The sequence below is a fragment of the Caloenas nicobarica genome, chromosome 2, assembly GCF_036013445.1.
Source record: "Caloenas nicobarica isolate bCalNic1 chromosome 2, bCalNic1.hap1, whole genome shotgun sequence".
Taxonomy (NCBI): domain Eukaryota; kingdom Metazoa; phylum Chordata; class Aves; order Columbiformes; family Columbidae; genus Caloenas; species Caloenas nicobarica.
In genome coordinates, this window is record NC_088246.1 from 118,749,221 (window position 1) to 118,821,309 (window position 72,089).

Consider the following 72,089-nt stretch of genomic DNA (forward strand, 5'->3'; position numbering starts at 1 on the left):
CAAAGTTCCTCTGGCGGGGCAGCCACACTGGGATAAAACAAAGCTTTTTGAACAGCATTCAGAAATCTGTCAAGCCAACATGTTCAGTTTAGCCAAGGTCAGTTGCTCCTCTCGCTTCCCCACCCCCATCCCCTTTTTTTTTTCTTCCATTATTTTACCGTGTCTCAATGATAAGTTCTGACTACCCTGGCAAGGGTTCAGAAACCAAAACTGAGAGCCCCAGCATGTCTGCCACTGGAGTGAAATAAGCATCTATTCCAGCTCTAAATGGCTTTCAATTCCACTGATGCTGAAAGTCCATGTTATCTATAACTTTGTCATCTAATGGGCATTCTAGCTCGAGCTGTTCTAAGAATAGCAAAAAGAGAGTCATGTACAGGGCAAAGCAGGTCCTAAAATGTAAGTTGTAAACCCCACAGCTTAAGAATATAGATAGGAAGACAAGAGAGATAACTTTGTGACCCTGAGCATCACCAGCATACACATCAAAAAGTGAATGGTGTCACTAAAATTCCAAGCTTTCACTTTCCATGTGGTTTAAACATCTTCTGTGTCTTCTTTTTTTTATTTTGTTGTCTGCTGTTGCTCCAGCTCTTTTGTTTTTCTGCTTCTTGCAGTAAAAACCAGGACCAGAATCAACAGCATGAGATACTTCAACTTCTGTTCTGCAAATTTCATGCTCTGTATAGGACAATGACTAAAGCTGACAAATATTTTCTAAGTTGTCACATACAATCATGCAGCTTCATACACTGACTTTGTTTTTTTTCTGAGAACTGTGGCAACAGATGTTAATGTGATATAAATGAACACATCAATTTTCTCACACCTGTGATGACAAGCTTAGGGAAGTTTACTTGCGTTTGACATGCTACCTGACCTCTACCTGTCGCTCTCTGTTACATCAAGTTACTGTACTTCTATATAAGGTTTCTAGCTCCTATTATAGTGTAACATATGGCATATTTATTGAGAAAGATCAAAAAAAATCTCTTTCATGTTTAGTATGATCTTAAAACAATACTACAAATTCTGTCTTTCACTAAAACTTAATACTTTATTTCAAGGGCAAGAAGAGCATAAACATCCAGCTGGCTTACCTTAAATATCATTTGCATAAAATCGATTTTAAATCAAAGACCCAATTAATGCTGTTGAAACATCAATCTCTCAACTAGAATAGTAGCTAAGTCAGCAGACAGTGTTTAAATTGACCATTGTGGATTTAACACACTGGCTTCTAAGCATAATAGCACAACTTCAGTGCTGATTTATAACAATCCTTTCTGTTGCTTGCGACATCACTATTGCAGAAACTAAACTGATCAGAACAGTGATGGTTAATGGAAAAAAAAATGATATTTCGTTACAGTGGGTTTGTTGAGGTTTTTTTTCTAGTGTTTTCTTCACTGATCTGCTCCTGGCAGTTGGAGCCTGTTCAGAGGGGTAATGGTTTCTGTGTATCCCTTGATAAACCTTCTAACAGAGACAGTACATCTGAGGAGGTGGTTCACAGCCTCAGCTTGTTGGGCTGGATAGACAAATGGCTCAGAACTTCTTCAAATTTCCCAAAAGTTAAAGCACAGCAGCCCTAAGAGGTTAATTGAAGAAGAGAAAATTGATAGCTGAGAAACTAGAATAATATTTTAAATGTTGCTACTGAAATTTGGAAAACTTTACCTATTAGAGTATTATAATAAACTATAACCTCAGTTGCAGAGTCTCTGTTTCAAAAGAAATTACTAATGTATCAAAACCACACCAGGTTAGAAGGAGCACTAGCGCAGATAAGGGAGTGTTCGTTCTTTCTTGGGGCTTAAAAACAGGGAATTTTAAAGCACTGTGTATGTTTTCCTTCCCCTCCTCCAGGAAATGTTTTTTTTTTTTCGTTTAGAACAAATTTTCTTTTGAATACGTTCTAAATAATAGGACTTTCAAATTTCCTTTTGCTTGTAAACTGCTGTTGCTAGTGATGCCAGTAACAACAACTCCAGCTATGCACGTATGGATCAGAAGCATTCAACTGTCTAGGAGGCATTGAGGGTCCACTTTGCTGTGGGTCATATGCAACCATATTGAACTGAGTAGTGTGCACTTTGTGCATTCAGAAGAGGCTTTGAGGGGAATAATTACTGCTGCTAATTTTGAAATTTGGAAAATAATTACAATAGAGGGAAGCACTTAAGCACAACAGTATGCAGTCTGTGTTAGATGATGTGTTTATCCAGCATTGTAAGTTCAGGTACAAGTAGCAGCATGCTGTTTTGTTAGCACAAAGTTTTTTCAGTGAACTGGAGATTTATGTGGCTGTGGCCACCCACATGTAGCTATATGATTTTACAGTTATACTTCTACTGATACTTAATCTAGTTAATTTAAATTAACTGTGTCTCTGTGTTTCAACAGGTAAAATTTCCACTCACAGTCATATAAATACATACTATGCAGCACATATAGGACAAGGGGCAATGGGTACAAACTGGAACACAGGAGGTTCCACTTAAATATGAGAAGAAACTTCACAGTGAGGGTGACAGACACTGGAACAGGCTGCCCAGGGAGGTTGTGGAGTCTCCTTCTCTGGAGAATTTCAAACCCCGCCTGGACGCCTTCCTGTGTAACCTCATCTGGGTGTTCCTGCTCCGGCGGGGGGATTGGACTAGATGATCTTTCGAGGTCCCTTCCAATCCCTAATATTCTGTGACTCTGTGATTCTGTGTGGTATGTGACCAACATTAGTGCCTCCAAGTTGCCAGCATGTTTTTTTTTCCTCATAATACTTTGTGAAACAGAGAAATCCACTTACATGACTGACTCAGAGAAGCTTGATCACACAGGTAATGTACTGCAAACTATGAAAGCCAGGATCGCCGATGCTCAATTGGAAAACTTAAACTCTGATTTGTTATACTTCTCCATCACCTATATTTTGAGAGTCTGTGTCATAGTTTTAGAAAGACGGATTACTAAATATGTACCTGCACTATTTATGTACTTGTTTGATTTCCACTTCTTTCTGCCTCCAATGGTTCCTGGGTCTATTGGCCAATTTCAGTCACATTTGAGAGTGTCATAAAAGTCTCAAAGACAGTAAGTTTCTGCAGGTTTTTGAAACCCAAGGTAAGGTAGAGAAGAGACAGCAGCCAGTATAATCGGTTCAGCAGCAGCAGTTTGGCCAATCAATAGGAGAAGACAGACTCTTTTTTTAAGAATAAGCCAGAAAAGTGTAGGCATCAGGACCACATAATTCAATGGCTTTCTGAGGAAAAAATAATGAAGTTATACTCAAGAATAAATGCCAGCCAGTAAAATTTTGTTAGGTTTTTTTTAAAGATACTGATCTCTGCGTGGCTTCCATGCATGAAGTGACCCTGCTGATCTGCTGAGACACAGCTACATGACTACCCTGTGTGCATTTTTGAAAATGCATGTTACCCAGTACTCTGCTTTATACAGTTGTAACATCATTTTGAGACTGAACTTCCTGACAGGACTTCGCAAGTTCATAAGACTCCAACCATGTTTTGTTTTGGTTAGATCCCATGGTTTGAAACCCCTCAATACAACCAGAGGCAGTGCCTATGCAGAGACAAATACAGTGGTCATTCCTGTACTCAGAAACCCCCATACTACTGTTGGCATTAGAGTCATCAAAGAGAATAGGACACAGTCAGCAATTAGCAGCTCCAGTTCTCCACTAGTATGGTAATTATCCTGTCAACTAATAAAAGCCTGCCAAAGACACAGTAGTACTAATAAAATTACTTAGGAAAAAGTTTGTTCCTGGACTCTGGATGAATGTTGAATGTCTTTGTGTGCCAAATGATTATTTTTTCTGTTTTTTTCCCCTTTTTTTCAGTTTATTTTTCTGTTTCTCTAAAACTGTTGTCCCGTTTCCTGGGGGAAAAAAAAAAAAAAAAAGAATAATAATATAAAACAGAGTTCTATTCAGGACCTCCCAATGAGCCTGTCACCTTGGTCTCCTAGCACCTCCTTGAAGTACACCAAGAAATAGGACTGGCAGTCTTAATTCTATGTCTCTCCTTTGAGATTCTTTTAAATGTTAGGTAGGTGGTTTGCTTTTCCTCTGCTCAGTCTGTTGTTTGTAGCTAGCTTCTTCTGTCTCCTGTTTGGAGGTTTTTGCCTTCTGCTTAGTTTTGCATCTAAATTTCACTTCTAATTTATTTCTATATAGCTCTAGCTCCCCAGTGCTGCCTGAGGACATGAAAAGATGATACAGTACCATTAGTGTATTAATGTACAATAATACTGAGCTTACAATATCAAAGTAATCCTCATTGATTGGTGTCTCCAAAGACATGAGACAGAGAATAACAACATTAAGCAGTACAGTTTGCCTCCAGGAGGAGTTTAAGCCATTATTACACTGCCAGGGACCACCTCAGCAGCTGTATTTTGGAGAGCAAGGGACATCAGTATCCTCCTTTTTCAGAGAAAAGTTGCTTGCTTTTTGTTCTGTACCTACATAGATGTTCCCCATGACATTAAAACAGCTTACTGCCTACAGCTAGGTTGTGGGGGTTTTGTTTGTGTTTTGGGTTTTCTTTTTTTTTCTCATGTATTTATTCATTTATATTGTTCTTGTCTAGATATTATTCCTGTTTTCCCTTTATTCTTACCTTTTTGTCCTTCTCACAGCCCACAAGAAACCCCTTTAATTATAGCTGCAATAAAAGACAACAGTATCAAGCATATCTGTAACACACCCCCCAAAAAAACAAGTCCCAATCTTTCTTCTCCTAGATAGGGTGTGTAATTGAAAGAAATGTTTACCAGAAATGCAACATATATATTTTTTATAGGCAAAGGAGACAATAGAACCTATACCATTTTAGAGAATCAGGACAACTTTAGTCTCTAGAGCAGGACCATGTCAGGAACAAATCTCTAGAGAAACTGGTCAACAACAATTTGTACATCATTTCAGGGAGCAACGGGACTGGCTGCACTGCAGGGTTCAGGGACCTGGGAACCAGGGGTGACCAGACAGCTGGCATGGCAGTACCCTCACCCTCGTGGGAAGTAGCCTTATGGTATACCCCAGCAAGAAGAGCAGATCAGGTCCAGTGATGGTACCAGGGTCAGACAGAGCCCAATGATTGCTGGGTAAGTCCATGGGGATGAGGCAGGCCTGAGGTCAAGCCAGAATGTCAAGCCAGAACGTCAAGCCGGAAGGTAAGAACCAACAAGGGACATGGCAAGCATAACTACGGCATGGATCTGTCAGGGACTAAGGGAAGGACCTGCATATAAAGGCAGCTCCCAAGCAAAGGGGGGTTGATGGGGACCAGCAAGGCTTCCTCCAGCTCACCTTGCAGAGATCTCTCACGACAACCTGATCCCACAACAACTGTGCCCCATCATAGTTGCTACAACGTACTGATATCTCCCCACTCACAGCTTTCATTTTGGTATCTATCAATGAGTTAATTTGTGAACTACTGAATAGAGACTGAGTGTGGACTGCATTATTTCACACAATGGAAGCTTTTAAATCAAAATGGAATGTGATACTATGTCAAATGCATTTATCAACATGACTGTCTATAACAAACAAACTTATAATCCTGTCAACAGGAAAGGGATTTGTCTGTAAACCATACATTGCTTGAAACCATGCTGACTGGCATTAAAATTATATTTTTAACCTCTAATTCTTTTATGTTAGCATATTTAATTTAAGCTTCCACTATTTTGCAAAATTTTCATTATTCTTCCATTACTGATGTCAATATACAGAGCTCTGGGTCATTCCTTTTTCCAATCTAATATTAGAATTATGTTGACAGTCCTCTAATCTCTTGAAATTCTGACAGTTTTCCAGGATTTTTAAAAATCGACACCAGTGCATGAAGGTAGCAGTAGAAAGAACTCCTGTGAAGAAGCCATCTAATTTTCTGGCAAGAGTATAAGAACTCCTAAACTAGTTAATTTTCCCCAAACAGAGTATACAGGAGTATGTTCCCACATCACACTGTATGCTGCAGCTGGTAAGCTTCAATCTTTTTAGCTTGCATTCCCTCCATCCAGTTTTCTTCACAGGTAAGGAATGACTTATCAGTTTCTTCTCTGGAGTCAGCTTCTGGTTTTGACTTTCAACTCCTGCCTTTCAGTCTGCATTCTGGGAAATTATTACTTGTTGATTAGATATTCAGTCTATTGCAGATGGGATCCTTTCCACAGGATCCCTACAAGGATGATAATGATTAGCAGAGTTAGTTCTTCTTCATTGGGATGCTCTATTTTGAGAAGTTTCCTTTACCATCTTTCTCTTCAAGCATACTTACTAATTTGTCTCTGTATGAGTGCCAGGACTTTACAATTCACAGGGCAAACTCAGCAATTCTACAGCCTCTACACACAACTAATGCTCCATCCAGTATTCAAATCTCTTGGCATCTTTGCCCTATACATTCTTTTAAGAATCACCAGCATCTAAAGGATCCTTTGTTTCCTTTTTTTCTCACTGCCTATCTTGAAACATGTTTTGTGCTTCAGTAGCTTGTAGCCTCTTTCTTTTCTTAGATCTACTGGAAAGAAACTAGCATACTTCTGTTGTTACAAAAGGTCTTCCCTTTTTCTTTTCAAGCTTTCAGAATTTCAGCTGGCTTCTAGAGCTCCACAGGGCTATCATTAGTTTTGCTAGGCCAGATCACAATTATGGGTGTGTGTCACCCCACTGTCTGAAGATGACTGCCTGCTCCATCTAATAATATGTCATCTGACGAGTCTTCTCTAGACTTTGCTCCATAACAAGTGAGCAGCCCTTCAAAACCTTGAAAAAAGCCCTGCTGTGATAAAGGAGACGGGAGTACAGCTTACTGCATTTTTTCTTTGCGTAGCCTTGTTTGGAAGTTCTCTAAAAGATGACATCTGTTACCTCAGGTCATTTCATAATCTTGATGTCCTGATTATTTCTGGGATAGATCTTTTATCTTGTTGCTCCACACCTAATGCTGACAAAAGACATACGCTTCTCCCTTGTGCCTGAATTGGTGCTGGATGGTTCATCTTTTATCTTCTATGGAATTCATATTTTATGTCCAGCCATTCCAAATGATTTGTCTTCATGACTGATGGACTGAGAGGTGATTCAGAACTGACAGGTAGCTGGGTTTCCCAGTGAAGGAGCTGCTCTTACTTCAGAGTCTGATTCTACCCCTTCAGACTGTGAGCTTGAGATGTAACTACCTAAGAGACTAAAGCATGTATTCATTAAGCAACACACCATTGAGAAGCAAATAAACCAACTCTAAAGTCAGTAACCTAATTAACTAATAAACACATTATTATTGCTAAATTACAGTTCATAATTTTGCATACTATAACTCACAAGTTTAAATCTAAGAATTATTACTAAAAGTTATTAATAACAACTAATACTGAATTACAAACTCATCAAACTTCCCTCCCACACCTCTTGGTATTAGGGTTCAAGTCCATCCATCTCTATTCCGCTCTTCCACTCCCAGTTGCTTGGGCATAAGCCCGATGGAGTGACTGGTCCAAGGGGTTTTCCCTTTGGTGTCTCACAGAATCACAGAATGTTAGGGATTGGAAGGGACCTCGAAAGATCATCTAGTCCAATCCCCCCGCCGGAGCAGGAACACCCAGATGAGGTTACACAGGAAGGCATCCAGATGGGTTTTGAAATTCTCCAGAGAAGGAGACTCCACAACCTCCCTGGGCAACCTGTTCCAGCGCCCCATCACCCTCATCGTGAACAAGTTTCTTCTCAAATTTAAGTGGAACCTCTTGTGTCCCAGCTTGAACCCATTACCCCTTGTCTTACTGTTGGTTGTCACCGAGAAGAGCCTGGCTCCATCCTCGTGACACCCACCCTTTACATATTTATAAACATTGATATGGTCACCCCTCAGTCTCCTCTTCTCCAAGCTAAAGAGACCCAGCTCCCTCAGCCTCTCCTCATAAGGGAGATGCTCCACTCCCTTAAAAATCTTCGTTGCTCTGCACTGGACTCTCTCCAGCAGTTCCCTGTCCTTGAACTGAGAGGCCAAGAACTGGACACAATGTTCCAGATGTGGTCTCACCAGGGCAGAGTAGAGGGGGAGGAGAACCTCTCTCGACCTACTAACCGTACCCTTTCTAATACACCCCAGGATGCCATTGGCCTTCTCGGCCACAAGGGCACAGTGCTGGCTCACGGTCATCCTGCTGACCACCAGGACCCCCAGGTCCCTTTCCCCTACACTGCTCTCTAACAGGTTGTTCCCGAACTTATTCTGGAACCTGGGGTTGTTCCTGCCCAGATGCAAGACTCTACACTTGCCCTTGTTATATTTCATTCAATTTTTCCCCACCCAACTCTCCAGCCAGTCCAGGTCTCACTGGATGGCAACACAGCCTTCTGGAGTGTCAGCCACTCCTCCCAGTTGGTGTCATCAGCAAACTTGCTGACAGTGCACTCTAGTCCCTCATTCAAGTCACTGATGAATCTATTGAATAGTACTGGTCCCAGTACCGACCCTTGAGGCACTCCACTAGATACAGGCCTCCAGCTAGACTCTGCCCCACTGACCACAACTCTCTGGCTTCTTTCCTTCAGCCGGTTCCCAGTCCACCTCACTACCCAACCATCCAGACCACACTTCCTCAGTTTAGCAGTGAGGATGCTCTGGGAGACTGTCAAATGCTTCACTGAAATTAAGATAGACCACATCCACCACTCTGCCATCATCTATCCACCTCGTTATGTCCTCATAAAAGGCTATGAGGTTGGTCAAGCATGACTTCTCCTTGGCAAAGCCATGTTGACTGCCCCTAATGACCCTCTTATCTTTGATATGCCTTGAGATGGCACCAAGGATAAGTTGTTCCATCACCTTTCCAGGGACGGAGGTGAGGCTGACTGGTCTATATTTACCTGGGTCCTCTTTCTTGCGCTTTTTGAAGACTGGAGTGACATTTGCTTTCCCCCAGTCCTCAGGCACCTCTCCCATTTCCCACAACCTAGCAAAGACGATGGAGAGTGGCCTAGCAATGGCTTCAGCCAGCTCCCTCAGCACCCACGGGTGCATCCCATCTGGACCCATGGACTTATGGATGTCTAGATTGCTTAATGAGTCCCTAACCCAGTCATCGTCAACCAAGGCAAATTCCTCCATTGTCCTGACTTCCTCTGGGGCCTCAGGGGTATGGGGCTCCTCAGGACAGCCTCCGGCAGTGTAAACAGAGACAAAGAAGGCATTCAGTAATTCTGCCTTCTCTGTATCTTGTGTCACCAGGGCACCCACCTCATTCATCAGTGGGCCTACATTGCCTCTAGTGTTAGTTTTACCTGCCATGTATTGTTGTCCTTGACCCCTCTCGCCAGGTTTAACTCTAAGGAGGCCTTAGCTTTCCTAGTTGCCTCCCTACATCCTCTGACAACAGCCTTATATTCTTCCCAAGTGGCCAGACCCTTCTTCCATGATCTGGAAACACTCCTCTTCCACTTGAGCTTGCCCATCTGTTCCCTGTTTAACCAAGAAGGTCTCCTGGCTCCCTTCCTTGACTTCCTATGTATTGGGATGCTGTGATCTTGAGCTTGGTAGAAGCAGTTCCTGAATGCTAGCCAACTATCTTGGTCCCCTCTACCTTCAAGTACCCTTGCCTGTGGGATTTCCCTTAGCAATTGTTTGAAAAGGCCAAAGTTGGCACTACTGAAGTCCAGGGTTGCGATTCTGCTTGGTATTCTGATCCTGCCACATGAGATCCTGAACTCCATCATCTCATGGTCGCTGCAACCAAGGCAGCCCTCAACCTTTACTGTTTCAACCAGACCCTCCTTGTTAGTGAGGATGAGATCCAGCAGTGCTCCTCTCTTACTTGGCTCATCCACCATTTGCATCAGGAAATTATCATCGATGCACTGGAGGAACCTCCTGGTCTGAGGCTGGCTGCCTGAGTAGTCCTTCCAGCAAACATCAGGCTAGTTAAAATCCCCCACAACAACCAGAGCCTGTGACTGTGAGGCTGCTCTCAGCTGCCTGTAGAAGGTCTCATCAACTTCCTCACCCTGATCTGGTGGCCTGTAATAGACACCCACAACAGTATCACTCCTGCCAGCCTGCCCCGTAATTCTCACCCACAGACTCTCAACTCACTCCTCATCTGCCTCTGGACAGTACTCAACACATTGTAGTTGCTTTCTCACGTAAAGAGCAACTCCACCACCTCGCCTGGCTGGCAATGGTCCACAACTGGGTCCACAACTCCATTTCCAGCCATAGGTGTCCACAATCATATCAGCTTCTTTGTTCTTCACACGATTTTTTGTCTTGTTTCCCATTTCTTCAATTTCTGGACTCACCTCTTTGCCTCCTTTGTGCATCCATTTTTATGTCCAAACTCCTCCCAAACAGATAATAATTCCCTAATTGCTTTTTTCCTCATTAGTTCCAGTTCTACTACGCCTGTACTTTAAACTGGTGTTTCTGATGTTGTTCCTCAAGCAATATTGGCCCTATCGCTAGCACAATCATCTAGTTATGGGTGGACTTACAAGACTCCACACCCCAAAATTCCCCTACAGCTATCTTGTCCATGCTATTGATGTATCGTTTACTTTGCATACCCTCTAAGGCAAATGATTCGTCTTTAGCCTTTATTCCTCTACCTGGTTCCAGCTGAGAATAACTAGTTTATTCTCTTCTGTGCAGATAGTCTGCATATCAGAGAAATAGAGTAGGGTGTTTTTCACACTCTACTTTTGTACTCACACAGCACCGTTTCCCCTGAATTCCTTTAATGACACCCCTGGTTCCCTGCTGTGTTTCCTGGTGCTCCACAGAGGCCTCTTGCCCAAAGCAGTCGTGAAACACTGGCCTAGATTTCCGGTAACCACAGCAACTCACACAAATCATCCTGAAAGGTTCTGGTTTGCCATCTTCACCACCACAACCTCAGGAATATTGTCTCAGTGTCCTTTCTATATTCAGACCTTGAATACCTGTTCAAATCACCGCACATGTGAAGTCTACCAAACGTCTCTCATTGCCTGCAGAGGAGCCATTGTCAGCTTCAGGATTTCAGCAGCTGTCGTTTGCTGCTACTCAACAACTTTTATCTGATTTTGTGATAGAAGTCTGAGCTTCTCAGTCATGTTTTAAGATGTGTAGAGGAAGTGACTAATGGGATCAAGTTACTTTAATTTCTTTATCAGTCAGCTAGTGTCAGATGTCTCAAGAGCAGTCTTATCTGAAAGTTTCTTTGTTCCTTCACTAATCTCAGCCTTTGTTTGCTGCTGTAGGAATGGTGTGAGTATAACGCAGTCCACCTATCAGTTGACCCAGGCAACACTTACCAGCCTCTCCTAAGACAACTTGTATTTAAATTTTCCTTCTCATTCACATTCTCTGGAAAGATTGTTTCTTTCCCACTTTCCTCTAAGCATTTTAGTCTTCAAGAGGTGGGTCCCTCCACTGCTGCTCCTGAACTGCTACCTCTGTGAACCATGCAGTTTTTCTGATCCGTGGAGCTTATAACCACATGGGACAAGTCAGTTATGAAATTTACTTCCAGGGAAAAAATATGAAATGACTGACCTAAAAGCAGCTATGACAAGTTCACTGATAATTTATATAAATGCTTTGGCACTGAAGTATTCACTTCTTTTCAGCTTCATCCCTTAGTTTTCTGATGGTGTTTTATAGAAGCAAAATGTAAGCACACTCACATGAGTACAAAAAAATTAAAAATAAATAAATAAAAAACAAAACAAAAACAACAACAACAAAACAAAAAACAAAACCAACAAAAAAAATAGAGACAAGCAAGAGGGATTTTTGAAAGTCTAAGCCCTGGAGACAGAAGATGCAATTACAGAATCTGTTAAATAATGTCCCATCTAAATTGCACTGAACCATTAACAGATTTAATAATCTAAAATACTCCTGTTTCATGGCATGGGCTGAGGTTATCAGCTTACTTCACGGAAAATAATGTGGAGTCTTCTCAGGTCACTGAGGTTTACTAGGGATGCAAGTGGCAGAATATTGTCCATATATTCTTACATGTCTGTGTATCAATTTATTTATCTTTAGTAGCTAATTATGAAACCATTAGTTGAAATCTATTCAGGCCAGAACTACTATGTCTGGTGGCATAAAGTAACTTTCCTCATCTGAAATACCTCAGGGAACTAACTATATTATGCTCTGGTAGCACCTGTGGTCACAACTATCCTTCACATGCATCTTTCAAAATGTCTTTCAGTAGAGTTAAGAGAAAGAAGAAGCTGTTATGAGAATTTATTGATTCTTCTCATTTGACCCAGTTCCTACTTCTCTCACACAGTCATATCACTTTTTTTTTTTAATTATTTAAAAACAGTTAGGTTTCCTGACCTTACCAGTTCTGCGGAGGGCTGGTTTTGGGGCCATCACTACTCCTGTTGTCCCTAAAACAGCATTCTTTACCCAGTGTACGTGCAGATGAGCCATATTCTACACACAGGGATGAGATACTGGTTTTTTTACAGAGTTGTACAAGCCTGGATGCTAGACCAAACTAGCATACCAGCAATACAAAAGTCTCAATCATTTATACAAAATCTTATCACTATATACACTCCCTCAGGGAAGACCTTTAGGGCTGATTGGATGCAATATTTGCATACAAGTTATATAACACTATTCTTACTACGCATGCTCAATTAGTAGAGGTCTTCTCCTGGAAGTGGGTAGCCTTCAACAAGAAGATGTGTTTTTGCATTAAAATGATATTGTAATGAACAAAGTTTACTTTAGGTTAAGCATGTCCACAAAATTTGGCAATAATCACTAGATACTCAATCAGCTGTCCATGGTTGGCTTCTCAATGCCAGGATAGGTTTTGTTTTACAATTAAAAGTTAATTGCTGCTAGAGATCCCATTTATTATTCATCGAATGTTATCTCTCTAGTAAGCCTCATAGTCAGTCTTTTGGCATATAGAATTGTTTCATTTGGAAAAGACTCTCAGGATCATCAAGTCCAACCATAACCTAACTCTAGCACTAAACCATGTTCTAAGAACCTCGTCTAAAGGCCTTTTAAACACCTCCCGGGATGGTGACTCCACCACTTCCCTAGGCAGCCAACTGGCAACACACACCCTGTGGCATAGAAGATCTTCTAATTTTTCCAAGTCTACTCAACTGAGAATGTTACCCTGTACAAAACAGTATTTTGTCAACATGGCATGGAGATGCTGATAAATATTGCGCAAGCTGAATTTTTATTGGTAAAGAGTGCCTGTGTTCTTTTATACAAGGAACAGTATTGATAACCAGCTCTAGCAGTCCAAATATTAGTGATTCTTACATTGCTGCCAGTGGAATTTTGAATATATCAAGAGGTGGGATAATAAATAAATGTTTTCAGAATTAAACTTGCATAACATCAATCAAATTTTAAACTGGATACTAATGGCAAGTGACGTTAACATAACAGTCTGGGATTATCATAGATTTACAGAATCATCTAGGTTGGAAAAGACCTTTAAAATCATCAAGTCCAACCATAAACCCAGCACTGACAAGTCCACCACTAAACCTGAGACTGAGGGGTGACCTCATCAATGTTTATAAATATATAAAGGGTGGGTGTCACGAGGATGGAGCCAGGCTCTTCTCGGTGACAACCAACAGTAAGACAAGAGGTAATGGGTTCAAGATGGAACACAAGAGGTTCCACTTAAATGTGAGAAGAAACTTCTTCTCAGTGAGGGTGACGGAACACTGGAACAGGCTGCCCAGGGAGGTTGTGGATTCTCCTTCTCTGGAGACATTCAAACCCCGCCTGGACGCCTTCCTGTGTAACCTCATCTGGGTGTTCCTGCTCCGGCAGGCGGATTGGACTAGATGATCTTTTGAGGTCCCTTCCAATCCCTAACATTCTGTGATTCTGTGATTAAGTACCTCAACCTTTTCCTAATCCTTTGCCACTATGTTTCTCCCTGCACCCGGTAAAAGAGAAGACAGTATGAGACCTTACACAAAGCAGTAAATTGTTCAAAAAGACAAAGGAACAAACCTAAACAAAACAACAGATTATTTTATAATACTGTATATCATTACACTTCTCCATAAGTGTTCACAAACCTGAACATTGAACAATTTCCATAACAAGACATATGGTGTGTGAATCAATAACTTACGTGAAATCTTCCCTGCTCTGTAATAATATTTAATGTCCGTGGAGATCTTACCAAAATCAGCACGCCATTTTACGCCAGATGCTCAGACATGGATACATGTAGAACTGGAAACAATAGGCTTATCATGTCCCCACTGTAGCAGAAACAAGTAATATGTGTCCTTGGAGGCAGACTAGGAGAGTTCGTTCAGGGCTACATACAGGAACTAAAGTGAATTTGGTGGAAATTTTCCAAGAAAAAAAAATATATATAGAAACTCCAACAAGTTTACATTCTTACTTCTTTGCAGGAAAGAGAGGAACATGAGAAGGATGAAAAAGCAGATTTTTCCAGTATGTTTTATTTCTGAATGTTTATACCAATCCGAATAAAAGTAATTTTTTCCTAGAGGGATGATTTCCTGTGTGATCTCTAATTCTCTGTGCTGATTTACAGGACAGAACGTGTCAATCCAATCAGCAAGTCACTTCTGTGCGTGTGTGCTGTACAAGCTGTCTGTGAAGTGATGCCTGTGTCACTGGATTTAAAAAGCAGAGCAGCTTCAGGAGTTTTTATCTCTGCATGACTGCTGGCTAGGGATTTGAACAGAAAACTGCAAGAGGAAATTGGTTTGGACAAGAAGAGTTTCTGTACATAATTCTTATTAATTTGAAAATGAAATGTGGTCTCTTAGAAACAAAAAAAGATAGTGTGTGATGGCTTACTCAACATGTTTACTGCTACGGGATTCAGCCTCATTTTCTAAGGATTAGAACTGACTGCCCAGCACTGCCTGTTTACTGAGAACAGAATTACTGGAACTCTTCATCTTGGAGATTAAATGTGTAAAGAACAAAAGGAATCAAAGAAGAGTGAAACTCTCTGTTTCCCAATATGCAGAAGACATGCAAGATGGCTCTAACGGTGGAAGGGTGACCCCCTTTATAACTTTGTTGAATTTTTAGTTTGCCTTTGAATGAGATTTTGGTCAGGAACGCTAAACTCGATACTGAAGGAAAGACAGTGCAAGGTGTTGATATTTACATTTAGTACAGGATACATGACTCGACTTGAACAGAAATACCTGCTGAAGCAACCAAAATAAAATTTGTACTTTGGGACAGTGTTCAAAGATTTTGTCCTCTTCCTCTTCTTAGTTATTAGTAATAAACCATACCATGTATTTTAGTCCATATCTTAATGAAAATAGATTTCTGAACTCATGGTAGAGAAAAGCCTCATTTCCTGTTTCTGGGGCAGAAGAAAGCAAGAAAGGTCTACATATCATAGGCTTTGGGACAATATTTGTCTATGGTTTATGACTCTTGATATCTTTGGCCCAGCTCATCAGTAGCTTCTGCAGGTGTCTGGGTGAGAATATTCTATAAATTTATGCTACAAATTGTAGTTTTTCTTTTAAAGGCGAAAATTTCCTTTCTCTTTCTTTTATTTTGCTTTCTCTTCCTCAGTAATTTAAAGCACTTTTTTGACTATCAAAACTTAGCACAATATTCGTATGTGCTTCCTTTGTCTGGTCATAAAGATATTAGTTTTAGAATAAAATATTGCCTTCTACTTAGTATAATGTTCATCTTACTATGTGATGGGTGATTCACTGCATACAAGTGCAATTAACTAGTAGTCAAATGCAGAGATCATAAAAGAATGGAAACATAACTGCAGGGGACAATACAGAAAAAACAATAGGAATTCCATTTTTGAATGTGGCAGGTAACTCATTTTAAATATGCATGGCTTCACAACCAGGAAAGCCATGCCAGCTCGTCCTGTTTAGTACAAAAATTTAATCATCTTTATAGTATTTTCTGAAACTTTTGTAGAAGAAAAAGCTTCCAGAACAGTAATTTAGATGAAATTACTTACAAAATGAATGAATGAATAAAAAAAGAAATGTTGTCTTAAGATGCCACTTAAGAGATATATAAACCTGAAAGGTGTAGAAATGTCTAAATAGTCTCATCCATCTGGCACGCATCATACAGATTGCATGAAATTTGAGACACTGCTGGGTACAGCTTCTCAGGATGAATGATACTGGGTTTTTAAAATTATAGTCAGCTTACTGTGTTGTCTACAGAACCTTTACATCTAAAATACGGTTCCACTGAGAGGAAATTGCTCAGGAAAATTATTTAATATAAACTAACTATACAGACCTACTGATCCTAAATACAAGCGGGTAAGTCATCTGATAAGAATACAATTTGATAACTACAGAGAATAAAATAAAACTGTGGTTTATTGATAAAGGTATAAATTACCTTTACAAATTGTCCATGCAGTTTTAAATTAGTTTTTCTAATGTAACTAGAAGGACTTGTTGAGTTGGCTAAGATTGCTGCATTAGCAATATTTTAATTTTTGCTTCTGTTTAATGTTTTGATTTTTTCACAATAAATATGTTTGATGTTTACTTAAAATCTCATGAGTGATAGTAAGCAAATTTGAAGATGACTAAAAATGTTCAGAAGGAAGAAGAATCAATAACTCCTGTAAAGAAACACATCATAAACTGACACAAACTTTTTGATTAGGAAATGATGTAAAACTACCATGCAAATTAAGCGAAATTTACTTTTACAAAGCACATAAGTAAGAATTGAAACTACTTTTTTTAGAAAGGTTAGATTCTGCAAAAAATGATGCAAAGGTTCAGAGTAATAAAAATGCTTAAAAAATATTTCCCTACTTTTATTACTTGCAAAGAAGCAGATTGATCCTTCCTGAGTCTGAGTTTTGGGGCATGCTCTTTTTTTTTTCTTTTTAACCCTATTTCCCTGTATACTAATTCTAGGAGTAACTTTACCTATACTTATAGGCTTTTGCCTACAAGAGCTTGGTCTTGGTAGAAACTCTGTGAACTCTTGTTCATACAGACTTAAAATGTCAAATCTTGGAAGAAGATTCAGGAAAATGCTCCATGCCTAAGAACATGCTCCTTGTATTGCCAAACAAATCTAAGATCTGGACAGAAGCTCAGCAGTATTTTTCCAGTTACTTTCACCTACAACAACTCAAATACAGTCATCTTAACACATACTGACTATGGCTGAAAGGGTGTATCAGCCATTTTATGTGTAAAGATATACACAAGGAAAAGATTCTTGCAGGACAGAGCATGACTATATACAAGCTACCTCATGGTTGCTTAAGCCATGTAGTAAAATTAGGGGTTTAACATCCAAAATTACCTCTATTTCTCAGAGCAGTATAAACTTTAAAATAGAATATCATTAGTAGGGTAAGCTGCAGAGATACAATAAAAAAGAGATATTGAATACTGATTAGAATTGTAAGTAGGAGATTAGGAAAACACTGGCCAGTACCAGCACGGTCTTACTGTCCAGTGACACCTCCATGCCTGTGGATGTTGCCAGTTTGCCTCTCAGCAGCTCCTCTATACAACTGTTTTTCCTTCTTCCTTCCACCTTCCTTTCTCCCTCCTCTCAGCCACGAGCTACGGTACCTGTACAAGATGATGGACTGGTCAATTTACTCCTCTTATAACAGCCTTTCTTTATGATTGTGTAGCCCTGTTCGTGAGCATGTGCCAAAAATCCAGATCAGACCTGTCACTCCATTATGATGGGAAGGTTAGAAGACAAAATTTCTCCAGTCATATTCTTTTGTTAACAACGCTCTGTACCATTTTTCTCACCCCTGTTACAACTATGTCTCTTCCAGATGCCTGCCTGCTCTTCAGTCTGGATTTTAAGTGTGTGGAGGAAAGGCTCCGTAATGTTTAGGGAGTCAGGGTGGCAACACAGCTGGCAGCAGACTCACACGGGATGCAGCCCCATGGTACCCCAGCAAGAAGAGCAGAGCAGGTCTGATGACAGTACTCAGAGTCAACCCACACTGCCCAAGATCAGGCTCAGGCTCAGGCTCCAGATCAAGAGCATACATGGCCAAGTATGGGCTCAGCTGCAAAGCTGCTGAGGCAAGAGCAGTCCCTGACAGGAGGACAAGCCCCCAGAGTAGTTTTGCATAACTCTTCCAACAAGCAGCTCTCTGCTTCCGGGCTGGATGGTTGCACTGTCAGAGCTGTCCTGGAGCACAAGCAGCCAAACCCTGGGCAACCAGCACCTGACAGGCAGAGGTGTTACTGGAGCTGACATTTCGTTGCTGCTCATCCCCTGAAGAGCTGGCTGAAGCAGAAGGGACAGGCTTAAAGCTGGCCTAAATCCGAAAAAGTCTTTTTCCTCTTCATGTGAATCATTGCTTATCAAGGGCTGGGCCAAGTTCATCTTTCTGCTGCCTCTTCCAAGAATGGCTACTAAAGAGAGGGGCCTTATTTAACATGATGATGGCATCTGCAAGATATTTTATGGCTTGTATGTTGAGATATCATCACAATTGTCACAAAAAAGGCTTGACATTCAGGAGAAAGTAATGTTCTGTGGACTCCCTCAAAAATTAAGTTTCCCTGTACAGATGCGAACCATTCCTGAATTAGCAACTCCAACAGAAGACTAACTGCAAAGTAGCTGCTAAACTTGTTACAAGTCACCTTCCAATTTTCTTCGAGTCTTATGAACATCAGTGACATCTCTTCATGCAAGTCATGAGAAGGGACCTTCAAGAAAATCCATTCACTGCAAGTATCTTGTTTTGTCCTACAGTACAATGTCTTAATTACAAAGCACCCAGTCTCCCAGTAGGGTAAATGGTTGACCAACTGCCCTACTGAAAGAGAGAATACCACTCATAGTTCCACCTTCCAAATGAATTCAAAAAGATTTTGATCATCAGAAAAGTCTGGGGCATGTACACTTTCTGCCTAACATCACTCAGGTTAAAAAACCTGTCACAGACTGAAACAAATTTTCACATGTCTGAGAAAGGACCTCTCAACAGTTGCCTTGGACCATCTGAAAATCCAGCTTCAGCAGAGGACAACACACTAAGAGTGACTTTGGAATAGCTTCTTGGCAAGGATACGATGAGTAGTATTTCTAACAGGTGAATGTTTGGACATCACAGCTTATTTGATACTGTCATTTGAAAGCTACTGTTCTCTTCACAGCGTAATTGTTGGTGCGCAGGAGCAGAGATCTCCCCATCTTTATTTGAAAAGTCACAGTGAAGTTTTACACTGCTCTGAGATGAAAGCAGGAATCAATGTTTTCGAGGTTATCTATCTTCCTGCTCACTGAACGACTACAGTTGTTTTTGAGCTCGAAAATGTAGTGATTTGCTGAAAAATGTGATCAACATAAGTTAATCAGGAAGATAAAAAGAAACAGGCAGGGCCTTCTTAAATAGTGAAGTGCAAAACACAGTTCTGAGTTTCTAGCTTTGCTTCCAATGAGTTCATAAGTCTGAGTATATTTAGAAAGTATTGAATTTCTGTCAGGTTCACTATTCTTACCCACATCTTCCAGGATTACCACCTGTGGGAATTACATCTAATTTGGAATCCTCGGCAGTAAAAGTGTGTATAGAAAAACTTGAAAACTTGACCCAAGTTTACCCTCAAAATCTATACATTAAAAAACCTTCTAACTGAAAAGTACTTGTCAAGGTTTCATCTTAGTAGTACAGTCATCCTGAATTAAGCAAGCTTCCATTCCTTTTGGAGGAAGTTTTTTATGTATAAGAATTAAAAACATAAGGAAAAATGAGGTTAATATTCCTACTTAAAGCTGATATTACTTTCTCACAATTAATCTTGCTAATAGATTTGAGAATAAGGTTGCTACTACAGATATTAGCAAAAGAGTATGAAAATGATATGTTAATGGGCAAGCCTCACTTCTGTAAAAATGAAGATATTTAAGTGTGGAGGAAACGTTTGTGGAGATATTTTTCCCCAGATATTAAATTATTTATACCAAAGAAAAAATGTATTTTTTTTCTAAATAAATGAAAATAAGAAATCATCTAGTTATATCCTGTTGTTTCATTTTGATGAAATAAAAAATATTCTTTCAGATAAAAAGTCTTAATATTAATATTTTACAAATAAAGTAAAAAAGGAAAAGATCTGTTCCAAAAATGTCAAATGGAATTTTTCATCAGTCACAAATACTTCCTATATTTTTAAACGTAGTTTGCATAAACCAACACATTTTCACAAATATCTCTCTTTGAGATAAATATTCTTTGTCAATAAATGATCCACTGGAAAAGGTCTGACCATATCCAAAGATACAGATGTGTAATGAAAGTAAATTAAAAGTGAGTAATATTTTGCAACAGCCTCAAAAATCTTAATTTAGAATTTATTTCATTTGTATTAAATTATGAACTCCATCCCCAATGGATTACATAGACTGAATAGCACAAACAAAAGGAAAGCAATTTATTTGTTCAATCAAAATTGTGGTTTATTTATCTTTCATTAACTATCCAGGAAACAGAATCGATATAAAATGTACAGAAGAAACAGCCACATAAGAAAATGTGTTCCTTTTTCAGCTTCCTTACATATAGACTTTTCCCACATTCATTACATATTTCTTCTGGATAATTATGAGATCTTTTGTATTGTAACTTTTAACAGCTTCAAAACTGCAAATACATTGCTACCAGGAAACTCCTGTGAAATGTTAAAACTTTCTGATTTGCCTTTCAAATTATATATTCCTTTCAATAAATTTTTATTTGTTGGTGTTTATGTACATATGTGTGCAAGTGTATCTGGAAGAGTGTAAACGTAAGTTAGAGCTCTTCTGTATTCAATGACATCAAAAGCAGCAGCAACAAATAACAGTAAGAATAACATAATGTTCAAGCAGACCAATTCTAGAAAAGCATTTATATCCTTCACATAACTGAAATGACTTGTTTTTTAAAATATTTGTCTTTCCAGTGCTGCCCAATCTGAAAGTCCAATCTTCCAGCAGATAGCCAGTATGCATAAAGATTTACACGGTGGAATTTTCTGTCTCTTAGCAGTCTCGGAGTAGCTGTTTAGTGCAGACACTTCAGATCAAACAGGTATAGCCAAGCTAGTTTCAGACTAACCAGCAACGCTCTGGCTGCTAGCATGTCTCTGCCTCAGATCAGAGATGAGCCCAGGCTAAGCTCAGTGTTGCTATGGCTACATTGATAACAATACCCAACCTAGTTAGTTCAAATCTAGCATACATCTCCTGCTACGAGATAGAGCCTTGGTGAGTGCCCTGAAGCCATGCCTGAATACTCGCTTGGTAAGAATTCAATTTTGCAGAGCTGTTGCGATAAGATTCAGAATCAATGGTCCCATATGTACTTCCAGGAGTACTATTCCCTGACTTCATCAGGGCAATGTGCAAGTGTATGGCAGGTCAAATATATTCAGGTTGTTTTCTCAGCAGTTTAATAAGAGAAAAGAAGATTCTTCATGACTATTCTTGTACTGTGTTTAGCCGTCTTGAGCCTCAGAGTGCAACTGATTAATGGCTATGCCATTCAGTACCCTGATTTCAGATATATTAATAATAAAAAAAACTGCACAGTGCTTTCCATGCCTCTCCACATCTACAGGGAGAACTGATGAAGTTGTCTGCTATTTTCCAGCCAGATGTGAAAAAGTTACTTGGTAGGAGGGGGAGCACCCTATATTTTTTTTTCTCTCCTTTCTTTCTTAAAGGAAAAAAATCAGTTTTGTATAGTATGTCATCTACCTCTGCTACACCATTTCAACAGCTTAGTAAAGTTGTTCCATCCACAGCTTTTAATTATTATTTTTAAAGGTCTTAACAAGGGTCAACCATCCATTTGAAAAGGCACACACTGATTTCTGTGTAGAAAATTAAAATCATCTGAGGGGTGCAAACATGGAAATCTTTGAGCCAAGCCCTACACATGCCAAGCCTCATGCCATGATCACCATATGTTACTAATGAACTATTACAGATGGTTTGGATACACTATTTTTACTTTTGTTTTTTTTAATCCTTTCTCTTATACTAAGACCACAGAACCATGGTTGGCAAACTGGTGAACTGAATAATGAAGTAGTAGCCAGTGATAAGCACTAGCTGAAAAACTAGCTTTGTCCATTTTTCTTCCATTTTGTGTGCTAGATTTTTTGTTCATTTGTTAAATTCCTTTTGCAAAAGAACCAAGTCACAATGTTTTCCATTTAGATACCTCAGTGCAGACATCAGTTTGGGTAGAAATTACATTATATAGAATGCCTTCTACTTCTTTCAATACAAGAGAAAGATCATTTGCAATGTAAAATATTAAGACACGTATTTAACTTATCTCTTTTTATTTTATCTCTATAAAGACTTATAGAAAAGAAGCATCAATTTAATAGTCTTTCTCACAGTGTAAAAATATGATAATAGATGTCCTTCTAAAAGAAAAGAGCAGATATTGGTTGGAAATTTCTAAAGCAGTCATTGCTTATTCAGTCCTAGTTCCCTGGAAACAGAACAGAGAAGAAATTATCCAAAAGAGAGAGGAAATATGCATTTCATGGTGCTTACTTGCAGTTTTTCGGTTAAAAACAAAAGCAAAACCACAAACCTACAACTGTATAGCTTTTTTAGCCTGCCAGAGATCTGCAACTTTGAACAATCACCATGTTTGTGGGTTTGTGTTTATTTTGTTTGTTTGTTTTGTGGGGGATTTTTACATTGCTTTTAGCTGTCATTGTGGTCACAGATTCACAACCTCATAAAAGTTGAAATGGTGCCTGGCTAAGCATTATTAAATACAAGAGAAAAAAAAGAAGAGAGAGATTTGAAGGGCAAGGAAACAGATACACAAAGAAGAGTGACAGCATGAATCAGTCTTACATTAACATTGTGTTCAGGATTTGGCTTTAACTTGTAGGTAGCAATTAAAGTGCAGAAATAGTTGCTTTCCCTCAAAAAAAATCATCTCAAAATAAAAAGGGCCTTTACTTCACCTGATCCAGGCAAAAGTCTTGATTTTTAAATAAATGAGTACTCACTGATGTAGGGAATCTCAAACTCAGCCATCCTAATTAAGTGGCCTACACTAGCTGTCCACTCCCTGTCCACCAAGCTACACTATCTGTTTCTGCTGGCTCAAGAGATACTTAACAGAAATGGCAGAAAACTGTAAAGGTAAAGTGTAAGAGTCTGATTCTGCAGATCTGTAGTGAGATTGTTCCCTAGGAATGTAAAATACCTGGTTTAAAATGAAGAATGGGCTATTAAACCTGGTCTTCTATTTCCCAGGTTGGTATCGTTCACAACGATGACCACTCTGCAGCTTATAAAGCATTTTCTCTGGCATTTTAAGACATTCAAACCTAACAAATCTTTCCTTCTGAACTCAGAGATTAATTTTTACAAAATATTCTAATTTCAGTACTACATCCCTTTCTGTCAAAAAGAAGTCACAGAGAATTTTCTGACAACTTTTAGTGGCATCTGATTTACTGCTCTGGCCAAGAGGCATTTTAGGATCAGTTATGCAATCTCACAGCTGCTGCAGTGTATTCCTGCAAATACGTGATAGAAGTAATGAGGTGCATTATTTCTAATCCACCTCCGCCACCTCCAGCAAAAAATTTCCTTTTTGTTAATCAAGGGATATTCCTGTAATTTCAGATGTAATTTGAACCACTTCTGTTTGTTTCAAACTTTGCATTTTAAAAATAATGATACTAAGCAACAAGATAAATTGGATTCTGATGACCTCGAGCAACTTAAAATAAAATCTACTCACATTTGGAAACTTGCTTATGTGATTCCTTGGGTGGGTCTGCAGGATGAAAATGAATGCGAAAGCTGAAAGATTGGAGTAATATACAGTTCTAGGAGCAGAATTAATTGATAAATTGAAAGAACATGCAGATTTTTTGGAAGGCTAAAGACTTCTTGTGAGTGTTGGAAAAAGCAGATGTGAGAAAGCAGAATGAATCGATGTGTAACTGACAGGCATGAGTATACAGCATGTTAGGTTAAAAAGGAACAAGTTAAAGGTATTTTGGGAAATGTAGTTTAAGGATGACAGACATCAGAAGTCTTGTGACGATAGGGCTGTAAAAGATTTCTTCAGTGTGGGGTCCTAAGCTTTAGGTTGGGTTGAGTTGGCTTGAGTTGAGGGGAGAAAGAGGTTGGATTGGGTTGAGCTGTAAGGATTTTTGTTAGGGAATGTCAGAAACTTACAAGAGACCTGGTTAGGAGCCGAGTGCACATCCAGAATGGCCTGGGTAAATAAAGCAGCTGTGTGCATTTCAGCGTAAAGGTGATATTTTTCTTCTGTGAAATCATTTGTTTGCTTTTTTTCAGAAAGGGTGGTAAAGCATCTTTGTTGGTACTTTCATCTCAAGCAACAAGAAAAATTACTTTCAGAAAGCCAAAGACTTTTGAATTATTTCAAAGTAACTTTTGAATTAATGTGTCCTAAAGCTGCCAACTGAAGAGAATTAAAGATTGGTTAATACACAGAATGTTGAAAGATGTTGACAGCTGCAACAGCAATAGTAAGCACTGTTGTGATCTGAGGAAGTAACTCTTCACCTCAGGCAAGGAAAACATGGTGCTTCAGGTGGATAACAGCACATGGATAAGGGGTGAAGTATTTTTTATATGAATTGTACTGGAGCCTTTATTTCCTCTTCTGATCCTAGAGGGGAACTGAATGCATGTTCTAAAAAGTCAATCAAAAGATAACAAATTCTTCAGAAGGAAAACTGGAACAAGGATTTCCACATTAGAGAACCAAAGTCATTTGAAGTTGGAAAGCAGAGAGGAATTAATGAACATGTGAAGCAGCAATTCCAGTACGTTTCAGTAAGAACCTGTTGTTCACCCACCAAGAGCTGTAACACAATTACTTGTACTCCCAAGACAGACCTTGCAGAACTTGAGGTCACCTCTGAGAATCTGCCTCATTATGTGCTGTTTGCAAACTTAAGAATAGTTTTGCTATTTATAAGAAAAATAACAGCTATAGTAAATCCTGGGAAGAACTGGTTTGACTAAATGCATGCAACATGAGCAAAAAACAGGAGGATTTGGAAGCCACTGTGCAGCTGGAAAACTATGATATAGTTGCAACCATGGAAACATGTTGGGATGACTCACACAACTGGAGTGATGCAATGGATGGCTACCAAGTCTTCAGAAGGGATAGGCAAGGAAGAAGAGGAGGTGGGGTAGCCCTGTATGTTAGGAAGTGTTTTGACCTGTCTAGACCTTTCGTCACATTATTCGGTGAAGTGCCTCAGTTCAACACTTTGTTGTATTTTGACAGTTTTCTCAGTTTAGCTTTTCTAGGACTGAAAATTCTGGCAGGTGATCTGTCCAGTTTTCCAGTACATCTTTAATACCGAAATATTAATAGCACCAGCCAAGGTTTGTTAGGTGTTTTGATTCTATTTCTTTTTATATAGGCCTTTTTTAAAGTGCATTTAAATATGACTTAGATAAAAAAGCTTTGGAAAATGCAAGTGAATCAGAAACATCAGTGTTATAATCCTCTTGGTCCTGGCATCAGAAGGTGGTGAAAGGCTGCTTATAAGAACCACAGTAATATGCTATCTGTATTCTATCACTAATTACTTCACATGGGCTGCAGAGCTGTAAGGTAATGTTAGCAAAAAGAGCCCTGCAAGGGAGGTTATACTGTACTTGCATTGTTACTTATGAGGTTAGAGCAATGACACGGATTACTGAAAGTTTTCGGTTGGGGAAAATGTTAGCAAATAATTTTGAAACTTTGGGATTAGTTTTCTCTCAATAAACACATGTACAATGACCTAATTTTGTCTTACTGAACGCAAAGGAGTAAATAAGAAGTAGTAAGACAATCTGAATTATATCAACAACAGTGACTGGATGGAACTGTCAAAGGGTTACAGGCACACGTTTATCCCTTGGCGAATTTCTTAAACTCTCTTGACCTAAATTACTTGGTTTTGCTGCTAAAATAAAAAGGTATGCTGAAGTGCTGAAGCTGCTATGCCTTGTTGTCTGACTGTTGTGATACACAGCTATAACATCACAAACAAGTATTTGTTTTCCAGAAAAAAATAGCTCCACTGAAGATAATAGTGGCCCAGCACCCAAAATCTGTGGGATATCTTAAAATGTATGATTTCAGAAGATTACTTGACACTATCTAGCTGTTTTAGTAAGAAAAATACTCTGATCTCTTGAGTCAGATTGTACAGCCAGATTGCAGTTAACAATAGGATAACTAAATAACACTGTCAAGTACAGTACTCTGAAATTTGGACTATATTTTGTGTTCATTTACATTATATGATGCTTGTTTTTGAAAACTCTTAAGGATTTAAGAGGCAAGCATAGAGAAACCTCCAGCTGAATGCTTTGCCACAAGCCAAAGCAATAGCTCATTTGGATATAAATATGATTTTTTTTTTTTTTTTCTGTGAGACATTGTTTATACCGGCAGTGCCACAAATGAAAGTGCTCCAGAATCCTTAATCTCCTTGTTTGGATTCACGATTCTTGCTCACACACAAATACTTTAAAGGAGACTCTTAAGTCTTTGGAAGTAGCGGACTAGAACATTTACTTCAGTTTCATCTAAGAATTGAATCTTTCTCCCCAGTCTTGTACTTTCCCAGACCTGCTTTCCAGTTCCTGAAAGATAGAGTCTACAGTATTCATTTGGGAAAATTAACATCACTTACCATTGATTTTTATTGTCTGATGTTTCTTATTAAGAATTGCTATTTTACTTGAGACTAAAGTGATTTGAGATATTTTGGTTTTAAAATTTCCCACCCAATCCATGCACTTATTCCTGCAAACTGAAGAATTCCTGACCCTTAAATACTTTTTAGTGGCTGGAAGATGGCAAGCTAGGAACTTAGTTTTGGTGAAATCAGCATTATTAATTAATACATTAAGTGACACTACCAAGGTATATTGATATTTGTGGATATTTTCAAGGTCTTGGGAGTTTACTTTCCATTAAGCTATTTTTTTTCTGAGGGGAGGATAGAACATGTAGAAGAATGGAATTGATTTATTCTGAGTTGTATTTAAAGATAAACTAGAAGAAAATAAATTAAAGAAAAAAATGCAAGATTACGGCTAGAAGCAGTGTCATACCGCATTGAAAATTGTGGATGCAAACAGGGTTCCATCCTGACATCTCCAAATACATAAGAAAACAAGGGTTCCCATATAGCTAAAGAAATTAAGAAGCTATTCCCTCGTCATGTTTGAACTTCTCTAACAACGTTGAATCCTTTACTATTTTTGGTAACAATGTAATAGGGTATGAACTGTTAGAATGGTAAATGATGCCTCCTATAATATTCTACGTAATATGAAATTCATTTTTTTGAAATAGATGCATGCAAGATTTTAGCCTGCTGTAACTTCTCAGAAGTCAGTGAATTTACTCCAGCTATGAACAAAGTGTATGTATAAATAGCTCATATTAATCTTGTATTTCCTCCTGTCTTTTACGATATAATGAAACTTCCATTTTGGCCTGCCCAGACTTTTCTCTGTCCTGAGCTCCGTTAGAGTAAACTTGGTATTTTTTTTTTGGTTGGGGGCAAGACACACACACACACACACACACACATGCACGCATGCACACACACACAATAACAGTAACAGTCTGGATTTTCGCTTTGTACTTGTACATCTTTCTCTGTACTAAAATGGACCTTTATTTTCTCTAAACCAAATGTCTGTTCTCAGATGACCTGGTACTGATCTAAAATCTTCCCTCAGTGTATGTATCTCTCTCATCCTTAGGAAAAGCTATTCAAATAGATTTAAAAGCAAAATCAGCTGAGAATTCTTTCTTCCTCTCCTTTAGCTTCTTGCTCATTTATGTTTTTATTTTTTTGTACGTTTATATTGCTGTTATTAGACTAAAGGATAATGGTTTTATATGTTTATGTATTCCCAAAGGGTGTAATAAAATCTTCTTCTCAAAAAGTGAATCCAAAAACTGACTCTAGTCTTCATTCTTATTGTGGTCCAATACTTACTGACTCAAAGACTGGGTTTCCTAATGCCTTATACATGGCTATTTTTTCACTTAGTTCATCCATCAGACTTCTTTAGTCTCTTTTAAAATATATTTTAAGGCATTTCCTTGCTCAGTTTAGCATTGTATGCTCCATAAAATATGAACAGCAAAACAGCAAAAATTTTCCTTCATGTTTGGATGAATAAATAGTAACTCATTTCCTTGTCCTGTTTTCTTATATCTAACTTTTAACCATGTTTGGTTTCTCTTCAGATAAAAGGGACTGGTATTTACCCACCCCTTCTGGAATACAGAGGTTGTTCATGTCATACGGGAAGCAGGCGATGCTCTAGGAGAAGACAAATATGAGTATATGTGGAGGTGCACTGGCTTGAATAATATTTCATCAATATTCCTGTTAAGTAAATAATATACTTAACACTCCTTATCAAATATTTTCAGGAAAATAATTTTAATAGTGCAGGCATAATTTTTAGGACTAAAACTTGCATTAAAAAGAGAGTAAACACAGCCAAAACATAGAAGTATATCATCCATATAATGTATTGACCAAAAGTAGCTTCTGACTGCCACTTAATTCAAAGCTGATAAATCAACTAGACGTGAAGACTTCTTATTTTTTATTGTCCTAAAGCATTTTAAATTTTGTATTCACTTGAGAAATGTATGGAAATGTTTAGAAAAAATGACTAACAGAAGAGGAAGTGAGTTCCAATGAGATGTTATGGCTTATGTTTACCTGATTAGGCATCTGTTCAACTGTGAGGAAAATCATTCTTGAACACTTAATGTCATTGTGATATCATGATTTCTCTCATGCTTTCCAGTTCATACTGCATCTAAGTACATTATCATGAGTGTACGTCTTGTTTTAATATTTATTGTTATGGTCTTGGACTGAAATAGATTACTGCACATGACTTTATTGAATTACTTCAAACAACAAAAAATACAGTTCATATTTAAATGTGCTTTCTACCTCATGAGTAGGAGTATGCTACTGCTGAAGGTAATTACATGAACTTTTTTAGATAAATAGTAAATAGATCAGGAAACAAATTCAACTCTGACTTTTTTTTTCTCATTCAAAAAGATATTAGTAACATTTACAAATTGTATAGAAATAATCCCTACAATTGAAAATGTAGGAAAATTCCTAGACTGGGACATTTTTGAAGATTTAAAATGGATAAAATTAATGGTACAGAATTATTTAAGTAATAATTACCAATATTTGGTAATTGACAGGTTATGTAATGACCCAATTGAAAGGACTGTGTCTCTTTTTTTTTGGTATGTTGATAAATCTGTCATTTATTAGGGGTTAGTCACCAATTTTGAGGTATTTTGAATGCAGAACTTATTCCATTAAATTTGTAAATTCATTGAAGTTCTTGTGCGCCAGATGGCATAATATAAGAAATGTTTGAGGCACTCCATAATTAAAGCTTCTAACATGTAATAGTCTAGCTGTATGTTTGACAGTTTGTTACATACACTAAAGCTTGTAGCACTGCAAAATGTTGTGTAAATAACAAATTCTTTTCTAATGTCTTGGATTTAGAGTCATTCAGATAGAAAAGATCATGACTGTAACAAATTTATATTCTAATTCTTGAGTTCAGTGTCTTCTTCCTGTTATTCTGAAAGACAGGGGTTATAATGCATTTTCAGTGTCTATTAAAACAGCAGAAAAACAATTTACTGAATTAATTATATACCAACATTATCTGTAATGTTACAGATGTGTTATACATATAGGCGAAGCACAGAAAAACGGTTCCTTCTGGTGTGCTTTTTTTGGGGGTTCTCTATTCTAGAGTGCTCTTAGAGCTAGATGGTCAAATGTTTTTTCAGCTTTGCAGGAGTAAGTGGCAACTCAGATCCCTGAGAACCTGAGGAAAGACATCAAAAGAGAAGCATCTGTTAACCAAAGAGGCATCCACCCTGACTCTGAAGTACTAGATATTACTACTACTAATAGTATCTAGTAGCAGATACTACTCCTAAGAACACTCCTAAGATTTGGTAGTGTACCTAAACATGAACTTCGTGGTACCAAATCATGTTTACTTTGGTCTTAAAAGTTGGAGAATTTATTTGTATTTCTGATTTTTTTTTCTCTTTCTCTCTCTCAAGCACAATTGGCTGCAGAATTATCACTGTACTACTTAGTGTATTAATTGTTGCAAAATAACAGTAGAAAAACTTATCACCTCCTCCAGAGGTCTTTCTCTAAATTGTGGTTGAACTTATGCTGGTAACTCAGTTTTTTCCCTCACCTTAGCTTTTGTAGAAGCTTTCATTAGTGGGTCACCAAGGCCTCATGATAATTCAAGACAATTATGCAACCTTTATAGCACTTCCGAATCTGAATTATTCAATTTCAACATTCTAGGCCATCTTGTTTGAAGAGCTGAACAGGTGAAAGTGACAATAACCCAGACGTATTATACTGAAGTTTCAGGGTTAAATGAGTGATTTGATGGGTGACATCAGCATTTAGCCCTGTCATATTAACAGAGGCTTGTTCAAAAAAGTCCTGCATTGGATATTCCTGGATCATGGAGTTGCTTTAAGTCATAGGTAAGCCACAGGAAAATTATTAACCTGAAACAGAAACATAAAATTTAAAAAATATCCCTCCCTTTGTGTATGTCTTTGAATTAAGTAAGAACATTACACAAAACACTGTAATACAGAGACTGAGAAAGTATTGGATAAAACCCCTTTTTGATAGCTATTATTGTTTTCTGCATTTTTTGTTCATTATGCATTTTGTTTAAAAGTTTCCATTAAGCTCTCCTTTTTAAACAATTATTTACATTGGCAAGAGATGGAAAATAACTACTTGAAAAAAATGCTAGTTACTTTTATTCATATAGAAAATTTGAATTTGACTTTTTTATTAACTCTGCACTGTTTGCATGAATACAGTCATTTAAAATACATGAGGAACTTTTAAGGATGTGTTTTGAAAGCAAACACAATACACTTATAACATGTATTTATTCTAAAAGATGACGTGTTTTTTTCACATACTAAAATTAATAGACAACTCATCTGTTTTTTGAATTCTGATTATGTATGACATAATCTTTTTTTATTTTTCATGCTAAGTCAAAGCAGGCACTGGGAAAAATGAAAGTAAGGAGTGGTGGTTATTCAAACGCATATCTTTCATTTTCTTTTTTTAAAATTTTTTAATCTATATGCCCTCAGTAACAACATTCTCACCTATTACAGAATAGAGACTTCTCAATAAGAGATCAGATTGACCTTGAGAATCAGGAAATCATAAGAAAATGAACTTTGGCCTAGATTTTTCTTTCTATTCAAGTCTTTCCAAACTGATTGGCTCTTTTATGTGCAAGAAGAAGTCCTCCTAATTTTTAGTGCACCTTACTGATGCTGAAACTGGAATTTGGTTGTCTCTCTTTTCCATCGAGTGGAAGACTCAATGTTTCAGTTGGTGATTTCTAAAGCAGAAATCAGTTGTCATCTTAGGATATCCATTGACATCCTGTCCTTGAATAAAATCTTCATGAAATGGTATGTATCAAAATAACTTTTGTCTTCTATTGTGTTCAAGTACCCAAAGAACAGTGCTAGCTGTCTTTCAATCTGCCTTTGAAAGCCAAAAGGTTGCTGTTGAGATAATGAGTTAGATTCAGGGAAATCCTATATACTGTATTAGTTGCTAGAATATAAGCATGTAACCCCCTGTACACTGGAAAGATTTTTAAGGCTGTTGAACAATTAAAAACTTGTATAGATTGTTAGATTATTTATATATATGTTTGGAAGACTTTGTCCTGGTTTTGAGCTCCTGTAGAATGAGATGCATGTATGATACATATGATACAGTGTGATAACAACATATCTGTACAGTGATTCAGCAAACATTTTGGCATTCAAGAATTGTCTCTTCCTTTGTCAGAGTTCATATGTCAATGATCACGAGATAATTGTATGTATGAGCAGTGTGGAGCATTCAGCCTTTCTGGTCACAAAATCCTCCCTTGCTTGTCGATGAAAATCAGCAAGCAGACATGGTATTTGGCACTTCTGCAGAACAGAAGTTTTAATGTGAGCAGAGATCCATAGAAAATTAATTTTCAGATAAAACTGCTTCCTAAACAAGAAAGAAAATTGTGATCTACTGCTAAAAAAAAGAATAAAACATGTTTAAAGTGTTGCTTCCTTTGTCTTTGTCATATGGAAATGGATGGTTCAGGTCCTGAACAAGGACACAATTATTTTCTGTATAGGTTCTAAAACTAGCATCAGAAAGTGCAGACAGTAATCTAAATATTCTGCCTTTTATCTTTATTAGGGTAATAGTATTAATTCAAAAAAGTCTTTCTTTATTTTCTTGCAATCTGGTATGTTTTTCATTAAATTTACATATTGGGCCAAACTGTGGGAAGTTCATAACTCTGTAATCATACTTTTGACCACTTAGAGAGATACTAAAAGACAAAAATAACAACTGTTTTTAAAATGTTGCTAAAGTTAGTCTATGCAGAAGCATACTCTTTCAATTTACATTATTAACAAAATGAAATCTTTCCACATTATGAAGTTTCTTTGAGAAAAATGTTTTTATGGAAGGATTACTAAACTATTTGCTAATTTCTGTTAGCAATTATTTAATAGTGAATGAATGCTTAAAATGAGCAAAATAAACAAATGACAAGGAAATGAAAACCGTAAGAAAAGAGTATGTGAGATTTGTTGCAAGCTCTTAGGTGTTAGTTTTCCAGCTTTTTACGGTGATAACTACTGCCCCCTTCCGATGCGAGTTAGAAATAGCGCTCGTTTTCTCTGCGTGTCACAGCTCTCAAACCTGATTTAAGAAAATGTGTTCTGACTTCTCCCTTTCTCTTCTTCACATACAAAGATGGAGATAACTTTCATCAAAAATTAGACCACTGTACAGTCAGAAGGATTCCATTGCAAGTGTGTGCTTTCACTGCTGCAAATGTCTTTATCCCCTTTCCAACCTTCTACAAAAATGTACAGTGCTTTTTCTAGGGTGCCCACACCTTTTCTTTTTCTATGTAGCAAGAAAATTTGACCTTCTCATAAGCTTGCAATTATCAAGAGATTATCCTCAAGCAGAAACATCTATGATATTAATATTAACCAAGTATCATTTTAAACAAATCTCATTTATTTAGGAACGCATGAATTTAAAACTCCACCTTATATTCCAACAGAACAAATTCATTTTTCCTAGGTCTGGTATAGGGCTGAGTAGTCTGATTGTCAAAGTTATCCTGGAGGCCCAGCATCTCAGTGTAACTCTCAGCACTCCAAGTTGTGCAGAGATGTGCAGCAACTGGTACCCTCCTTGCAGGGAACAAGGTGCAGTTAGATTTCATTGCACTCCAACTCCACTGTGTCTGGAGGCATTTGCAAAGAAAAGTGAAGGGTGGGTTTGGAGGTTATTTATGCAAATCTGGTTCCTGTCCTTGAGAACCAGAAATACTGAGGATAGCTGCAGCTTGAGTAAGGTAGGAATTAAACACACTGTGTGGTGATTTAATTCTATAGAGGTTTAAGTGAATATCAAAGATATAAAACTATTAGGAGCATTTCTCAAAGATGGGAATCTGTGAAAGGTACATTTAATATCATGCTAAAATCAGAATTTGGTTTATAGACTCAGTGAGCAGAGGGAGTTGGGAATCCTACCATTCCAGAATTCAGAAACTGTGGTTTTGGCATTTTCTCACTACATGTAGTTATTCAACAACAGAAGGGAAGATTTGTGTCACTGCCTGGTCCTGTTCCTACTCTGCAAGAGTCATAAAGCAAGTAGAGAGGTTTGGCCATGTACTGGCTCAGTATGAAGCAACATCTTCAAATCCCCTGCCTACTGGAGGCTGAAATTACTGTTCAGTTGTCAGTTCCTGCAGTATTTGATCAGCTCCTGAGTCAAGGCCTAGAACATCTTCAGTAACTTGAACAAATAAAACAGCTAAAAATTGAACTACAGGTTAGCCTTTCCAGTTTCTCAATCTTTCTTAAATGTGCCTGTGTTTCTGTTGCTTCGTTGTTTTTGTATCTCTTCCTGGGTTTTCCTTGGTATCACAACAAGATGACAGCTCTGTGTGATAGCATTGGCATGTTCATACTCTTTATGACAGTCGTTAAAAAAATATAGCTTATCAGAAAAAGATGGTTTAATTTTTCAGCCCTTTGGCTTTTTATGCTGCTTTCTGTTCCACTTCCTTAATCTCACGCAGAATTTTCTATGAAGTTTTGAGCAATATTAAAGTCACTAGGATGGCCATTAGCCTGTCACAGCTGCCAGTATTAGATATTGCCTATGTTAATTAATTTTTGGTCTTATGGACCCACCCTAGCTTGATCAATTTATTAAAATATTATAACACAGCCTGCTCAATTACCATGCAATGTTGTTGGAGAGTTTTTTGCAACTCCTGGAGGTGAGTTTGAAGGGAGAGGAATGCTTACACAGAGTCAAGGCCCTTTCTGCTTCTCACACTGCCCCACCAGTGAGTAGGCTGAGGGGGCACAGAAGACCAGGAAGGGAAACAGCTGAGACAGCTGACCCCAACTGACCAAAGAGACATTCCATACTATGTGACATCATGCTCAGTAATAAAAAGCTGAGGGAAGAAGAAGGAGCAGGGGGTGGACATTCAGAGTGAAGGCATTTGTCTCCCTAAATAACCACTACATGTGATGGAGCCTGGCTGTCCTGGAGATGTCTGAACACCTGCCTGCTGTTGGGAAGTGGTGAATGAATTATTTGTTTTGTTTTGCTTGCGTACAAGACTTTTGCTTTACTTGTTAAACTGTCTTTATGTCCACCCGTGAGTTTTCTCACTTTTACTCTTCTGATTCTCTCCCCCATCCCACTGCGGGGAGAGTGAGTGAGTAGCTGTGTGGTGCTTCTCTGCTGTCTGGGGTTAAACCACGACAAACATCTTTCCTGCCTCACTTGGACATTCTAAATTTTTAATTTTATCTACGTTTACCTTTTTTGCACTGAAAACCTTCGGTATGAAAGCAGGCTTACTATCTTAAGATTAGCGATGACATTAGAGTGTTGTTTTGTTTATCCTATTGACCAGTCATCTTGGTTTGGTCTGTACAGAGTGTGTTTGGGAGCCATTGCAGCATGATGAAAATGTATTGTTTTAATTGTTTATTCTTATTCAAATAATAAGACTATTAATAGTTAACAGACAATGTTATATTGAGGGCCAATGTGAAAGATAAGACTGAAGTTGAATTTTTTCTTATCCTGTGGTCTTTGAGCTAGGGTAATTTATATTAAATCTCCATAGTTATTATGGGGTTATTAGTCTTTTTTATTTTTGTTTGTTTTCACCTAATTAAAGAGATAAAAGCTTAGCACATGGTTATACCTGTAAATGGCTTCCAGCAGGTTTGCCAAGCTATAGTTTGTTATTTCCAAACTCATACCACTCTTCTGCTAGTTTTTTTTCCCCCTCTGTTTTAAATGAATTTAATAACTATGAAGAAATGCAAACTAATTGAAATTAATCCCCACAACATTACCTAAATTTAGAGAATGCAATTAACTATGGCATACACATCAACACACGTAATTCAGTAAAACACTTATCTTAGGTAGAAATATTGCCATTACTAAATATAAAAGCATAATATGCAAGAAATAACTAATGAGAGTAAAATGTACAAGCAAATTGTATTAAAAACTCAAGGAATTATGCAGAACAGAAACAAAGGTAGAGAAAGGGGTTTTGTAACCTTAAAATGTTATTCAGTGATATTTCTGTTTCATTTTCCATGGCATAAGCCAGTTTGTACTTGATTGCTTGTCAGAAACTCTTAGAACTTTACAATTCTGCCTGTCTGGAAATAAATTATTTGTTGGAATTACATATCATGCATTGTATTTATCTAATTTTCAAATAAAACTTCAAATGTTTGCTACCATATGTGAAATGTGTTGCTGTTAAGATCCAGAATCTTACCTGATTTTAACAGATTTCTTTTCCATAGAGTCTAGAGCACTCAGCTGAGGGGCAAGAAATGCTGATTCTAATCCTACCTTTGCCATTTTTCTTCTGTGTGAGCCACAGATGGCCACCTCTCCTCTTTGTGTTGCTGGCTTCATTAAAAAGCCCAGGCAAATCACCAGACTTTTCCAATTAAGAGACAGAGACTTGTTTTGGAAAGTACATAACTTTTGCCATAGGTAAAAGTGACTTGCATAGGCCATTCCTCCAGAATGGTTTTTCTTCTCCATGTAAGCTTCCCTCTGTTCCCTGGCTCTACACAAACTTTATCTTATCACTTCAATATAGAACCTCTTTGAAGCAAACGGACATATAATTGTACAGAGCCTGACGAAATGGAAAATCATCAGGATCCAAGAATAACTTTGTTAAACCCTGTTCGCCTGCATTTCATACTAAGTTGCCAATGCAGAGTTTTGTTTTCAGTGATTCTGTTCTCATTTATAAATTTGTCACACTTTATATGGTATTCAGAAAATTTCAGAGGTAAAAGAAGTTCATCCATTGTGAAAACAATAGAATCTGAGACTGTTGACAATATCAAAATCTTTTACTGTTTTTTTTAAGGTTTCCGCCTAAGAAAGCATTCATTCTCAAGGCTTTTGTAGAGCCGTGGATTCTCCACCCCCCAGAAATGTCCTGGATCTTGTTCAGATCCACCTACTCATTTGTTGCCTGTTATTTTCACCGATGTAAAATATTCCTGCTAAACTACTGCTTACAAATGGATTTTAGAAAGAAATATAACATTGTGATTGAATACTGTGTAAAAAAATCTACCTAGTTTCTCTGCATAGGTCCTGTAAGAGTTGAGGTGGGATTTTGGTCTTATTTTTCAGAGATTGCCCTGACTTGTGCAACCTACTTTGTAGGTACAGAATGGAGAACAGTGGCATCAGATTTCTTCTAACTTTGACAAGTGAGAAGAAAACTGACTAAAGCTATGAATTGCATATTGGAAAGGGTAGGAGAAATATGAAGTGGGAAATAGAAAATCAGACCTTTGCGTGTACTATGAAAACAAAAGCAATAAATTCCTTTAAAAAGTAGTGACAGTTCCGTGGCCACTTTCTATATCTTTAAAAGGACTACTCCCACCTCACATCTTAGGCTGAAGATCCATTTCAGTGGATTAATAAAAAAATGACAGTCCTGTGATGAATGACGAGTGACATTCATAAGAAATGAATACTCATATTCTGAGCAAGGTTTTAGAAACGTAAGCAATAATGGGGCCAGACACAAAACACAGATAAAATAAACATTAAAAAAAGCACTTTTCCAATATCCTCTGTCAACCTGCTGTGTTAAACAGGATGAAAGTTGTATGAAAGTTGTATACTGTATCTTCATGCAATTAAATACAATGTCATAACAGCAATGTAAATGGAGACATTATAGTTGGGTCTTGATCCTCGTATTTTCTATGTTTTTAGTGTTAAAAAATAAGTTTTCTACAATAGGCAGTACTGAAACATTAGAATTGCTTTGTATAATCACTTTAGAGCTAAATCGCTATGACTTTGGATAATGCTAATATCAGTGGTTTAGGACGCTGATATTTACTGTATTTGTTATTAGTTCGTAGTTGTCATTATGTGTGGAGAAACTGTTCTTTTTGTCAGTCATATCTTGACTGCCTGGAATTTTATACTTATGTAAAAAAATTCATTTTTTTCTGATATTTTTAATGATATAAATAAAGTGAGAATCAAGACCCACTGTATAAAACTTTAATACATTTATTTAAAATACTGTGCCTTTAATTCTTCAAGTTATTTTGAGACATCATACATTACTTAAAGGAATAGGAGTTGGGGGAAATGTTTCAAGATGTTTAGCTATCAGCTGGACTTGAAAGTTTTCCTTTCCTCTTTTAAGTGAGGTAGTGATTATCACTGTTACTTTGATCATAACAAGAGGCAGGTATAATATTTAAATCCTGTTGTTTCGATATCTGTTTAAACTTAGAGCAGTCTTTATAAATGCAGGATCCTTTTTCTCGGGATTCCTGCTAAACTTTCTGATACTGAGATGTTTTGGTCTGTTCTACTGTGGCAAGAACCCTGAAACCTCACTACAAATTATTTTAACTGACAATGCACAAGTTGCAGTGGGCTAAGCAAAAGTGAATTCTTTCAGCCTGTGAATGCCAGTGAATACTTCCAAGGACATAAATTATCTTCTGGGAAATCTGAGTAATTCATATGAAAGATTAAATTGTGATGTGGACTCAGTTAAGTGTTACTTATTTAAGAAAAAATTAGAAGAAATATATTAGGATAACTGCAAGACTATCAGAAAACTAAGATGTAGCTCACATAAGAAGGAAATACTGTTATATAGTTGGAGGCTAGGAGTAAAATCTGGTAATACTGTGAAAGGCACTTTAAACTAGTTTGAAATAGTGCCCTAATTTGTAGTATCTTCCCTGTACATTGGAAAAACCCACAGGTGGCTTTCAAGTCATTTGGGAACTCTTAAACTCAGCAAAATTACATTAATGTGCTCTCTTGTTTTCCATGTGTAGAAAGGCAGAGTTTTTGTATTTGTATTACTAACAAAACCACAGTAATCTACCATATATAAAACCATTTTCTAAACTGCATTTTCTGCGTTTTTATATTGTTGTTGTTGAAATCTTCCTTTTATTCTCCATTTTTATTTTTGTCTTTTCTTGGTTTTGTATGACTACTAGTGGTACATCATCTTCCAGATCTTCTGATTTTCTTCACCCTGGTGGGTTTTCTTAATGTTTGTTTATCTTTGAGGATTTTTTGTGTGTTTTGTTTTCTCGTTGTTGTTGGGTTTGGTGTGGTTTTTATTTTGGTTTGGTTTGGTTTTTTTTGTTGGTGGGAGGTGTTTGTTGGTTTTTTTGTTTCATTGTTTTATGAGAACAGCAGCATTTCATTTCTGTGCACTAGTAAAATAAGGAGGGATACTATTAAACTACTATTGGTGGCAGAAAATCAACCTTTTACTTCACTTGATACAGCATTGCTTGCTAAAGGAAAAGGAAACATAGTCAGTTCGTTCTAGCGAAACTTTCAAATGAAAAACTTAATAGTGAATACTGATTTTCCAAAATCTGAACATTGCTACAACAGAGTTCAAGCTGACTGTATTTCAAGATCCCTGATACAAGCTAAAGGTCTGAGCCATAGATCTTTGGAACTGCCTTTATTTTCTTTATCTCATTATAGTTTTCCATTTGGGGTTTGTGGGTGTTTATCCACTGAATCTATGTTATTACAAGAAGGATGCTTTATTTTTCCTGCCACAAGAACGGTGAGTAATGTAATATCACCTCTTTAAGATCTCAGTCCACTCCCCTGAGGTTGCTTTGTAGACTCTGTGTGTGCAGTCTCTAGATATAAGTATATAATCTGCCCCTTGTGTTTACTGGGCAAGATAAAAAAGTAATTGATATAAACAACCTCTGTTTACTCTTAGCTCTTTGGTGCTTACAGTCCTGAAAGAAAAGAAGAGCAATACAAGGAGGAAAAGCACTACCGTAGAGAGGAATAGTCAATTTGCCCTTTTAAATAAACTTACTTCTGCCAATACGTAGGCTCAGAGAGTTAGAATGGGCCTTGAGGTCATCCAGTTCATTCCCCTGCTTCAGGGTGACATATCCTACTCGGAGGAGTTATTCCAAGAAGGTGCCTTGTTTAACTTGTTTTTAAAGACCTCGTAGTGACAGAGCGCACAGACTTCTAGAACCTGTTCAAACTTTTGCAATTTTCCCATAACCTCTACGTTAAAGATCCCATGTGGCACTTCAGATCCTTGCAACCTCTCCCATTCACCTGAAACACAGGGAATATATTGTCTTTACAATATTTTCACTTTCTGGATAGTAAATATTTAAAATAATATTTAGTCCCTTTGAGTGTTTAGGGCAAAACTTACAGCAAATTACCGCTGCTCACAAAGGCTTTCATTAAAAGGGAAACTTCTTTCATTATTTCTTTTATATGATATTTCTTCTAATGAAGCCCTGTGAAGCAACCAGAAAAGAGAAAGTGCAATTAATTGCTTTTATAACTGTAACTATGATACAAATGCAGGTGAGTTCAGTCCCATGTTTACTGAGCATTTTGAGAAAGATTCCTGCTGAGTTGAAAATTTCCTTGATTTTTCTTGTGTTGATTTGTTTGCTGCAAGTTGCATTAGAAAGTTAGAAAGTTGTCTATAAATAACACATTTTATCTTGAGTAAGGATCAGCAACTAATGGAATATTCATTATAGTCAACTAAACAAATGGCTTCCTGGAGCTAGTAGTGAAGCAACTGATTCTGTCATAAATACTGGTTAAATTAATTTGAACATTTTCTTACTAATCCTTTGAAGACAATGTGGACAGTATAATTTTAAGCAAGCTTATTTGTAGAGACCCCTTATTTTACTGCTATGCTTAGTTTTGCTTTTCCTGTTGAGCATTTGGACAGACTTTCAGAGGACACTGTAAAAGACCAGACAGCAAGATACTTACCTGTGCATAGGTGCCTAAATAGGTGAGCTTTTTGGACAAGATTAAGCTGATTAAATAGATATGTTCATTACAGATTATTGAGCTATTAATTTTCCCTAAAGAATAGCAAAGTAGAAAGAAAAGACCCAACTAAATTCCTTCCTACTGAGCAGAATATGTAGATGTCAGAGAAGGAGGTGATGTACTTTCCAGTGACTTCAAAGTTGACAATGAAACAGCACAGTGCTCAGCTGGGACTGGGTATGCAATAGTACAATCAAAGCATAATTAGACACAGCATCCAAAACTTAAAATGCACAAAATTATCTTGAATTAGTTGGCAGACTTGAGTATGTAGGTTTATGTGAAGTTTCTGAGATCCTAAATGAGAGAGTCCAACCACTGGATTTATGAGGGCACTTTTTCCCTTAGGTAACTAGAACTGTAAATTAGAGCATGTTCAAGCTATAGAGGGCTTAAGGGAAACTCCAATTTGACTTTTGTCTTTTAGGATTTGCTCAGTTTTGTGTATCTTGTTCAATATAGTCAGTGGGAGATTCTCAGCTCCTTGCAACACCAACCTTTAAATACTCAAAGAAAATGGATATGCTTATAGAAACAAAAGGAACTTGAACTTATTTCAAGGTACCAGAACCCTCATATGGCAGTTAAACCATATTTCACAAAGAAGGAATAGATTATTGTCAGTTACCCAAGCTCGGGAAAGGAAAACTTCCATTAGAGAGGGAGTAGCCAGTTAAAGTCTGTATGCAAGTGTGTTAGTTTGCTATATTTCTGCTCCAGTCTCTTTGTTTCCTCATGTAATAGCTTTTTGCTTGCCTGAGAGACAGCCATTTATTGTATTTCACTCAAGTAAAATTTTCATTGCCTTCCGTGAATTCACAGGACAAAGACAGCAGGTTCTACATTCAAACGTTAAACCCAACAGATAATTCCATGAGACTGCTTTTTATGTATACTTTCTGAACAAATCCTGTGCAGAGTTTAGGACATTGATTTATATTAATTCTGTAACATAAAAATTAATTTCTTCTGTGTCTTGAGGGTGGGGGGAATTTACTTTTTTTTGTGGTATGCGTTTTAAATCCATTTATAAAATTGATCAAATTTCTGTCATTTCACACTTAATTTTAAAACATCTCAAGAATTTCTGGCACAAAGTAATACTTTTATTCTTCACTAAATGAAGGAAAAAAAGACAAACCATACAACAGTTTTCATCAGTAATGACACCATTGAAAAATGCTTCCATATAAACATGGCAATAATCTGTTCTCACCACAGATCTATTAATACTTAATTACTTCTGCATTTATAATAGACACAACAGATGATTAATCCTTGGTGCACTGAGCAAAAATCTTTGGGAATTACTTAAATAACTTTAGTATGATACCTTAGGCTATAACTACAAAGGTTTATGTAACTTGCAAATGATGCAAATCATGTTTTCTGCAAATATTTAACAAAAAAACAGCAGAACGAACTGTGGTTCTGAACAACTATAAACTGTTCTTCATTTATTTGGGGCATTCCATAACTTAAGCTAATTATGGTTGCTAGCTGTAGATAAATACATTACTAAAATACCCTTTAGTGTCTTTAAAAGAAGAAATATGGAAGTTCTACAATTATTAAATTGCTGATGAAAAAAGATTGAGAAAATATGTTTCTTTAAAAACTTGGAACATGAGATGCCCCCAGTACCTGTAAATTGTAATTTCAAATTTCTATTTTTAACAAGTCAATTATTTGTTTATAGCCATAGAAATTATTATGAATCTATATTGACACCTCGCGTATAGCTTGGTCAAATGCAGCAAGCATTTTTCCATAGTTAGTTATCTTGGAATATATTAGTATTATTAACTGAGTCATAAATAAGCACTGGACACTGTTTCTGTTTGAAGCCCTTGAAGTAATACTGTATTTTATAAAGAGGTTGTATTTAGCAATGCAGTTTGCAGATGTTATCATATTGCTGTGCTTGATAGATGAGAGTCAAAAAATAGATGAAAGTTGACATCTATAAAATATCAGTCTTGACAAAGCTCCTTAAAATCGAACTTCTTTTTAATTGCTTAAATTTAGTTGGGAAAAATCCTACTATAACAATGTACCCTAAATATTCAACTCCTAAGCTTAAACACAAAGATTTAGACTAAATGTCCTTTACCACTAAAGATGGCAATATTTAGCAACCCATTAAAGAACACAGGACATGCCATGCCACTTTTTACTAAGATTCAGTCACAGTCGTCTTGATGCACAGTGCAATGCTGGTAAGGACTCCAAAATTCCTTAAGTCCCTTTACTTCACAAGTACACTTGTGTTTGGAGACCTTACCTTTCCTGGCCTTATTATACTTCGTATTTCATTTAGTCTTCTCCATGCATTTATTTGACTTTGTTTTGCTGGGTAGTACAAGAAAAGCAACACACACACACAAGATGTTTTTCCTGCTGTATAAGACTATGATCATAGAACAGACATGTCCTAGAAATTACAAATGTTGCTGTTAAATAATGCCTTAATTAGCATAAAATATAGCTGAAAAACCATCACAAGAAAATAAGGAGAAGCTGGAGCCCGTTGATTCCTATTGACAACTGATGGCTCTTGCATCACTAGGGGCAGCGAGGGCTGCATTAGACATGGCAACCCCATCAGCAGCTACTACTGGCACCATGCTCAAGGCTTTGTAGGACACTGCAGGACATCCAGATAATACAATATGCTCTCTCTCTTGAAGGTATAGTCTGTTGAGGGGGAGAACCAGTTAAGTCCTGAAATAATAAAGATTTCAGGAAAACAGGTCAGGCCACAGTGTTAATCTAGAGAAAATGCAGGAGCTATAGGCATGCCTAAAGATTCTGAATTTCGATGGGTAGTTTACTTCCTCTCACTTCCAGTTTTTGCTGCTGGAATACTGGAGAGGCTAATCTCTATATAAATAGTTTGGAACTGAAAAATAGAATTATTTTTTCCCACATTATACAGACTGACATAGATAAGCTAATGTTGCAGCATTTGTTTTTTTCAGGTCATATTCTGAAATTCCTTTACCAATAAACTTTTCAGTCTCTGGAACTGCAGAATCACTCACAACATGTGGAGATATGCCATATGTATCCAAATGGCTTATATGTCATTCTCAGTATAAGGATAAAGAATATAAGGAATTCATCGTCGAGAGCTCAGTCAAAAAGAATAATTCCTGTGCATGAGGACAAGCAAAAGGCAACCACTTTGCTTCAGATAATGACAAGAAACTCGAAGCAGCCTGATGAAGAAAAATAGGAGCTGAGACCGAGATCCCCAGCATGCTTTTCTCTTTGCTTTTGTCTTTGCTTTTCTCTTCGCATTTCTCTTCGCATTTCTCTTCGCTTTTCTCTTTGCTTTTCTCTTCGCTTTTCCCCTTTCCTCTCCCCTTTCCTCTCCCCTTTCCTTTCCCCACCTTCCCGCACCTTCCTTACCTTTCCCTTCCTTTCCCTTCCCTCTTTTTGCTCTTTGCTTTGCTTCCTGCAGTTTTCATTTCCCTTTCTTGTTTCTCAAACAATATGTTTAACCGTCAAAACTGTTCAAACCCTAAGGAAAATATATCCAAGGACTGTAGCTCAGCATAACCTGGCCAGTTTTGATACTCAGGTCTAACAAATCCATCATCTTAACATCTAACAACTTGTGTTACATGACATTATCTTTCAAAATAGAAGTTAAAGACTAATATTGGACGCTGTTTGTCCAGTAATACAGTCTAGTATGTACTGGGGTAGACTTAACTGTTAAAGACTACACAGTGAGTGATGAGTGTGTGGAAATGAAAGCCCTGGGGTGTAAATTTAGCAGAAGTCTCTTGGCTAGTTGACATCAGAGGATCAGCAAACCAATCTGACTCTGCCCAAACAAAGCCCTTACACCTCTGTTCTTCTACTCATATGCCTATCATCACTGATAGATCATAAACATATATGGCAGTCTGCAGTAAAGACCATCTTCTTTATTCTGGGGAATTTATTATGAAGAGAGGGGTTAGGTGCTGTAGCAATGCTGCTACTGGGATTCAACCTGTCTCTGTGTTGTGTGTTGCTATAATTCACCTTCAATAAATGAGTCTTCTACACTGCTTTAGGATATAGTCACTACATATTTTAAACAATAGTGCCCTGAATTCCTCCGTTTGTCCTAATTCTCAGGTGGTTTTGGATTTTACTTCCCCTGTTTCACTTTTTTTGTTGTTGTTGTAGAAAGAAAATAAGAATAAACAGTAGAATGTTCCTTCAGTGTAAAATTTATTTTCCACTAAGTGATTACTTGAGCCAGTGTTGTCTTTTATGTAGATTAAAAATGACCAATACTTCTAAGAGGAAATAAAAAAGAAAGATATTTTTCTTCTAAAAATCCTCTACAAAGTAAGAATAAGGACACTATACTTTAATGGTTTAATGAACTGCCAGTTAGAATTCAAATATATTACTCACTACTTTGAATATACAATTTTATTACCTATGTACAGTTTCAATAAAACAGTTCAGTCTCCTGAGAAATTATATCTGAAATATTTAATTATCTATATTTCAATATTATTGAATTCTAAAACAAAATAATGATTACAGAGGAAGAAAATGTTGATAGTAGAATGTAGATTCACATTTTCTTGTTGCAGCACAGCACGTGCAATTATTCACATAGGGTATGTGAATATATGTATACTGTATATATGTATATACACACATATCTATCTTAAGTATATTTCATAATTTCTTACCAAGTTACTTGTTAATGTTCAACAAAGGTAATTGTGTATTTTAATGTTATAGAGTAAAAATAATTTTTGCACAGACTGCAAAGTTTAATGTGTTCCTTGATTCTTGCAATTGTTTCTGCAAATATCTTAATGGCTTCAGCAAAACCGGAGATCATATGGTTTTGCCTAGTATTCTTCATTTATGGCAAAAAATATTTCTCCCAGAGCAGACTGTTATAGGTCTTGTTCATACGTATTTTTAATTACTTGGAAACTGAGCAACCACATTTTCCCCTTGGAGATTATTTATTAATCTAATAGAAGGTTAAGAAATACATCCTAAAAATTAGGTAAAATCTTCATTTTTCAAACCTCAGTGTATTATTTCGCATTGTATGAACTGAGACCACCATAGCCTGTGTTTTTCCTCAGTTTTATGCTGTCAACATACTATGGAGTTCTGTCAGTAATTTGCTATGTCAGAAGTAGTACAAAAATCGGATTAAAAATGTTGAAGATGTGATATTCATGGAATCCTCAATTCAGAAATCAGAGGAGAGATTACTTATGACTTTTACTTTCCAAAAGAGTGATACAAAAATATGTTGTTAGTAATGTCACCAACAGTCCATATAGAGGGGGGAGAAAAAAAAAGCTAAAGCAATGACAAGCCTTGATTGTTGTATCAGATCTGATTTGCACAAAGCAAAAGTAAGTGGGGAGCACATCAGCCTTATACCTGATAAGCCCTACTCAGTGCTTATAAGCACTTACCTCCTTTAGCAAAAAGGCAGTGATCAAAATGTCGATCGCTCTATGAACGTTTTGATGTATATTTAATAAGAGATTTGATTCAAGTAATGGTTAGGAAAATGTCTTGTTTGCTTGTTTGTTTCGTTTTGATTCTAGAGGAGTAAATTCATATGTTGCAGCCTCATGAAGAATAAAATTTGTAAGGTCAAATTCTCAGCAGATAAAACTCAGCTTAAGCTAACTTGTATGCATTGATGCCTTTGGTCATATACTCATGTCAGATTTCCAAATAAAAATGGGAACATTGAGACATAAATAACACTGAAATATAATTTAGACAGCTAAGAAGGGTCAGATATAAAGCTTTTCAATTCAAATGAAATTCTTTTCAATGTTCAGGCCTTTGAACAACTCTACTTGTGTTAGATTTTACATAAGAATAGATTGTGCCATTTATAACAGTCACTGCCTGCAGTTTTTGAGGAGAAATTAAATTATTTAACTATTTATCTTAGTTTCTGATATGTACTGACTACACTGCAAGGACAAAATAGCATATTGTATGACATGTATCAGCAAATCAAAGAGCTTTATAGAAGCTAGGAAATAGTCTCATACATTTCTATGCCCTAAGAGGAGTTTTTAATTAATAGATTTTTGATATATTGTCAAATCCCAAGCAAGCAAATGTAAATTCAATATTTTCTAACTTTCAAAAGACATGTAAAAATGAAATTTCTCCAATTGTGAATTCAAAATTCTGCTTCATATAACTATAGCTGGATTTTTATCAAGTAAAATGACATAATTCTGGTATAACCAATAGAATATCTCTACATCTACTTATGTGCAAATTATACTGGCCCCTGCTCTCAGGACATGTACTGTTTTAGAGGAAGAGTTTAAAAAAGGGCTTCTAACATCTTTATCAGTAGTTCTTAAAAAAAACAGTTCTTAGCAACTGTGCAATTTTTAGTTCTGGATCTTCTGTTCCAAAACTGTTGCTCTTAATGAAGTGTGAACAAGCTCTTGCAAATCTCAGTTTTTGCTGCACAGTTAATATATATTGTTTACCTTATATTGGTTGGATGTCTTTGAAACCACCAGATGCACATGAAGGAAAACGTTATGAGCTGCCTCACATAACTAATGCAAAGATTAATTACAGCAGAAGGGGGAAAAGTCAACTGATTTCCACACTTCCAAATGTTCCAAGTGTTAAATATTCTTCAAAGTGAATTATCACTGACTTGATAAGCTGAGAGACAGAACTGCATTTGCTATGAATTGCCTTTATCTTCAAGACTGAATATAAGAATGGTACATTTGCATAAAAATCTAAACTGTGGATCTCAACATTAACTGCTAATTGAATACTCCTGATTAAAATTTTAATCCTTGAAAGCAATTACATTTTCTTCTGAAGCCATTTTTCATTGATTCCTTTGGTAAAGATGCTGGGAACTCTTCAGAAATCATTGTAACAGTGTTAAACTGGTGCCTCTTTGCACATCACCTCCTGGGAATGGCTAATTAGGAGCATTATCTAAAGTCAGGACTTTGGACTGGCTCCACATTCATATGAACCTGTTTCTTCCTAGCACTGAGAACACAGCTGGCGATTGAATGAAATATGCTGATGTGGCAGGCTGGGACAAGTCAAAACTGGGAACTTTCTGAGATAACTAATATTAATTGTAAAGAAAAGAAGTGATTTCCACTTCATCTGCTTCAGGAAGATAGATTCCTTTTCCCCTTGCTTTGAAGTACAAAGGAACAAAGGTAGTAGTTCATTATTTAAGATAAAGATGAGTGAAATGCTTTAGCTACATTTTACTGTGGAAGTATAATCACCACAAATAAAAAATTACTATAAACTAGCAGAGAACTTAAAGAATACCACAGGTTTGTGTGTGTGGTGTTACGTTTTGGTAACTAGTGCTACAGGTTTGGTGTGTTTTTTTAGTTTGATCAGTTGTTTTTTTGTTTTGTTTTTTTTTGGTTTGGTTTGGTTTTTTGTTGATTGGTTATTTATTTGGGGAGGGTTAACTCGGAAAACTGATTAGTTAATCACACAGTAATTACCAGTTCATTAGAAGAAGTCCCTCGACTACGCTCTGTAACTTAGTCTTTATTTTTTATGCTTGTGTAATTCTGATGGCAGCAGTGATTTGCTAGATTTTTAACATAAAGTCTGATTTGAGGCAAAATGAAGACTATTGCATCTATGCCTTTAGAAGGTGGGTTTCGCATGTTATTTCTCAGCACCACCAAGAAGAGGTTTTTTTCCATGCTTTCCATTTTGCTACAATATTTTTTTTTTTTTTTTTATGGATAAAACTGACTTTGAACTGCTTTCCCTCTGTTTTCTAGTGGGAATTCTGTGCATTTTTTACAGGAGAAATGATTCTGTTTGGTTGTTCTTATCACAGTGGTGAACTCATCCCTTCCTAGGATATAAAGGGGTTTTTTTACTACCCCTTAAACTAGTAGCATGTCCTTTCTTTGAATGGTCACTGTGGTTTAAACTGTAATCTCGGAAATCTCATTTAAAGTGGTGCCTGGATGACATCACCATTCAGACTATCTAGATAATATAGGATTTTTTATTTTTGTCTCCAAGAGTTCACTTAACTTATCGTGTCTGTTTATATCCTTCAGATTAAGTGCAACAAATAAAAGGGTGGGTCCTTTTATCGGCTTCAACACACTTTAGATAAAATCTTAATAATTATTTTAAAGCGATGATTGTAATGGCAAAGCAGTGGATGTGGTCTACCTTGATTTCAGTAAAGCATTTGACACAGTCTTCCACAGCATCCTTGCTGCTAAACTGAGGAAGTGTGGACTGGATGATCAGGTAGTGAGGTGAACTGGGAACAGGCTGAAGGAAAGAAGCCAGAGAGTTGTGGTCAATGGGGCAGAGTCTAGTTGGAGGCCTGTATCTAGTGGAGTGCCTCAAGGGTCGGTACTGGGACCAGTACTATTCAATAGGTTCATCAGTGACTCGGATGAGGGAATAGAGTGTACTATTAGCAAGTTTGCTGATGACACCAACTGGGAGGAGTGGCTGACATGCCAGAAGGCTGTGCTGCCAACCAGCGAGACCTGGACTGGCTGGAGAGTTGGGTGGGGAAAAAATTAATGGAATATAACAAGGGAAAATGTAGAGTCTTGCATCTGGGCAGAAACAACCCCAGATTCCAGTATAAGTTGGGGAACGACCTGTTAGAGAGCAGTGTAGGGGAAAGGGACCTGGGGGTCCTGGTGGACAGCAGGATGACCATGAGCCAGCACTGTGCCCTTGTGGCCAAGAAGGCCAACGGCATCCTGGGGTGTATTAGAAGGGGGGTGGTTATTAGGTCAAGAGAGGTTCTCCTCTCTCTCTACTCTGCCCTGGTGAGACCACATCCGGAATATTGTGTCCAGTTCTGGGTCTCTCAGTTTAAGAAGGACAGGGAACTGCTGGAGAGAGTCCAGCGCAGGGCCACAAAGATGATTAAGGGAGTGGAGCATCTCCCTTATGAGGAAAGGCTGAGGGAGCTGGGTCTCTTTAGCTTGGAGGAGACTGAGGGGTGACCTCATTAATGTTTATAAATATGTAAAGGGTGAGTGTCACGAGGATGGAGCCAGGCTCTTCTCGGTGACAACCAATGATAAGACAAGGGGCAGTGGGTACAAACTGGAACACAGGAGGCTCCACTTAAATTTGAGAAGAAAATTCTTCACAGTGAGGGTGATGGGACACTGGAACAGGCTGCCCAGGGAGGTTGTGGAGTCTCCTTCTCTGGAGACATTCAAAATCTGCCTGGACTCCTTCCTGTGTAACCTCATCTGGGTGTTCCTGCTCTGGTGGGGGGATTGGGCTAGATGGTCTTTCAAGGTCTCTTCCTATCCTTAACATTCTGTGATTCTGTGACCCCCTCCTTTTATTATTCAAAGACTTCTGAAGTGTTTCTGTGATTCCTCAGAGTAGGGGGAGTAAGTCCTTTTTTTTCTTTCAAGAAAAATATTCAATATCAATATATGCCTTCCTTATGACTTCACATAATTCTTAAACATTTTTAACAATTTTCATGTCAGAGGTTTCGTGATTTGAACTTGTTGCAATATATTCAGGGACAGAGAGACAGATGCTTGTCCTGAGGGCTTCTATTTTCCTTTCTTTCCTTATTTTTTATTACCTAACAAAGAACAAACAAAATAAACATTACTTTGAGTTAAATAGTAGTTGTAGGAGACAGCACGGGGATGCATGAAGTGCCATCAAGAGACAGTCATACCACGTCAAACGTGTCTGATCTTCTACTGAGATTATTCTAATAAACAAGTTTGAAGTTTTGCAAAGCCCAGGAAACAGAGAAAAATGCAGCATTCTGTGGCTCCAGTTCAGAATATTGCCTCATTTAAAGGTGATAGAGTATCAAAGAAATAAAACTCAAATAAGTAGTTTCATGGAAAGCCAAGCATCTATATTTTAATCTTTCTTGATAAATGTACTTTAAAAGCTAGTTTCATCACTCAGTGTGCATGAAGAGCGTGGTTAATTTTAATTCCTGATACCTTACTTCCTGATCCCTGGTTTTCCTCTACTTTCTAAATGTATTTTGTAGCAGCTGTTCTGAAAAGTATTACAATCCTGCCTCTCTCAGTTAGTCAAAGATAATTGTATTACTAGTGTTTGAAATTGTTCATTACAGAATAAAACTTCCTTTGCAACAGAGAGGGAGTCGTTTCAAAAGTCTCATATCTTTCTTCTGAGTAGTTATTCCCTTGAGATCTCCATGCTAATAGCAGTTGAAATGGAGTATCCGATAAAAGGGATAAAATCTGAATATGTGGTTGCTAAGGGTGCTCAGTCTTCAGAGTAGAAGCCATCAAAGTGAAGGTTAAGAATATATGTTATGTGTTTTGTTCCACTTTCTTCCAGGAAATGTCTGTCTTGGCAATTACACTGGAAGTTCTGATTTAGGTGACCAGTTCTTACTGATTATGGTCTGAGACGCAAACAACAGCTCATCTTAATACATGCAACTGAGAATAATGTGATCTTATGAAGTATGCTGTTGCCATGGAAATTTCAGAGTTCTTTAATAATTAATGTATTGTTAAAAGTGAAAAATATGTGATGTATGTAGTTGTTGTGAGGTATTTATTTTCAAGACAGATTTTTTTAAAGCTTTTATAACTATTCAGTAAAAAATAAATATAACCTCAGAATATATTCACTCTCAAGGACAGGGCTAACAAAAAAATATGTCCCACTAAAACAAATACTATTAAAAAAAAAGTTTATGCTTTGATTTACAAACATGGAGATTAGGCTCTTTTCTATCTGTATTGAGTAATACCTTGTAATTATGAAGGTGCATGTAAATAGGAACACAGAATGGGACTTTTTTTACATTACTTCACAAAGTACGGCCATAGCTTGCCACTTGAACTACTAGTCTCTGAATATTTTTATATTCTGTGCCTTTTCTGCCATAAGCATCCAGTGTAGGTAACTGCAGTATTCTTCTTAAGACTTATTATTTTTCAGATTTATGGTGGCCAAAAGATCAATGTACTTAGAAACTGATGTCAAACGCCAAATGTTATGACTCAGTTCACAGTACTATATTTGGAGGAAGAGAAGAGCCCTGTGCAGTTGCATGCCATTCGTTGAATGTGTGTAAATTGTGGTATGGATGAGACTATCATCCCCTGAATGCTCTTTTCAATCTGAGAGGTATATTAAAGGCAGTTGCTATGGCTGTTTAGACCAAGGACTGCTCAGCCACAACACCACAGTAGACACATGAGGCTGCTCATTGCACCAGAGTATAAAATAATTTTTTGTCCTACATATAACAGAGCCCAAGGCACATGGTTATTTGGGATTATGCAGGACATGTGACTGCAACTGGATCAAAAACCTGCTTCTTTAACTTCATCCGTCCACATCCTTCACCAAAACAGGTTAAACATTCCAAGAGTGAGCAACAAATTTGATGTGTGTCTTTCAGACTTCAGCAGTTTTTGTTCAGGCAGGCCCTGGGATGGCCTGATCTTGCCAGCACCGTTCCAGTGCGGGGCCACTGCCACTGCCCTGGCCAACCCTCTCCTGCCTTCAGCCACCTGTTAAAGTCACCTGGCATATTCTACTATCTTCACCTCCACAGTCCCTAAGATATAAGTGGCTGGATGTCCAAAGAACATTTTGAGAAAATAGAACTAGAGGTTTGCTCAGATCATATACCCTTCGCTAGAAGTATGTTCAGTAGGGCTTGCAGACACATGATAAGGGAAGAGTGAGGCCTTTTGTCTGTCCCGATGTGGCTGTCTCTGGTACAGATGCAAATCATGAGGTTGTTTTTTTGTTTGTTTATTTGTATGTTTGCTTTGTTTTTTTACTTAAAAGACTAGTAATGTTTTTAAAACAACAATAATGTTGAGAACAGCATTCACAGAAGTTTCGTGGGATTCATACTTCTTACTCTTTGTATGTCCTTTGCTCATCACTCACGATTGTATGTGGCAAACCCTGACATGTTTGATTTATGCCCCCTCTCCCTCACCTCTTTCCCTAAGAAATCCTCTGACACTAGCCTTCCATTCATGGAGTACTGAGAAGGCCTGAACAACGAATTAAGTCTTTTGCTGTACAGTACTTAGCACTCTATTGTTTTTTTAGTGGAGATTGGGAGACATACAGTTTTGAGAATGTGACAATACAATTTTGTTCAAGAGGAGAAAAGTGTTTGCTGACTGAATCATTTTGTTGTGCATTGTACGGTTGGTATTCTAAAGATCCAATTGAAATTTTTAGAAGTTTAGTTTGTGGAATTCCACAGATTCCACTGTAAACATTTTTTAAAGAAGCATTTCTGTCATTTTGCCATATCTTGAACTTTTTATTCTCATTAAATTTTATGAATGACACTCTGGAAACAAAACACATTAATCAAAATGTTTGTTATATTATCAGAACATCTATTCACTAATTATTTACAACGTGCCTAAGCTGTGCAAGCTGCATGGGAAAACCATGTTCATCTGCTCTAGCTTAGCCCCTGAGAATTGCTTATACCTCAATGGAGAAGGAGCAAGTAAAAGAAAAGGTAGGGAAGAAATAAAATGGAGCACTTGATTGGACAATGATTTGTAGTATGAAACCTACAGAAACAAGATTTTTTTCTCTTTCAATAACCTCTCTGTTTTCATCTACAGAGAGGACTGTATGTAGCTTTATAGCCCAATAGAATAGCTGTACTTATATATTGATACGAGTTAAAAATAAATTGAATCCCTAAATCACAGGGGTTTATTTTTATACCATGATTACACATTTGTTTCCATAATGATACAGCAGAAGTTGTTCTTTCTCATCACTTGCTTCTAGCCTCAGAAGCTACCTGGTTATCAGCACCAAAAAAATCTTCTCCCACTACTGAATTGACATAAATAAAACAGTCAGTTCTGTGAGCCACAGATAATGCCCTGAATTTCTTGGCTATTGCGCCTTGCAGCTTTAGAATCCCTGCTTTAAAGAAATATGAAATGACACCGTATAAAACCCATTAAACATACATTTAAATTTCTATCCAATCTATGTCGGATATGCCATCGTTTTTTAAGTGTATAGTTTTACTCTTCTTGCAGCAAACATCCTACAAACTGCCACGTAGGAATTGCTGGAAGAGAGCTGTCTCCTGTTTTGAGCTGAGCAGGATTATTCCCATTTCAGCATGAAGCCTGCTATTTCTGTATTCTGTAGGCACTACTGCTGACAGGTCTGCGAAGGAGGGCTCCCCAACAATGTTTCAATATCCTCTCCTGAAATTAAACTATTAATCCACAGGGAAACTTCCAAGAAATGTTGAGTTGTTTCCTTATTGTCTTATTACGTTGCAATATAGTAAAGAAGCTCATGCTAAAGTGGATTCTTTCTTTTGCTCAAAAACTGCCATTTTCACTGGGGAGCACTTGTTCTGTGGGAAAATTTGCTTCAAATAATCTTCCTGCAGAAAATTTTACCTTCAAGTTGGACTTATTGTTGAAATAAAGAAATAATAAGAGATTTTCCCTTGCCAAAGACTGTCCAGTGAACCTGTGGCTTAATGTACTTATTCCCTCCATGACGTCTGAATGTGGGGAATACAGATAAAGCTAGAGATAAAACTAGGGACTACTGTCTAGTTTAAGAGCCATCTAGAATAAATGAATTAATGGCTTTTCTGGGATATGCCTCTCAAAAGAGAGATAAGCATTTTCCCACAAATTGAAAAAGTACGTTGACTAAACATAAAATTACTGTTTTCTGGTAATCTTAGCATGTGTTCTATTTCCGAGGAAACATAACAAAAAAGTTGCACTGACCTCCTTTTTGTGAAGGAATACAACACTACATAGCCAGCAGCCATTATAATTGTGGTGGTAAACTTTTTAATGTAGGCTGAAATTAAATGTAAAAAAGGTGTGTACATTTCCTTGAAATATATGTCTGAGATTTTTACTTTCAATAGTTTTTAATAGAGCCATTTCAAATTAGGGAAAAAAAAAAGTCTTTTGAACAATGTTGAAGTGTTTTTCTGAAAAAGTCTGAAATCAGAAACTTAGAAACTTCAGTTGCTGTGATTTGATGCTCAGCATTGCCTCAAGTGTAATAACACACATCTTGGGCACTTTGACTATATAGACCCAAAGTTAATCCTTCTCTGAGTGAAAAATGAAATATTATTAAGACACTATCACCAGACTTCCATGCAATTACAACTAAGGAAGCAATTTATTTATTTTTTTAAAATCTGTTACCTTTGAATTCAGTTAAAAAAATAGAGAAGGAAATACAAGAAAAATGTGAAACCGATGAAAGAATGCTATTTTAACTAGAAAAATTGACTTACGGTGACTTCTTTTGCTATAGATTCCCCAGACTCACCTTGACTGTCTCGGAGCAATGCATTGTAACCTTTTCACAGACTGTGGGCTGAGATTACAAAGAGGATCCATGTATTTAAATTAAAGTAGCATTGGATACTGAAGCACAGTGATACAAACCACTAAAATAAAGTGGTTAATCTAACATCAGTACTGGAAAGAGATTCATATAGTGAGAGCCAGTGATGGTAGCTGAAACTCAAGGAAAATTTATTTTTCAATGCTGTTCCATCATAAGCTGTTGCGCTTTAGCTCTTCCACCAATAAAATAATTTAAAAGTAATAAACTATGACTGTATCTTCTGAAAAAAGGCTAAACTGGAGACATACACTTGGCACTTTAATGTTTGTGTGCTGAGTAATAAAAATAGATTGTGATTAGCTTCTGAAATCTATTTCAACATATTTCCAAAAATATTATATTGATGGAAGAAGTGAGAAATGCACAGCTGATTTGGCACTATTCATAAATAGTGTAAAATATACTTTTTCATTTTGAGATAGCTGAATGATCTTTAACTTCTTTTGTCACTGACACCTGGAGATGCTTTTATCTTCCAAAATAGTGCTCATGAGTGAAAGTTCATTCAAAACAAATGGAGATGGCCACTAGATCATACCACCACTTAAATAACCATGAAGAATTTTTCCCTTTAAGTAACACTTTACCGTATCTTTCATTCCTTTGTTAGTATTTGTCCTTTTTGTCTTCTGCTGCATATGCCAAATTTTATTGGTATTTTAATATTAAATGAACACAAGATAATCTGTTTATGAAGATAGATTTCAAAAATCATTATTTGCTTTGTGTAGAGAGATTTGGAGGTAACAGAAGTAATTATAAACTGCAGAGAAAGCACTGAATAGATGGTAAAACACACATTTAATACTGCCTGTCTGCAGTGCACAGAGAATTCTACTCAGTCCTCGAGTTTGCAAATAGCATGGTGTGAATAATAAAAGTCAAGTGCATCTAAGTCTGGGAGGGTGAGGAAAATGGAAGCATTCTGTGGTTGTTTACTTGCTGAAATGCTACTGAGAGGTAAACATTCTCTTGTCTCCAGGAAATTGAGCACTCCTGAAAATTTATTTCTAAATTAGGAATAACACACTTCAGTTTAGAAAGTTTTGCCATCTGAATTCGTAATATGAGAATAGTTCTGAAAAGGTACGTTCTTGCTGGGTCCTGGGTTTCTGATTTGTGAAAAACTGAGAATTAAAATGATTAGAAGTCACAGCAATTCTGTAAGGATATGTCCTAACTTTCTTCAACGTCTCCAGCTTCTCAGTAAGAGACAATGACTTGCCAAAAACTGCTGCCCCTAAAGAGAAACCCTAAAATAAACAAACAAAAAAATCTGTGCCAATCTTTTATTAAGATTAATTAAAGTCTTTTCCCAATGCTTGCCAAAAAAAGGTTTGACTGTCAAACATGTATGCAGATATATCACATACACATTTGAGAACAATATAGTCTCCACACATCTTTTGACCCCCTTGAAAGACCAATTTTTTTTCAATGTGAAGGACCAAGTTTCAGCCCCATCTCAGCCATCTGTTCCCCATTTGCTGAGAGTGGACAGAGGTGGTCCTGGCCTTTGCATTGGTCCCATAGTGGTGTAGGAGCAAAGGCAGGTAAAGCAGAGGACTGGACAGGCTGACACATTCATTCCTTCTGTACAGGAAGAAAGATACTTAAGGCAAAAGTTAGCCAAAACTGGTAGGTCACATTAAGTCTGAGGCTATCATCTATCAGGCTGGCTTTAACAAAGAATGGACAGCAAAGTCTTTTGGTGTTGTGTTTTTTTTTTTTTTAATGACAGACTGTATAAGAAATTTTGTGACTAGGTTGCTTGAAACAGCATCTGGGTGTAGAATGCTACAGCTTTCCAGTTTCAGAGAAACTTTCGTTATTTCATCATTCTCTCTTTTGTCCTGAAAGTCTGAAGACATAATTAAGACACCCTTGTTCCACAATTAGATGTACAGTTTAATCTTAATTCTAAGGTGGCTTTGAAGGGAGATACTGGAGCTCATGCTACAGCAGAACGGTAACGAGCAGAAAGCCATAGCTCACATTAGTGAAATTCAGTTAGTTAGTGCCCAGACACACAAAATATACGTAACACTTTGGCTGTTTCCTGATTAAGGTAAACCTAACTCGATATGTGAGGATGATGCACAGTAGACAAAAGTCCCCCCACAACTACCATATCCTCCATAATGCCAAATCTCTACCCTTTTCTACGAGGGTAGTGAAACACTGGCACCCGTTGCCCAGAGAGGTGGTAGATGCCCCATCAATGGAAACATTCAAGGCCAGGCTGGATGGTGCTCTGAGCAACCTGATCTAGTTGAAGATGTCGCTGCTCATTGCAGGGGGTTGGACTAGATGACTTGTAAAGGTCCCTTCCTACTCAAACCATTCTATTATTCCATGATTCTGTGATTCCAAGGGTTACGTTAGACTTCCCCACCAGAAATTGTCATTAGGTTGGCGCATGAATTTATTCTCAGATCCCCACTAATCTTTAGAGGTTTTCCTTTCTAGTTGGGAGACCCTTTTCTTAACCATCCTTCTGGATTCAGGACTGGCATGAATCTTTCCTGTATATATCAGCTCTCATATTGTTAAAGTAAAGCATTCTTCTTTGGAAGGGCTTTGTTTACCAGGAATGCTCTATCATTTGGAATTCCTTATTTATCATGCCACCAATATTTGTGTCATATGCAAATTATATCAGCAATATTTGCTTCCAAATCATTTTGCTGGCCCTTAGTTTGTGTACAAAACTTTATTTAGATGTTAGGGTTTTATTTGGTTTTGGTGTTGGTTTTTTGTTGTTGTTGTTTTGGTTTGGTTTTTTTATTTTAGTTTTTACCTACCTATGTACCGACAAATACAGAAAAAAAGAACCATAATTATGTGGCTTTATCCTGTGTGAGGAATATGGTTATTTCTGTGTGGTAATGTTTCTTTTTTTAATATAAGCTAGTAGTAAGCAAGGAATTCATGTTGTGAGTGATACATGTAGAAAAACTGCTTTGTTTAATAGAATAATAGTTCATGGAATAGTTTACTCACCTGTAGAAATATCTATGAAATAACAATATTTTGTTCAGTAATGATACCTGTGGTATTCAGTACATCGTCTTGCATCTTCGTAAACCATGTTTCCTAATGTGAAAACAATAATTTTGTGTCAAAGCATGTTCAGAATTTTTAAATGGCAGGAAATATATTCAAATGGCAAGATTTTAAGAAAGTTTTAAATGCATTGAGGGTTTGGTTTCACGTTATAAAGAACACAAACTGATCTTCTATATATAGAAAAATTATTCACAGGAGTTAGGAAAGGGTAACTTCAACATCTGTTAAATAGCTCATGTGTGTTACAGATTAGGAAAAATAAGGTAGGACCAGTCATCTTTTAAAGTTTAATAGGTAGAAACAAATTATGGTAAATCATTCATAACATGCAATGAAGATACAGTCTGTCTTTGCCCAACTGGACCGAAAAGCAAGGATTAACTTCCAGTGGTTTATTTGAAACCAGAACTCTGTTTTTAGGAGAGACATTTTATCATCACTGTGAGCTCATATTTTACATATCAGCTTCTGCCAACACTTCTTCCATAGAGAAAAAGCTTCACCTATTTGCTTCAGGTCCCTTTATATCTCCACTTGTAAAAAATCCTTGTGTAGTCTTTGGTTCACAGAAATATATTTTTTCTTCTCTCCTTCCTTTTATCTTTTTTTTTTTCTTTCTTTTTCTTTCTTTCCCCTGGAGATTGACATCTCCAATAGTTTATTTCTTAACATGTAAGACTCAAGGTGACCAAATGTTGTCATTTAACAGACCTGCAGCACTTCCAGTGCACATAGAGAGATCTAGCCAAAGAAGCTGTGGTTTTGTTCATCACACTTTTTTGGAAAGTATCTTGTCTGACTTTGAAGCCTGCCTCTCCCTGGGGTTTTTTTAAAACCATTGATTTTGAAGCAAGTCAACACCAAAAGAAAAGTTTGGAATTTTTTTTTTCTTAACTACCTTTTCAATTTTGTTCCTCTAGCAATCAGTAAGGGCTCGCCTGAGCCTTTAAGGTACCGGGCCATGCTGGGGATGATGTGGATTTGCAGCACTCCAGCAGGTGCTCGGGGAGGCATTGCACCTCTGGTAAGCACAAAACTCTGCAAAACTATTAATGTGTGGTGGGAGTACTGCCTGCTTCTGCCATCTCTAATTGCTGCTCGTGCGCCCCCTGCCACAGCTAGCTGCTTCTGATGATTATTGAGTGGAGACCATGACCCCATTTTGTCTGCACCTCTTTTAGGGTTGCTAGTGTTAGTAGCACTAAATATAAGCTTTTTATGGTTTATTTTTATTATACATATGGTGCATGTCAAAGATTTACAGCATTCTGCTTCCCTAAAAGCCAGTTCCTAAGAGCTTAACTGATTCATTAGGGCATATACGTATTATTAGAAATTTAACTCTAGTACTAGAATAATTAGAGCTTACAAAACAGGCATGCAAAAAGCCAAAAGATTTATTATTTTCCTTTATACTGCTCATTGCCTTGTAATATGTTAGCAGCAGGGAAAAGCACTGAGTTGAAAGCCTTTAGGTTCCCACTTCCTGGACTGGCATGAAGTAACTTTTGGACATTCCCAATCCCCCTGGTGAAATTTTCTAGTTGAGGTTGCAAAAATATATATTGATTTCTTTGAAGTTCAACAATAATAAATAGGAGTGTCTGCCACGGAGGCACCCCAAAAGTCAATTTTAGGTGGACAACAAGTTCCAAAGCAGACTTTATTCTAGCCAGAAAAGTGTAGCAATTAAACTGGCTAGAAACAGGGTTTATACAATTATTTAACACTGTGACAACATAAAATATGGGTTCATGTATCAGTTAAGGAGATTATGGGGGTACAACATAAGAATAACGAGGATCCACAATGTGCACGCATTCACTCACAAGAAACAAAATCAGAGGCCTTTCACTCCAGGGTACCCACAAGAAACAATCACTCGCCTGGGTTAGGCGAGGGCTTACACTTGCCTGGTTAGGCAAGAACTCGTTCGAGGATATATCCAGTAAATAACCACTCACCACAGGGAGGAGGTGACGTGCTCTCAGTCCCAGGAAGTCTCCTCAGAGGGCATCCCAGTCTCAAGGGAGGGCTCCAGTTCACAGACCTGCTGCTCTGAGAAGACCACTTAAAGGCGGTCTTCAGGGGGCACCCCCTTTTAAATAGCCTGGTCAGATCTGGCTGTCGGCACTACAACATAGCCCAGAAGCTTCTCAGCTTTTCTGGGCACCTCCTTTGTTGAGGACTCTTGTCAATCGACTGAGGGTCCCACCCCTCCTGCCCCCCCTCGAGCTGGGTGGAGGTGAAGTCACCTTGCCCTGGGGTAGGGGAGGATGTGACTATCAGCACCTGGTACCACCCTAGATGTGTACATGGGGATAGGCACAATGGGGCACAAAAGGTGCTAAGGAGCCATCAACTGCTCTATTGAAGGCTCTGGATCTCAGGAGGGTTTGCAACTGCCACAGTGTCTGTCCAAATGTTTTAGAAACTTGATAATCAGCTACTAAAGAGGAAAAAAAAGACTCAAACTGAAAGACTGTGTTTCTATTTAAAGACATCAGAGCCAAATAATCTTAGAATTCAGAAAGTACATAATTCCGCTTAGAATTATAGAATAGTTTGGGTTGGAAGGGACCTTTAAAGGTTATCTTGTCCAACCCCCCTGCAATGAGCAGGGACATCTTCAACTAGATCAGGTTGCTCAGAGCCCCATCCAACCTGACCTTGAATATTTCTAGGGGTGGTGCATCTACTATCTCTCTGGTCAACCTATTCCAGCATTTCACTAACCTCGATATGAAAAATTTCTTCCTTATATCTCGTCTAAATCTCCCCGCTTTTAGTTTAAAACCATTACCATTTTTCCTGTTGCAACAAGTCCTTCTAAAATGTTTGTCCTCATCTTTCTCATATGCTGCAATAATGTCTTCCCAGATCCTTCTCTTCTCCAAGCTGAACAATCCCAACTCTCAGCGTTTCTTCATAGGAGATGTGTTCCAGCCCTCTGATCATCTTGGTGGCCTTCATCTGGATCTTCTCCAACAGGTTCATGTCTTTCCTGTACTGAGGGCTCCAGAGCTGGATGAGGTACTCCAGGTGGGGTCTGAGCAGAGTAGAGGGGCATAATCACCTCCCTCAACTTGCTGGCCCCACTACTTTTGATGCAGTCCATATTGGCTTTCTGGGCTGTGAGCCTACACTGTCTGTTCACATCCAATTTTTCATCCACCGGTACCCCCAAGTCCTTCTCCTCAGGGCTGCTCTCAATCCCTTCATCCCCTAGTAGGTATTGATAGTGGGAATTGCCCTGACCCAGGTGCAGGAACTTGCACTTGGCCTTATTGAACCCCATGATGTTCACATGTGCCCACTTCTCAAGCTTCTGCTGTGGGAAAATAATGTCTATGAAAATCTATCAGGAAACCACTGAAAATAAATAAAACCCAGCAGGTTTGGGGAGTTCGTTTTCTTGTGGTTTTTGTTTGGTTGGTTTTGGGTTTGTTTTTTTTTATGGGGGGGCTGGGAAATTTTGTGGTAGTGGTGGTAGTGGTTTTGGTTGGTTGGTTGTGGGTTTTTTGTTTGTTTTGTTTGGTGGGTTTTTAAAAATTATTTTTATTTTTCTATTTTAAGAGCTTTGGGAATGTTCAGTAGCTTTCCTGGTGTTTGGTATTTATTCACATTCCTTATCTCTTCACATAGAGTCTATGGCATGGTGCAATCATGAACTAGAAAGAAGAGACTGAGGTACAAGAAAGCCTAGCAGAGGTAAGATGGGCTTTAAGGACCTACATTGTTACACAGAAGGAAGGGCTTACTATACAGTAGTGCTATAGATTCTTCAGAAGGCATAAGAATTTGATGATCAGCTTTGACAGGAAAAAGAGCCAGATAGTTCAGTCTGGAAAATAAGTACCTTTTACCATAGAAAACATTGAAACAAATCAAACAAAATTCTGATAGTTTAGGATGTCCCTACTGTAAGGAACATCTAACAAAGAACTGTTGTTTTTACATAACTGAGGACCTGATGCCTGACCCCAGCAGGTGGGAAGGACCGAGAGACATCGGACTATGAATTCTTGATGTAAAACACAGTCTCTTCCCGGAATATATACTGATACCTGTATACACACTGATACCTGTATACATACTGATACCTGTATTTACAGGTTAATTTAGGGGGAAGTGTAGCCAAAGTACCACGAATCCATATCTTAAATAGATTGATAAGGGGAGGGGTATTGTATGAATCGGGGTAGTGTGTAAACCCTGAAGTACCCAACCAATGGGGAACAGGTGAGGGAAATTGCGGCCAGGATTTTAAAGGACATAAGCAGGGGCTTTTTGCCCTATTATGGTTGCCTACCTTTAGTTAGAACACCCGGTGTTGCAATATCGTTATTAAAAAAATTGCTTTGCTGAGAGATCCTGCCTGAACCTATTATATTTGCAAAATAATTGTTTCCTACACTACCAAAAATTTGAAAAAAAAAATTAAATCACTTTTCCTGCAGAGAAGTGACTTTGGGAAGGCACTTGTTTCCCATGGAAGGTGTTCTTTTTGGAGAGAGAGAAAAAAAAAAAGAAAAAAACAAAAGAAAGAAAAAGGAAAGAAATACTGAATGGACTATCCTGCCCATTTACCAAAATGATGGTGAAGTTCACTGTGTGAGAGGAGTGCATGTTGAGTGATGTTGGAGGAGGCAGTTGATCCAGCGTTTGTGGAGCTGGCAACAATGCTTAGTGCTTTGACCATCCCCACATTCCTTCTCAAATGAGAAGACAGTTGATTCAAGCCCATAGTGTGCATTACACTGAGTTTGTACAAGCAAGTGGTTTGTGAATTGTAATGAGTCAGGGTGAGAAGTGCCCTCATGGAGTTTTGTAAGGGAAGCTATTCTGTGCCTTAGAGTGTAAAAGGCTAGAAACTGACTTTGAACTGTGAAGGGATGTTTGCTTATACAGGAATGATATCCTCAGAGGAGCTGTTCTCTGAGTGTAAAAGATGGTTTTAATAATACATTCCAGTTCTGCTCAGAAAAAATATCTTAGAACAAGTTAACTAACCTTTGAAATCACAAACAGATAACATTTTTGGATCCAAATATTTAATTCAGTTTCTGTATTGGGCACGACAAATGTACAGATAATTAAAAAAAAAAATCCTACCTTAATTCTTAGGTTTGTGGGCAAATCTGGTCAGTTTTTCAGCAAAATACATCACTTGTCTTACTTTACTGATTCACTCGGCAATAATTCATTACAGTTCAATTAACACTACAGTCGACGCCTTCCTTCTCCCAGGTGACTACTTTACTCTAATGATCACTATCTCTAGAAACAGACTATTTTCAAGGAGAAGCTGTCAGATCCAGGATAGACCCTTTCAGGAGAACAGAGAATGAGAAAAAGAGAAAAAAAAGTGAAGAAGGTAAAGACAGTGGCACAAAATGGAACAACTTTTAGTTCAGGTTTTCGCTCAGTCTCTTGTTCTTAAATGAATTAATATTTATTTATCAATAAATGATAAGAAGGGGGAGGAAGGAAACAGAGCTAGACCTGTTCCTTTACCACAAGAGGATATCAGACTATGTGTCTATGTTCAAGCTCTTGCTTTGCCTTAGAACAGTGGATTGAATCTGCATTTCTCACTCCTCAAAGCACTCGATATTGACTATTAATGAATGAATCCCTCTCAGCCAAATTTCCAAGACTTTAGTTATCATGGAAACTAAAAAACTGTTGTAGTCTGTGATCTGTTTACTTTCTGTCATATCTATTGTTATTATTTTCTTTTAGCACAGGATATTTACTGTGGGTCTTTATCATCTCGTCATTGACTGTAATGTCAAAAATCTATCAAGTGCATTTAAGGTTCTTCTTGAAAGTTGCTATTAGAATTTCATTCTCAGAGAGAGATTAAAAAAACACCACCACTTGGTCATTCATCAATATATATAAAATTGATGAAGATAACATAAGGAATTTATGGTTCAGACTATACATGTCATGAAAATATATTGCTATTGGGCAACAGAGTCTAAGGACAGGAGACAAACGTGAATAGAAATAGTTCTAGATTTTTAATTATTTGTAGTGCTATAGTCCCTTCTAAATCAGTATTTTCAGGCTGCTGTTTGATTAAGTTGCCTGTAAAAATACCCTAATTTGTTTTTTTCTCAGCAAACTAGTAATATCTCTGGGGTAGTAAATGTAACTATTTTAAAGATAAAAAATATAGAAACATATTGTTGTTCTCTTTAACAATTATTAAAATATATAAAATATGCTTGAATATATATGAATATATAGCTCATTACATATGCAATTATATGTGGTTTTTCCTATATGGATTCTTCACAAAAGTAGAAATATTGAGGGTCTGACTGAATGAAATCTACCTAGTAATTTTTGGGAAGCAAAACAATATGTGGAACAATGAGAGTGTGGTATTGTACTGAAAGTTTCTAACAAGATTTTCAATACATATTATAACTGTGGTGCATGATTAAAGTTCATAGAAAGAAAATATGAAGAAGTTAAACAGGTATGAATTATATGATCTAAATGAGTCTCAAGAGCAAAACACCTTGTCTGTAGTGCTGTGTCTGGTTCAAGCAAAGATTTACCATATTCAAGCAAGGTGGAATTAAGAGCATTAAGAGCCACTAGCCTTCAATGTCACAGTCCTTAGCATCCTACATCTGTACACTGGAAGTCTCTGTGTGGAAAACAACTGACAACTAGCAAAAGGATTTTTTTTTTAATGTTGCTGGAAAGAAATGGAAAAGAGTTTATGCTGCTGTTACACTGCTTTATATTTTATTTTGAAATAAATTCCAGAGCTGAGTGCTGTCCCCTGGTTTCCTCTGGGATAATACAGTATTTTCTCCACAGTTTAAATTAATGTGACTTTGAGACAGAACCTCCTGTAAATCATCAGAGAAACATTATCACCAACTGAGGTCAGTCGAATTACATCAAGGAAGGATCTTTTGCAGAGTGGGTGAAGTTACAGTTGAAATGCAATGTCATACCAATGCTCTCAAACCAAGTGGATGGAAATTATGGAAGTAACAGCTGAGATTTTGATCCTTTTTTAGGGAGGTAATGGAGGCAGTCTGTTCCAATTCTAGTTGTTGTAATTGACAGTGTGATAATAGGTTTGTGGGAAATGGTTTGTCCTGTGAGAAGCAATGTTTAGTTGTGGTGAGCAACAATATGTCTATCTGAGTCCATGGAAACCAGCACAGTCTCCTAGAGCTAGACTAAACTATGTTGTGGGGCCTTATACAGCCACTGGGTGCTGTAGTTCCAGCTTGTGTTTGGAAGTCATGGAAGTATTTTCTGCCTGTAAAGAACAAGACGAACTTTCTGAATAGGAAGGAGAGAGGCCACTGAAGTTTAAAAAAAAACCAAACCAACCAACTCCCCACACAAAAACCACGCATACACACACAGAAAACCAAGCAAGCAAGCAAGCAAACAAACAAATGCACACATAAAAAACAACCAACCAACCAACAAGAACCTCACATAGCCTAAACCTATTTAGCAGTTTCAAAAATTTTCTTTGCATATCTATCTGCTTTCTACAGAGATTGTCTTCAGGCAAATAGTTTGGTTAGAAGATCAAAGAGTTAACTGCTCTTACCCTTGGCATATGAAAAGCGCTGGATGACAAAAAAACCCAAGGTATTCTTCCTTAGGAGCTCCGTATTTGTATGTTGAGATTAAACTGAAGTAGCATCACCATCTGTCACTCTGCCACGTTGTGGTTCCACAGCACCAGCGCAGAGTCCTGGGGAGTGCCAGAGGGGATAAAAGAAAGAGAAAGAGGACAGATGCAGAGTCAATATAGCCAAAATATGAACTCAATAAACCCAAAACATGAATATACTTTAAAGACAGTCTTTATAACTGAATTCAGGGGTTGTACTTAACTGTATTCTCAACATTTACTCCCAAGCTTTGTACTAGCTGCTGGTTTGTATCAACATAAACATGGCTCTGCCTTATTAATTGTGCATTATAACTGATTTTTGTATGTGGCCAAGTACATGACAGCTGTCTCACAAAGCCATGCCTTTAAAACTTTCACTCTACTTATTTTAGTTTCCACACATAAAACTGCAATACATGTTGCTTTAGAATGATGCTGAATTATGTAGAATACTTGATGATATTCTAGGATTTGGCATTAGACTGCATACTTAGAAAATAAATATGCAAATATACTCGAAGTCTAGATAGTGTGGATAAAAAATAACGAATCAAATTTGCCCTTGGCTTAATACCATTGTGTTTTTTGGGAACATAAGGGATGAATAACATGATACTTCTTTTCCTTTGCTCTAGAATATTTTTTAATTTTATTTAAAGATTAATTTTATCTACATATATTACATCACTTACCATTTTCACAGATGGAGATATAAGGCTTCTAGCGATCCTCAGGACAATACTAAAGACAGTATTTGACTGCTACCTGATTTCAGGTAGTATTCTCTGGGTACAATTCCCATTGGGTCCATAAAGAGCAGAGGGCTTGTTCAGTGCTGAAAATGGTTACAGTTAATCCTGATTTAGAATGTTCCCTATGCCAACCTTTTTTGCAATCTATCCAAGGACAGTATAACATGAGGAAGTGAATGGCATATATGACTGGAGGACACATGAGCATGTAAAGTCAGTCCGAAAAAAATATCTTTAAGTTAATTAGTGCTTCAAATATTATTGATATATGTTTTTGCTGTTTTTTCACCTGTGTGATTTAAGTAGTAAGTGAACTTTAAAAAACATCCAGTGATTGATAAAGGAAACATTGGTGAAAGTCAGAAACACATGAAAGCAATCAAGAAACAAACACGAAGGAAATGATTACAGCGTTTAGTAATAGCTTTGATGTTAAGAGTATTTGAAAAGAAGAAAGCTACCCGTGTTCAAATTCTTGTGTTCACCCTGATTATATCTTTCTGGCGGCCAAAATGAACTACATAACAAGCTTTAATCAACTCTGTGAAGTTTACCTTGAAATAAAGCACATCTGAATTGCCATCTGCTTAGGAACCTGGTGTAGACATACCCTGTCTTCTTCAGTGATTTGGAGAATAAACCTGGAAGTATTTTCACACAATCCCTATAGCTTTTGGAGTCTCCTGTGGGTAGCTGGGCAGGCAGACACCACCAGGGCAGAAAACACAAACATGACTTGGAACAGTGTCACCTATCAAGCAAAGCCCTGTGTGTGCAGATCATACTTTGCTTAAAGACAAGAGCCTGACATGGACTCCTGTACTCAGATATCAAAACCAAAATAGAAAATTTGTAGTTTGAAGGCAGTGACAGCATGCTTTGTAGTGGATATTCTGCTCACAGTAGGTGGATGCAAGCAGGTTGCATGTTTGAACCAGCAGGATTTTCTATCACAAGCAGGAGCCATACTGAAATAGTGAAGAGCTTTTTCTTTTGGATTTTTTCTATGATGGGTTCGGCTGATAGTTCAAGCTCCAGAAGACTCAGTGGCTCAAACCAAGAAAGCTTCTACAAAAATATGCTTTCTTCTAGCACCCCCTTCATAAAAGAAATAAAACCAAAGGTAGTGTCTGTCAAAAAAGACTTCTCTTTATCCTGCTTGTTCGAGTTCTAAATATACCACAGATTATTTCTACAATGCAACCTCTTGGTTTAGTTGCACATCAGGTTCCTAAGGCTGCATCAGGAGTTTGGTCCACTTCTCCAATGCCTGAACAGAACCAATTTTCCCTGTAGGAAAGCCTGCCCCAGGGGGAAGGAAATATCTTATCAAAGCCCGATTGATTTTAAACTCTAACCACAAAAAAAGAGACTGTTTTTCTATATTGCCTTTTGCAGTTTATTTTTTTAATGCATGCTATAATAACTATGTACTTCATATATTGTATCCTGTTTGTGACAGCTGCTCTTTCCATCTCCCAAAATGGGAACTGCAGTTCATCTCTTCCCTCCAAGCCTCTTTTCCTTGGGGCTTCCACTTGGATTAGTCAGTGATGATCACTCAAAAATGTAAGGCATTCTGGGCAAAGCAGATGATGCTTTGTAAGGAAATGTTCCCCTTCATGTTTGTCCTCTAACTGATGATTTTTTTCTGAGTTTCACAGGCCTAATCCTCTCTTGTGCCTCATCAATTTTGTATTGACATAACACATTCTTTAAATGGTGCAAATCAGAAGTAATTCCAATCGGAGACTAATTTTTTTTCATATTTACATTTTTTTCCATCAGATCATTCGTTTGCTTTTTCCATGAAAAGCTGTTACTTCAATGTCGTATATCTGACAACCTGTTTAATTGTATGGTTGAACATGCAGAGACAAAAAAAAGAGGTGCAGTGGGAGTTTACAGACTTCCACTCATGCCCAGAACAACATATGGATCAGCAGAGAGTTTGGGAAGCTTTCATTATTTCCTGTTATCTGTCAGTTTTCACATTATAGAAACAATATATATCTAAAGCCTGTTTCAGGGGCCTTTTGTGTTTTTCAGTTCTGGGATTAAATTCATTTTGCAGCTCCCATATTTGTAACCACTCTGCAACAGTGTTTATGTGAAGAGCCCTTTGTGGCCCCATCCTGGTTTGACTAGATTGCTACTGGAAGCTATCAAAGAGCTATAAAATCCCCGGCACCGGCTTTACCTTTCCTGTGGGCATTGACCAACATGACAGTTACTTCACTTCACAGCAGCAGCTTTTCCCTTTTAGCTCCCCAAACCACTTGGCGGCAGGAATGGCAAAGCCTGTCAGTTCTTACCTGTAAAGCTTCTCTCATTTCTTGCTGTCTTTGTGCCCAGAAGAGGCTGTAACACTGGTACGGCCCCTGATTAGACGCAGAGCCCCAGAGAGTAGAGACTGGCTGACTCCAGAGCAGAAATGCAGAAGCCAAAAAAACATTGATTTCTAGCACATGGATCTGAAATCTAATCAAATTTCACTAATATCAGCCCGTGACCTTTTCTCTTATTAGTCAATTTATGCACGTATTAGTCCCTGACTCCCTTATCACTTTGTGTGTGCTGCTGCTGCCTTCAGCATAATTATTGGAAAATTTCAAGTGTTAATTGAGCGTGATTGAATTTTGGTATGAATAATGTGTACAATATGTGAGAAGAAAAGAGTGATTGCATTTTGCTTAGGGTGAGAAGGGACTGGGTAAGCAAGCTTTACTGCAGGACATCAAATTCCGATTTTTTGTGATCTCGTTATTTTAACACAGTTCCATGAACAGGAGTCTGGTGACAAAATGCCATGTGATATAGTACAGGTTTCACTTAAAATCCATAAAATGCATCACAGGAAGACTCCCTGCAGTACTGGAGTAGAAGCTCAGATAACACTCTCTTTTAAAAACCCTCTATTTTCAGCTGTTTAACATAGCCATGAAGCTTTGCTTTGGGCAGAATGTTGCCTAGCAATGCCAAAAATACACTTCTTAAAACTATTTGTCACAAATACTTGTCTTGTTTTTCAGTTCAGAAATCGTATGAACGTCATGGCCTGTATTAATTTGCCGAGTGTTTTGATGCTTAGTATGTATTAAAATTTCAAAGCTGTTGTTTTCATTCATACTTTTTTTTTCTTAATTACCTGCTAAACCTATTTATTTTTGCTCAGATACATTAGTATCATCATTGAATGTATGCATTTGATAAGTGTTTTAAAGTGATTTATATTAAGAAACGCAATCTATCAGAGGTATTAAAAAATAGATTTTCATTATAGTCTTGAAAACTTAGATAGTTCATCAGCCCTTTTATGTAGCATTTTCATGCTTTGACTCAAACATTCTCAGACAAACAAGAATTAGGAATAATTGTTTGAGTTCCATGCAGTAAAATAGTGAAATTTGCTTTTGTAAATATTTGTAAATAGTCTACTTGTCTAAAACATTTGGTCATACTGTGCAGAAAGACTAGTTGATTCAGAAGACGGCATTTGCTGAGTTTCTTTGTATTTAACCTTCTCGCTGAGCCCGTGATAGGTGCCAAAATGGTTCCATTATTTTTCCATATGAATATTCTATACTCTATTCTGTTTTCGTTTTGATTCAAAATATTTTGAAGGTTGGTGATCTTTTTCCCTTGGAATGAAACTACTTTTCATTTGGAGCAATTATAGATTCAGATGATATATTGCAAAATACTCTGGTTTTATCAAGTTTTCTTGATTTATTTAAGCCTGAAGTTTATATGAAAATCTAAACTTATATCTGTCTTTGCTGCCATAGAAGCTTATTAATTAAATTGGTAGAATTTAAGTTAGAGCAATAAATCAAATGTCTAATTTTAAGATTCCATTTTATCCTTGTAAGCTAGGGATCTTACTCAAGAATGAAGGATTTTTAACAAAAATATATACTAATTAATTTTAAATTGTAAATTTAAATTTTAATTATAGTATTTCAGACTACCTTTTTTGTTAAAAATGTACTATTTTTTCTACTACTTAAGAGTTCAAAGATATAGTCAGCTGAAGGTCAGTCACTCAAAAATTTCTTTCCATGCTTCATAAGGACAACATGTGAATTTTTGTAAGAAAAGCAGATGCTCACTTCTTAAGCAAGTTGCAGAAGAGTCCATGATTGCTAGAAAAGTACTCTAAAACAGCACCCCAGAAATTTATAATTTATAAGAACTGCATATATACCTGGAAGTACATATATACTTTTAAAGAATATTATTTTAAGAGCATGTAATATGAATTTTTAAATCTTGTTTGTTGTAATCACTAGACTGAAAATTATGAGGCTAATTCTTTTATAAGGTCAAACTAATCATAAAGCTTTGTTTGGATTATGAGGAAAAAATTAATAACATCAGCAAACACGAAGAAATGTGAAGGGAGAATCTTTTCTATTTATTCTTTTTTCTTAGTTCACTCTGAAAACTCTAGAAATATCCAGCTCAGGACAGTTAGGCATCTAAGAGGATCATTACTAGAGATCCATTGATGATGAAGAATCTGTTGTTAGAACACCATGCAGTAATCACCTATTTTAGTACTTTTTAATCTATTTGGTATTGTGGGATGAGCAGTTTTCTGCCAAGGCTAAGATTTCTGCAACTTCATTTGTTCTTCTTTGTTCATCATGCACTAGTGTTACCAGGAATACTTTGGGGGTTTCTGATTCCATAGGATGGAGGAAGTACAGGAGACTAAATAAAATAAAAGGCACAGTTATTTTAAGCCTCATGTCTAAAGCTGTTCAGCCAGGTGTAATATAACCATTCAAAAGAACAAAAATGCTTTGAATAAATGGATAAGAAAAGTTGTCTGTAAAAGGTTGGATTTTAGATTCAATTTGTGCTGTCCTTTGCCTTTCTCACATTATGCAGTTTTGCATTCTTCACACCAGCAGCAGCACAGACAAGAAACTTGTCTGCTTCAGAGGAACTTAAAAGCACTTTTTTTCCTTACAGTGGGGGATTTTGCACTTTTTCCCTTTTGAATCTCATTTTTAAATATCTCATTACTTTATAGTGCCCTGGTATAGCCTGGAAATAAGATGCAGTTTCTTTCTTGAGGCCAATTCATGATGACACCGGCAAATTCTCACAATGCAGTATCTCTCCAGTGACCACCGCTCACAGTTCACAACACGCAGATCTCTATTTGAAGGGATGAGTAATTCAGCAGTTTCATATGCTAAAGAGGCTGGAGTCTGACTGTGTTTAAAATGGATCAGAACTCAACATTGGTTTGTATCTTGCAGGGCCTCAAGGGAAGAGTAGTATAACATTCATTAATGAGTCGCTGAAAAGGAGATAAAGCAAGGTAAATATTCCTAAATATAATTAAAGAGAGAATGGGAAGAAACAGCCCATAATCAAGTTTCGGAAATCCTCTTGAATAAAAAGGATATTGTGTGACATGGCATATCAACAATCATTGAGATACAATTGATCTGAATGCTTTGGGGTTTTGGATACATAG